At 26.8% G+C, this 63,909-nt stretch overlaps 1 protein-coding gene across 1 annotated transcript; it reads right to left on the bottom strand.

The window, feature by feature from the left end:
* Positions 1-16,974: 16,974 nt before the first annotated feature.
* On the bottom strand, positions 16,975-63,683 carry LOC135926301 (centrosomal protein of 135 kDa-like). Its single transcript, XM_065462125.1, has 21 exons — positions 63,523-63,683; positions 62,394-62,571; positions 62,235-62,355; positions 62,026-62,193; positions 60,218-60,423; positions 59,556-59,654; positions 55,767-56,067; positions 48,388-48,510; positions 48,236-48,313; positions 45,680-45,799; positions 45,423-45,580; positions 40,029-40,187; positions 39,729-39,854; positions 38,261-38,448; positions 37,819-38,002; positions 28,771-28,986; positions 27,779-27,889; positions 27,198-27,304; positions 21,887-22,163; positions 20,525-20,751; positions 16,975-17,472 (listed from the first exon to the last, which is right to left on the bottom strand). The coding sequence occupies exons 1-21, from the start codon at positions 63,681-63,683 to the stop codon at positions 17,145-17,147; spliced, it is 3,636 nt and encodes a 1,211-aa protein (XP_065318197.1). The 3' UTR covers positions 16,975-17,144.
* Positions 63,684-63,909: the final 226 nt, after the last annotated feature.

The following is a 63,909-nucleotide window of genomic DNA, read 5'->3' as shown; positions in this document are numbered from 1 at the left end:
GTGAATCACACCTCATAAGATTAATTTCTGATTCATCTATCATCGAATAAGGGAGAAAAGTATGATGACCCTACTTTCTTGAAGGGATAAATGAAAAATATATAACTAAGAGTACCAGAGCTCCCGTTAGTCAGCATTGCTGAGTCCTTCAAAAATGACGGGGAATGAGAATTTCCTTACTCTTATGATAGTTGTTACCTGTTATTTGAAAATATTATCCAATTTTTAGTCTTTATAACCCCCTCCCACTTTCAGGTCAGGTCCAATCCATTAAAACTAAGTTTAAATGCTATGTTTTGAGTCAAAATATATTTAAAGCTTTTACGTGATACCCATTTCAATATTATTTGTTAAAATATTACTGATCATCTATGCCTATTATTTAATATTGAAAAAATCCCAAGCAAAGCCCAAGGCCATAATAATTTTGAAAAAATTTCCCAACCCCAACCAAAGATTATAATAATTTTGGTAGTTGAGAACTGGAATAAAATATTTAAAAAATCATAATGAATTTAAAAATACAATCAAAATCAGATTTTATGGGTCTTGGTTTAGATCCATAGTTAATAATAAAAAAAATTCCCAAGCGTCCAAGCTGATAATAATTTGAATCCCCAAGCGTAGCCCAATATAATTTATAAAAATATTTTCCAAGACCAGCCCGACCCATTATAATTTTAAAAAAATTTTTTTAAAACTGGCCAACCGCTAATAATTTTGAAATTTTTTTCAGCTTTCAATAAAAAAAATATTATAAAATATTTTCCAAGCCCAGCCCGATCCATTATAATTTTAAAAAAATTTTCTCAAACCTGGCCAACAAATAATAATTTTGAAATTGTTTTCCCAAGTCTGGAGCCAATCCATTAAAACTAGTTTAAATGCTATGTTTTGAGTCAAAAATATTTAAAGCTTTTACTTGATACCCATATCAAATTATTTGTTAAAATATTACTGATCATCTATGCCTATTTCCAAGCCAAGGTCCGCCATCTGTAACTGTGACACAGCTTTTATATATATATATATATATATATATAATATAGATTCCCTAAACAATAAATCCACCAAAAATATTTAAAATGACATTAAAAATAAGTGAATAATATAAATAATATACATACAGATTTGGCAGGTCCTCCGGAAAAAGAATTTAGATGCAGATACAGATTCTTTATAAAAAAAATGAGTTTTAGATACAGATACTAGTATTATTTTTAAAATATCAAAAAGATAAAAGATACTTGTATCTTTTGCTAAATAGAGTATCTTAAATACAAGATATTTTAAAATTATCATTACCAATTAAATTAGAATAGTTTATAAAATAAAGTTTTTATTATTTATTTGTGAAGAACAACGCATATAATAAGAATGAATTACAATAATTAATAAAATATTTAATGATGAGTTAATTATAATTATCAGGGATTTTATTATTAGTAATAGTCCATTCTTGGCTTAGATAGGGAAGAAAGACTAGTATATTTAATGGGAGTTGAAATATTAATTTGCAAAAGAGTATTTAAAATAGATTAATAATTTTATATGATAATCATATTTTTCAAATAATTTATCATTAGATATTTGCCGTTTCGGTGTACTTTACATTATGCCAAAACTAATTAACCCTTGACTTAGAGTTGATGAAGGTATTGCAGTATTATATTTTAATAGAAGGATAATAATTAATCATTTATAATGTGTTTCGACTTTCTTTAATATAATTTAAAACCTCCAGTTTAATGTTATTTGTATTATTGAACTCTGTAACATTTGTTTCACCAAAAGAAAAATAATCATTTTCTTTATTAGATGTTAAATCTATTGGTAATATAGTTTGAGGATTATATACTCTGGTACAGAATTTAGAGCTTCTTTTAATAATATATTTTGAGAATTTTTTTTTATCATCCTACTCAATCCATAATTTCTTAAAATATGGATGTGATATTGATGCCAAAATAGTCATTATATTCATGTCATAGGAAAATATTTTATTTCTTTTGCCCATTATATCTTAGACAGCTTTTAATAAGGTAGACAATATTGTAAACTTGAATTTTTAAGATAACCTATGTCCCTTTTAACCACATATAAATAATATATTTTATACCTACTAAAATACGAATCGAATAATGGAATTCGTATTCGTTTAAATCGAATAATTTATTATTCGTATTCGTATGAATAATAAAATGATTATTCGATTTGATTCGTCGAATATTCGATTCGAAAATTTTATTTACCATGAATTAAAAAAGATCTATTATAAAATTTATTTTGTAAAATTTAACTAAGGATGAAGACAAACAAATTTTATTAGTGAGACAAAATAGAAGCATACATATATAATATATTTATATTCAATGTGGAAAAATCAATATAATATTCATATCTATAATGTAGAAGATAAATCTGACAACAGCCAATTTTTCAAACATAAAGTTTTTCGGATTGTTTCCTCCTTTAACGACATTCTGTATTTTGTAACCATATGAGCTCCAACAGAAAAGAGTCGCTCACATGGGGTTGAAGATCCCTGTATCGATAGTATGTCCCTCGCCATTTTAGATAACATGGGAAAACGGTCTCCATGTAGTTTCCACCATTCTAGTGGGTTTTTATTTGACGTTATTCTCACTTCTTTCAAATATGTGTCAATTTCAGAAATTGGCATAACATTCTGTTTAAAAATGACATCCATATTTGATTGTATTAAAGGTTTACTTTTTGATACATCTTCTCAAAATTATTAAATATAGTTGTAACGTTTATATTATAAAATATAGGTAGGCACTCAAAAAATTCCAGTTTAAGTCTTGGATCTAATATTGCAGATAAGATATAATTGTTCGGAAATCTGTTAAATTATAATATGTGATCTTTAATCCCAAACACTACTTTATTGTTATTAACATAAACTAAAATAATATATAAGTCAAAGTAATATTCTTTTTAATGTGGGGAAATAATAAATTGTCAAAAAGCTATGCAACTTAAATAAGTACGAAAAACTTACATTAGCAATATTTTACAAATAAAGTGGTAAAAACTTTAGGCAAAAAGTCAAATTTATGATTTCTCCATCATCAAATGAAAGAGAAATATCAGGTTTGCCCGTCATTCTTGATGTGATGGGATTAACAGTTTATTATAATTGTATATGTTATGTGTTATATAAATTACCTTCTTCGTCCATCTCTATCATAAAAGAAATTACTAAAGTAATGGTCTATTATGAGATAAATTAAAATGGAGTTACAAAATTTGGAACAATTTTCATTATTCCACTAGGAGATTTTATTAAATTGAAATAATTTCAAATAATTCCTAATAATAATATATGATTTATATATGATTATTTTCCAATATATATTAATACTATAAATTATTTTAGTCGAATAATCTCGAATAATTCGATCGAATAATAGATAAAAAATTATTCGACGAATAATATATTTTCCTTATTTGAATTCGATTCGAATTTTCGAATCTAATATTTGTGTTATTCGTATTCGTAAAATACGAATCGAATCGAATATCGAATAACAAATAATTCGTTTTAGGTATATCCCTGATATACTTTAATATGTTTAACAAAATTTGTTTTGAACACCTTATCATTTTTTTGTTTATACAAGTTTTACATTCAGTTTGTACATTGTCTTTTTTAACTTTTATTTTTAAAAAAAATCCATCTAAAATTTTAAGATTGGGATTTGATTCATAGGATAGGAACTTATTTACATCATTTAAATCTCACTACCTTCTTCTTCACTACCATGAGTGTTAATCATCTTATAAATTAATTAAATAAAATTGGTAATTATATGCTATGAGTAATGTTTATATATAAAATATAACTTTACTTACTTCGTTTTGGTGTTGTTATTTTTTTATCTATTTTACTATGAGTTGTAAATTTTCCAGCTAATTTTGGTTGTCAATATATTTAAAATATGGCCGAAAATATAAGGAAATTAAAAGAAGAATCCTGAAGAAAATATGTGATATGTAAAATTTTAAACATTAATATTAAAAAGAAACTTTATCTATATCTTTTGTTAAGAAATTGAAAAAGATATTCTTTTCAGAGTAAAAAATCTAAGATAAAGATAGTATCTTATTAAAAAGTAAAAGATACTGAATACAAGATACAAAAGGATCTTGTGTCTTAGATGTAAGTATTCGTGGTACTGCCCAACTTTGTATACATTATATTTTATAATAATGTATTTTCTAAGTTAAATATTGGCAAGCAGATTGCCTTTTCAAGGGTTAATATATCTTCTCCATAAACATAATTTTGCTTCTGCTAAAGACTTCATCGGTCCTATTCTTACCTGGTACCCAATTATATTTTTTTAAATTTTTTGCATATATTTTCTCATTGTCTTTAAAAAAAGGTAAGGTAAGGATAAATGGGTTTTACTAACTGTAGTGGTCTTATGGGTCAAAATTTAAGCATAATTGAACTTAGGGATTTTTGTGATTATTTGTGGATAAAAGTTTGTATTAAGCGCTCTGCCTCCTTTTGATCGTGGATGGTTAGGAGCATTATATACATTTTTAATGTAATTATTTGAAAAATATCCAGAATTCTCTAGTTTGTAATGAGGGCCCATTATCGGTAACAATAGTATTAAAGTAACCGAAGATAGTAATAACAATATCTTTCTTACTTACATAAAATTATTTGTCGAAAGTTTATGTTTAGGACATTTACTATAACTTCTATTATTATGAAATATATATATCTCTGTTAATTGGTTCGGCAAAATCTAAACGAATTTATCCCCATGGTTTTTTTGCAGATATTTGACATAATTCATAATACTTACCGTGTAATTCGATGTCTACGTTAATATTAGGCAGCTAAACGTTTTCTTGGACTAATAATTTTGTGCTGGTATAAACCTAGTGGCCCATAGATAGAAAGTATAAAATATTTGACGATTTTTTGGAATTGGGGTTTTAATCCTTGTAATATACACTCAGCCTCCATCGTGTGTTCATTTCGGCACTGGAAAAATGGTTTAAGATTATTAACTTTTATTTTCCCAACCAGTTGTAATATGACGTGAAACTTTTGATAGCATGGATTATTTCTTGTGTGTTTATTTCTAACACTGAGATGTGTGGAGCATCCTCTACTATTAAATTAATATCTAATTCTTCCCAAGCAAAAAGCATATCTGCATTGCTATTCATTTTCCTTCCTAGAAGTTGCAACTCATGCCAACTTAAGCCTTATTTGAAAATAAAAATTTGTTAAATAGTATACAGAAGAAGTACAAATAGAAATATAAAAATATTTTAGCATTTACTTTTACTAAATATTTAATTCATATTTTCAGAAATTCTGTGATTTAAATTTTATTTTAATAACATGGGGTTCGTAGAGTTTAAGCGTGTAGCTAATCCAGAACTTTTTCCTATCATCAAATTTCCCCCATATGTATTAAGCTTTCCCAATTTTGTTCTAAAAAATGGCTGTAAACCGGGGTAAGGATAAAGATTCTAGAACGACGGCCGTAAGCATTCTATTTCGCCATTTTAATTAATTTTTTAAAAAAATGTTGCTATATTGAATTGAAAATTGCTGACAAATACAACTACATAAAATTAATTTATTGATTCACCGATTAAAATTGTTCAGATTAACATATTTCTTGAGCTATAAAATATTTATAAAAGTAAACCTTAAATGCAAATGCCTTTTTTTTTTAATTCAATAAATTTTTATGATAAAAAGGAAGCTTAAATTTGCAATATAATTAGCACCGACCGCAAAACCTTCCATTTTAAAACATTTGGATTTGGCTGGGGTTCTCAGATCCTATCACCACTTTGCTAAAATCTAATAAGGGGCTAAAAAAATAGACGAAGGGACTTTGCCTCGTCTTCATATCCTTCACCATAAGACTCATATATCTACTATCTTTAAATAAATATTCATGATTACTTTATGTATTACATATTTTATGATAAACATACAGTTCTTTTATAATATAAATTTTTATGTGCTTCCTTATTTACTGATGCTCTTTATTTGCGGAATCCCATTGTTTTTCTTAGAGGTTGCTTTAGGACAATTTTTGAGTACAGGTGCAGTTGATGTATAGAATTTTTCTCCTCATTTAAAGGTTGTATTTAAAATATATGCATATACATTGTAAAAAATTATACAATTTATTGTTTATTATAATGATATATCATATACTGTCAAAAAATATTTATTATTAAGGGGTAGATATTGGAACCGTATTGCTAACCGCTATTGGGAGTATCTCCTACAATCTTCTGATTACATTCATTTTATTTTTCTTATTTTCCTTTTTTACTAATAAACAATTACCTTGGGGTAAATGCGACAATTCTTGGAACACCAAATCGTGTTTTATTCTAAAAAATCTTAATGATACTACATTATCTAATATAACAAACCTGGGCGAAGTTAAAACTTCTACTTTTGAATTTTGGAATAAATTTGCATAAATAATATGAATATATACGATTTAAATAATCAGAAAATTAGTTAAAATCACATATAATATAAATTTATATTATTATTCATATCAAATTTAAACTAAGCCATAGAATTTTACGAATATCGAAGGGAGTTGATAATATGGGAAATTGAATTTACATTTAGCAGGCTATTTTATATTAGCATGGATTATCACTTACCTTTGCCTAATTCGTGGAATAAAGTCTACTGGTAAGGTAAGTTAAGTTTTAAATTGTGACCTTATACTAAATGTTAAAGTGAATTGTTTACATAATTTAACTGAGATTTTTAAGAAATAATAATTCAAATTTAATAAAATTTAATAAAATTTAGAAATTTAAGAATGATAGTTCAAATGAATTCGTTGGAACTAGTGCTGGTTACCTTTTTTGAAGAAAAGGAACGCGATTCGCTACCTTATTCTAGAGGTAATGAGTAACGGTGACACGTTTCTTTTTTTTAAATTTTTTCTTAAAAAATTAAAAGAAAACATATTTTATTGAATACTATAAAATTACTTTTATTTATTTTTTAATATAAATAATCTAAGCTGAGTTTTTCATTCATATCAACCACCATTCCTTCATTTATATTTTAAATTCTCGTTGTTAAATTTTCAGTCAAATGTTAATCTAATTTAATATTCATTCAAAATTTAAAGTGAATATTAATAATAATATTATTATTCTATTTTATAATTTATTTTAGGAATATTATGGCATATGAAGATAAAAAGATGAATTAATATATTATTATTTTAAACATTACTTTAATAATAGAATATTAAATCATGGGTATTATAAATTAATCATTAATAGAAGTATTTCTTCATAATATTTTGAAAAGCTTGATAATGAAATTAAAATGTAAGCAATTTATAGTATAGGGCTGGCAACAAACATTAAAAACCTAAGATTAACAAAATATTGGTATTGGTTTAAAATATTATATTAGGTTTAAAAAATTTATTGTTTTAGTATTGCTATTGGTTTAACTTCAAATTGTTAATAAATTTAAAGAATAAAATATTGATTTTAAAAAACTTTGTTTAAAATTTGTTTTTTAAATAAATAAATATATGGAATAAAGTCTGAAGCAATATTGTTTTACAGAACTGAACCTAGATGTTTTTCCTTATTTCTTTTTAAATGATAATTCTGAATTCTGAAAGAGATAAGAAATTTAAAAATTATCTTTGGCAATCATAATTTCAATTTTTAATGTTTTCCTTGACAATAACCTTAGTGAGGGATTAAAAAATGCAATTAAATTTTTTAAAGATTTATCTTCAATTATTGAAAAAGCGTTATTTTTAATAAAAAATTATAGACTGTACATTCCTAAAAAATGAAAGAGATTAATAAACATTTGAATAATAATTAAAAAAATATTGAAGCCAATCAACTCACACTCATTAAAATGCAGGATCTACATCAAAGATGAAAATAGCTCAATCAGCTGTTGAATTAGTTTTTAATTTAGTAATTGAAGAATTAAAACCATTCAATTGTAGAAACTAGAAAGCACTGCATTCGTTAATACTATCAAAAATTTTCAGCAACTAAAAATGTGATATCTAGGCCTACATTCGTATTAAAAATAAACAAAGCATATGACACCATGGCAAAGATATTAGTAAATATAAAGTGTATCCCAAAAATTGTGTGTACAACTGTGGATTCTTGGTCAGCTTATCGTCGGCATATAAAATATATATTTTAGAGATTGATAATATTGTCTTTTAAAAAAATTTTTATTTAAGGATGAGGGCACTGGCTACATCTAGACACTCTTGAGAGGGTTTCAGCCTACTTAGCTTGCAAAAGGCTAAACCAAAAAATACATTTGAAATTTGATTATATAGCAAAAATAATTTATGACATTTTTCTACATATAAGATACAAATCAAAATAAAGTGACTAAATGCAACACCGACAATCCTAGAAATTATATAAAAGCTTTCAAATAAAAAAATTGTAATATATGTATTAAAAATTTATTCTATATGAACAAGGAGAGGAATAGGATGATAAAATAGTTCCTCTACCATTATTTGATCTATTTGAATATCAAATACTAATTATAGTATTTTATACTGACCTAAGCCTCATTCCTGTTGAGCACATTAAATCTCATTGCTACGATGTCCACTTTAAAACTATTTCAAAAGTTACATTTACTAAGTGTAAGCTATTGTAGGATAAACATGGGCAATCTTCGCAGCCATTTTTAAAACATGGTAAAATATTTGATAAAACCGGTTATAATAAGATGGAACTCTTTTATAACACTATGAAATTAATAGATAGTCGTATTAAGGAGGATTGCCAAAAATCTGATGAATCTTGTGATAAATCTGGTGGATTAATATTGTATGTGTTAATTAAGAAATATTATATATATATATGATTTTATAGGTTATGGAACCGATTGCTACGACTTTCAATTTTAGAGAAAGAAGAAAAAATGCATTTGGGATATCTCACTCCCACAAAAACTATTTTAATATTGCTTTAAATAATTTAAGTATTGTAAACCGATTATTAATTCAATGCTGGTAGGCAGATAAAAGGTATACAGTTAAAATATTGCTTACAATATATATTTTGATTATTTTTTATTTTCAATAGATTCAGACACTTCTATAAAGATGAATATATACTATCCGCAATAATTCACCCGCTATTTAAATTGGATTGGCCCTTGAAAAAATTAGAGGTCGACAAAGGAAGAATGCTAGAACTTATTTCCAATTTGAGAAAAGATCTTGATAATGAAAGAGCAGACTTAATTCCTTATCCAACACACATACCAGAATATTTTATGATAAAGATAATTTTTTTGTTATGAATGAAGATCCTTGTTAATATTATAAATTAAGCTTTTTTCAAAATAAAGATAATTCATTAAATATTTTTAATTAATTCCCATAATTAAAATTTTTATTTATTAAATATAATACAAATCTTCCTACTCTGCGCCAATTGAACATGTGTTTAGCATGGTGATTTTGAGAGCACTAAGCGCTCTTGTTTGTCTGATCAAAATTTTGAAAATTAATTGTTGCTAAAAATAAATAAAAAATTGTTACAAAAAGATATTATCATATATATAATATATTATTTCTGTATAATTTTGGTTAATGATAGATACTACCAAGTCAACATATAGGAATTTTCAAAATATCAACTTAATTTGCTAAATACCAACCAAAATTTTTTAAATGTAATAAGACCCTTTATTATTTAACATATATTATAATGGAATGAGGTGGTCTAGTCCGGCCTCTTATATATCATCCCACCAATGATGGAACCACCAAGTTGGATTAAGAAAAAAAACATGATCGTTACTGAGATTCGAACCCAAAGCATTAGGATTGGTAAGCGACGCTCTTGCTGACTAGGCCACAGACTTTATCCAAATATAATGATTTTAAAATATATATTATAAATAAATTTGGTAGTACCTATCTAAATGAAAAATAAACAAAATTAGGTACTACCTTAAGACAATACCTATTATTAACTTATAAGGTTATTTATATTATAATTATATATATGAAAAATTTTTTTGTAAAAAGATCTTTTCTTATATATTCTTTTTGTATAGTTTTATTTATATTATATATTGTAGGAAAAAATAAATATTTATTTTGTATATAATATTTAACTGTTTAAGTAATGAGTAATCGTTACTTTTTTGAATAGTCAGTAATGCGCATTCCTTATTTAAAAAGGTATCGACCAGATTGTTAAAAGATACTTTTTAAATAGATATAGATACATCGTCGAAAAAGTTATATAACAGGTACTATTTTAAAAATGTAATCTAGATATAGGTACAATTTTAAAAATGTATTTATATACAGATACAATTTTTATTATACCCTTATATAAGGTTTGCATAAACCTAAATTGTGAAAATTCAAGAAATGAGCTAAAAAATTTACTGACTCGATATCACATTTATCAAAATATAACTAAAGTAATGATTTTTATATTTTTATATAATAATGTAATATATGAAAATAATATATGATTATAAAAATATTCAAAATTTTGGTCATTAAGGCATCCTCGTTTATCTATAAGACATTTTTAAATACACTAAAAAGTCTTTCCTCAGGCGCTTGAAGGGAATGTGGTGTTATATTTTATGAATAACAATTTTGCATCAGGATATTCTTTTAAAATACTAAAATCTCGACATTCATTATCGAAAAAATTATTTAAAATTTGTTGAGTATCAAAATTTAAATCATTTTTAACAATCATATCAGCTGCTGTGGGGTACTTAAAAAATCGGATATTAAATTATTTGTTTTTTTTCACAGGTTATTTGTTTGAAATCAGTTGAAGACCTTGATAAATCATCAACTAATCTTTCTATTAATTGTTTTGTTAGATGTTTTATCTTAAAATTTAAAATTACATGTAAACATTTATTTAGAATCTATGCCAATGACACAAGAGGGGGGAGGGCAAATTTTTTTTTTATTACCAATAATTTTGTTTATAAAATAATATGTACGCAAACCGAAAAGAATATCGGTTCGGGTTTGGATAAAAAGAACGGTTTAAGGTTCAGGTTCGGTTCGTAAGAAATTAAAATATTGGTTCGGTTCGAACCTATAAAAACCGGACATTCGAATTATGTATAGGAAAATATTTTTTATTTTATCATTAATTTAAAAAACTCATGTATAAATCCTTCATTTTTATTAATTGCACATTATAAAATAATATTTAATTTATAAATATAAAAATATATATCAATGATTAATTTTAAAATGAACAATATTTTCCTTTTTTCACTTAAATTTTTTTAATAAGCCGCACAATTAATATATTTTCAAAATTCGTCTCACTCAAATTACATCTATAGGGAGATAGTATAAATTTAACTGTTGAAAAACATCTTTCCATACTAACTTGTGTAGCCGGCACTGCCAATATGATATCAGATTCAATGTGTCATTTATAATAGGATTTAATGTTTCTCTAAGCATTATAATTTATAAGCTTAAAATAATTTAAAAATGTTGTAAAATGACAATATACTAAAGTTTATAAAAATTATGACCGACACTCAATTAAATCTGATTGATGATTTAAAAATAATTCGAATATAATTGAAATCTATTAATAACTTACATATTATTTTATAAGCATAAAATCATGAGACTCGAACCGGTTTAAAGGCATTTTAGCGGTTCGGATCAGGTTCGGCTAAATTTTTTTTAGCGATTTATGTTCGGTTTAGGTTCGAAAATACCAGTCAGGTTCGGTTTGGATCCCTGTATGTACGATATCAAAATGAAATATATTTTAAAAAAAAATATTTTCAATTTTAAATGATAACATGATTTAAATTAAAAATTATATGAACTAAAATATTAAATAACAGGTAGGGGGGGGGGGTATAAAGATATATTGTAAATATTTTCTGGCATAGTAGAGCCGAGGATGGAGAAAAAATATGATCTGCATATCTTGAAAGATATTTTTTGAAAAACAATTATAAATTTAATAGTATTATTGTTAAACAAATTAGTTTTAAAGTTTTAATTTATTTTTTATAATTTAAAAGAAAAATCCTTTAATTTGGTAAAGATAAAGAGCAAGCTTTGATTTTCTTTTTCCGGTTGAGTTTGAATTGTTGATTATACTTGAAACACGAGAGGATATTAAGAAAATCTCAGTTAGTATGATAAGTTACTTTGTGATGTCGAATTTTGTTATAAAAATCTCGACAGAATAGAGCACTCTTTGAGACAAGTAAATGTTTAACAGGCCTTTTGTGTGTTCACTTTAGATTCCCTGCCTAATACAAAACATTGTTATCTTTATTTTGGCTACTTTACCGTTAGTACCTGCACTAATAAAAGATCTTTTTCAACTTTGAAAAGGTTAAAAACCTATTTAAGAAATAGCACCGGTAAAAACCGTTTAATGGACTAGCACTTTTAAATTTATAAGGAAAATATTCTAAATAAAAATTAGATTTTAGATAATTAGCCAAATCTCAGAGAAAAGTGATCTCTCTTAATTCATATCAAAAAATTGCAATATGATTTTAATATGTTCTTAGAGGTCCGTGAAGTTGGCCGCACAATTTTTGATTTTCAATGGTTTATCAGTTGGTATGATTTGTACCGATTTGTACTGTTTTCAGTTCGATTTGTACCATCACCGTTTTTGAGATATTTAAAGAACAAAATGGGGGGCCAACTTCACGACAGCCCCCCCCCCCCCCAACTTTTGAACTTAGAAATAAAAAGTGCATAGGTCGATAGAGAATGATTTGTACCGTTTTCAGTTCGATTTATACCATCACCGTTTTCCAGCTATTGACCGTTAAAAATATAGCGCCTAAAATAAAAAACACTCCAAATTTATTTTTATTTAAATTTTTTAACGTACAACGATAGAGAATTTTTTTCTCTTCCTAATGATGCCTCAAATTAAGCTTTATTTTCATTATTTATTTCGGAAATCAAATTTTAAACCTTATATTATAGCGTGAAGTAAGCCCCCCACCCCCGATATTCAAAATTTGGATTTTTAAAATTTTTAAAACGGGATTGATTTGTACCGTTTCAAACTCTATTTGTACTATTACCGTTTCCCAGCTATTGACCGTTAAAGATATGGCGCCAAAAATAAAAATACTCAAAATTTATTTTTTTAAAAAATTTTTTAACGTACAACGATAGAGAATCTTTTTTTCTTCCTAATGATGCCTCAAATTAATATCTTCATTATTTATTTCGGAAATCAAATTTTAAACCTTATATTACAGCGTGAAGTTAGCCCTCCCCCCCGATATTCAAAATTTGAAATTTTTCAAATTTTTAAAACGGGATTGATTTGTACCCGATTTGTACCATTTCAAACTCGATTTGTACTATTACCGTTTTCCAGCTATTGACCGTTAAAGATATGGCGCCAAAAATAAAAAACACTCAAAATTTATTTTTTAAAAATTTTTTTTAATGTACTACGGTAGAGAATTTTTTCCTCTTCCTAATGATGCCTCAAATTAAGCTTTATCTTCATTATTTATTTCGGAAATCAAATTTTAAACCTTATATTATAGCGTGAAGTTAGTCCCCCCCCCCCCGATATTCAAAATTTGAGATTTTTCAAATTTTTAAAACGGGATTGATTTGTACCGATTCAAACTCTATTTGTACTATTACCGTTTCCCAGCTATTGACCGTTAAAGATATGGCGCCAAAAATAAAAACACTCAAAATTTATTTTTTTTTAAATTTTTTTAACGTACAACGATAGAGAATCTTTTTTTCTTCCTAATGATGCCTCAAATTAATATCTTCATTATTTATTTCGGAAATCAAATTTTAAACCTTATATTATAGCGTGAAGTTAGCCCCCCCCCCAGCGTCCACATGAGCGGGAGGGGTAGGAACAGTTTGCATCCTATTCTTTTGAGGGGGTAGGCTGCTTTAATGGGGGTATGATAAATTTTTTTGGCGGTTATCTATTAAATTTTGAGATCAAATAGGACAAAATTTATTGCTGTAAAAATTAATACTTTTATTATAGAATTATTATAATACAATTTATCGACCAAATCTATATATTGCAAACAATCATACACATTGTTTTCCAAATAAAACTTTCTGCTATCCTTTGTAATGTAATAAGGTTTAGATATTTTAGCAAGCTCATAATGCCATAATAATTAATTCATTGTAAATAATGGAGGTTTTAATTGAATTTATTATCTAAAAAATAAATTCTTTATATTCACAAAATATCGATAGTTGGTAGTAGAGATAGATTAATTTAAGCTTGTCGTGATTATGTAGATAGTTAGACAATATTATTTTATTTATGCAAATATTTCTTGTTATGAGTTAGTTTAATTATATTATAGTACTTATCGATATATTCAAATTTTTCTTATTATAAGTACGTTTAATTATATTATAATATTTGTCGATATATTCAAATTTTATTTTGGGTAATTTTCATGTTTAACGGTAGATTATATTTATGATAAACAGAAAAAAGCAAATTGAAAATAGATTTGAATATTTAGTTTTTTTTAGTCGTTTAAATATATTTTTGAATAGCGATAACTGTAAATAATTTAATTTATGAGTATAAAAACTCTAATTTTTTACCATTCGAATAATTAAATTTTTTATTATAATTTTTTCTAAATTTTATATTTTATTCATTATCAAAATAAAATCGTCAAGTTCATTAATTCGTTTTCTTTTTATATTATATATATATTTATCCTAATTTATTTAAATATATTTTATTTTTTCTTTTATTTAGATACCACTATAATAAGAATTCTTAGTGAGAGATCTAATAACATCGATAATAAATTTCGACCTATGCACTTTTTATTTTTAAGTTCAAAAGTTGGGGAGCTGTCGTGAAGTTGGCCCCCCATTTTGTTCTTTAAATATCTCAAAAACGGTTTGTACAAATCGAACTGAAAACGGTACAAATCAGTCCAACTGATAAACCATTGAAAATCAAAAAGTGTCATAAAATTTTTATATGTAAAACTTAATTATAATAAATTCTTAGTCATAAAATTTATATTATAATTTTTAACAAATATTGCATTTGCAATAAGAGTTATTTGGGTAGGTCTATAAGTCGAAAGGCTGCATGATACGAAAATAAAAAATAATATTGAAAATAAAAAATAACAAAGAAAATGTTTAATGAGAATTTTGATTGATTTATTGCTTTCTTGAGAAAAATATTATAATAACATACATTATAATATATTAAAAAATTGGAAATTTCAAGATCTTTTCAATTTTTTTATTAATTCTTTGAAATAATTTGCGGTTTAAATTAAATTTAATAATATTAATTTTGAAATTAAATTTTTGATTAAATTATATTTCGTTATGATTACAATTTTTAAAAAATGGAATTTTTAATTTTTTTAAAAACTAAATTCATAATAAGTAAAAAGATATTATAAGTACTGGAAGGCATGGGGGGGGGGGGGGGTGAAGTAATTATCAAATATAAATTAAATGGTAAATTTATTTTGAAAAATATTTTTTTTGTCGCGAAAACATTCAAAGGGAAAATGCTAACATTTTAAACGTAATTTTAAGTATTTTTATATCACTGAACTCAAAATTAAATCCTCTATCCAAAAATGCTTAGATATATTTTTTTTTACGTTTCCGGTATGAAAAATATTTTTTTTGTCTGGAAAACATTCAGAAAAAAAGGCTAACATTTTAAACTAATTTTAAGTATTTTTATATCATTATCAATTTAGTTTTGAAAAAAAAACTTAAAAATTCATAAATTCCATTTTTTTAAAATTGTATTAATATAAAATCATAAGGAAATATTTATTTAATCAGAAATTTAATTTAAAATTAATATAACCGCAAATTATTACAAAGAATTAATAAAAAAATTGAAAAGATCTTAAAATTTCCAATTTTTTAATATATTATAATGTAATGTTAATTAGAGATCTGCAAAAGTAGGCCGGGCCTAATATTTTTTAAGAAAATTCGGGTCGGCCCTTAAAATTTTTTTAAAATATATCTTAAATTTATCAATTTTATTTTGAATTTTTTATGTAAAATAAAAACTGATTTTATTTATAGAAAATAGACGCCATATAACATATATCGTTTATTTTGAGTAATTATAAGTATTAATTTCTATATTTAAATAAATTCGAGCCGGGCCGGGCAAAACATTATAAAAATAATTTCGGGCCTGGCCGGGCTTGAAAAATTAGGCTCGATGCAGATCATTAATGTTAATATAATATTTTTCTCGTAAAGAAAGCAATAAATCAATCAAAATTCTCATTAATCATTTCCTTTGTTATTTTTTATTTTCAATATTATTTTTTAGCCTTTCGACTTATAGACCTTGCGAATATTTTTATATTATTTTTTAAAAAAATTTTAAGACTCCTAGAACCCTCCACTTTTAAAAAGGGTCCGGGTACAGACTAAATACGAGGGTTCAGGGTCCGGGTTCACATCCCTGCTTGGAAATGGTGACCCAAATGAAGGATATAATACAACAACCTAGAGGTTTGCCGCTCTTATTTTATTCGCATTAATTAATTATGCTAGGGTAAAATTAGTCATTTACACATATGTTTTCATCATTAATATATTTTTTACCTTTTTAAAAGTGGTATTTTTGAATTTATAATTTGTTTTAATTTTTTAATTAAATTATTGATAAAGATAACAATAACTTACCGAAATATTAAATAAAGAAAAAAATTGATGAAAAATTCCATTAACAGTTTATAAAAATATCTAGGTTTCATCAAAAGAATTATACTTTAAGTTTGAAAATGTTTATTTATTTAAGCTTATATGTAAATGGAATATTAAACTTTATAATTAATAGAGTATACAACAACTTAATAATAATATAAACGAATAATAACACCATTATAAATTTGTAAGTAACAACAGGCAAATTATATAATATTCACCCTTACATTAATATAATTTATGAAAAATTTAATTTTATCATGTAAATAATATAGATAACAATATAGTCAATCATCTCTTTAAAGCCTTTCAGCTTTTAATATTATTTAGTCAACTATTTTCTCTGCTATCACGTTCTCAAAATGACGGGGGAGATGAAAAGGGAGAAGATGAGCTGTAGCCAGTTTTCCCTACATCGCGCCCTTTAGCGTTAAATTTGCCATTTGCAAGCTGGCCTTGTTTGTGGCGTTTTTTGGGGTCGGAATCGTTACTTTCAAACACGTTGTCGGTATCGCGAGACGGATCTTCTAAATATCGCATTCTATAGTCAGTGTTTTCATCGTGGACTATAATAGGCGGAGCGGATGGTGTGACGGAAGATGCGTTCTGGGCTCTTCGAGAACTTTTATCGTGATTGTTATCGCGAGAATATTCTCGGTGGGTGCATGTTTCGGTCGAAAGGGGACTTAGTAAAGGGTAGAGTCCAGATTGATTTAAATATATGATCATATAAAATTGATTCTCGTGTATTTTATGATTTAATGAATTCAAATTAAAGTAGTGTAGGTAAAGCTACTTTACTTTTCTATAAAAATAGTTAAATCCATTTTTATGTACAAATAGCTAAAGCTACTTTTCTATAAAAATAGATAAATTTGTAACGCTACTATTCCTTTCAAGCCACGCTGCTACTCTTTTCGAGAGTTAAAATAATCAATTTAGCTTTCTTAAATTTTCTATATTAAGTATAAATATATATTATTATTAAAAATCAATAATGTATTGTTAAATCATTTGATATCGCTTGCATTGGAAATAAGCATTAGAATACTATTCTATTTTATCTAGCAAAATTATGAAGAGTGTGGTAATTATTCAAAATGAAGATTATCCTAATATTAAGGTGTTATTTATAAAGTATACTACCTTACCAAAGGCTTTTTATTGAACTAAAAAGGTGTTTAAATGGGGATACTCGGTGATATTACAATTTTAAAAAAAATAGTATATCAACTCGACGTGGGGGGGGGGGGTAACAATTTGTTAAAGAAACTGTCCTAAGAGTAGAGGTGTGTTGTATACAAGAGACCAAATTGAAAGGTAATGGTGGAAAAATGATTGGCAAGACAAATGAAATGTATATTTATTTTCTCTGGCAAGAAAGTTTCGAAAAATGTTTATTCTAACAAATAAAACGTTTCTATAAAGTTGAATGGAAACGTTTACGTAATTTTATAGCCTATGTTGGTGAAACATGGACAATGAAAGTGGCATACGAAGCTAAATTGAAAAGAACGAAGATAACAATGGTTTGTGCATGGGATATGTCCGAAAAAAACAAGCAAGATGTTGTGAGAAAGTTTTCGAATAGTGGAGTGGTTAGAGAAGAAATAGACTGAGTTGATTGGGGCATGATGAACGAAAGACGATTGGATAAAGAAGATACAGAGTGAAACAAACAAGGGGGAGGGGGTCAAGGACTAGTGGAAGACCCAAGACTACCTGAATAAAAGTGATAACGGATGAAATGATAAAAATGGATTTCACAATTAGATATGACAAGGCCCGTAAAAAATGGAGAAAAGGGATAAGAGGAAAAACTGGTTTACCCGCCTAGACCTGAAAAGCAGCCAAATGGAAAAAATGAATTTAATTAAAAATAGTGAGGAATTAAATGTAAAAACTATATCAATTTTATTTATTGGCTATTAAATCAGCGATGTTATTTAACCCTAAAAAGTATTCGTGGGTCCGTACAAACCTTATTTTATAAATAGGTTATTACATTAAATTCTGTAAATAAAACGGTCTGGATTTTTAAGCTGCTTAATAATTTTTGTAAAACATAATTGTTATATTTTCCTTATTTGCTTTTGATAGTTCTAAAACTTTTTTTAAAATATATTATTTCAAGTTTTTTTATGGTTAGTATTGATAATAGTTCTATTAAGTAAAGTATTCCCCCCCCCCCTGAGAGCTGTCATAAACAGCATTAAAATATTTTGTTAATATTTTTCCCATCCTTTGTATAAAATTGTGAGAAAATACCCACATGAGCAAATAATATTATTAATTTTTATTTCACATATTATGGCATCCCCATCTAGGTTACGTCCTGGATTATACATCATGAAATAAAAATATCCCATACAATAATGTTTATACATTCATCGCTTTGTTATATTTTATAAATGGGCAAAAAAATTGAACGTTATCATTAATTTTTATTTCGTTATCATTAATTCTTTTAATGTGCAACCTATATAATTTTAAATACGCAATACCGATTAGATAATTTTATACCGTAAACTCTTATAATTATTTTACGTGGTGTGTTGTAAACACTATTTTAAATTAACTTCGACCTAAATCCCCTCTTCTACAAAGGTGCAGTGAAAGCCGTCCAATTATTTAATATGTGGTTAATATGTTTAAGGTTAATGGTAGGATGTTGTAACTAAAATTTAGTTGTAATTTAAGTAAAATATGTCGGTTTCTTCCAAGGACCATCACCTTCCCTCCCCCACTGTTCGTGATGCCCGCAAGCTGGTCCAGAACTCAACAATAATGTAGGCAAAATTTAACTTACCTGATAAATATTTTGAGATAACAAGGATATTTAATCAATTTTGATCAATCTTAAATTTAAAATCCAATTATTTCAATATAAACAACATTTTGGGCTAGAAGTCGTTTTGTTTTATCATTAATGATAAAAATAATTATTATTTACTTTAGGTTAAAATAATTTTTAATATGGAAAATAATTTTTGTTATTAACCCTGGGATATTTAATTAGATTTGGAGTGAATTACTTTAATACTTATCTTCAAAGAAATGATGACTATGATGATAACTTTATAAGAAAACAAGATTTTTATCATAATAATCATATAATATCATATTTTATAAAAAAAATATAAATAAAAATTATTTTATTTATTGATTATAATGTAATAATTAGCAAGGTGTGGAGCACAAATTACCTTGTTGCACTCGTCTCTAATTTGTCAGTTTAGGACATATCTGAAAATCTTTCGATATGTTCAATTAAGTTTGTTCCTATATCTTTACTATCTATATTAAAAATTTTAATTTCTTTAACAAAGTGTTATGCTATATGCACAAATGGCAATTCAGGGAATTGATTCAATGAACTTCGTTGGATTTACGCATGTAAAATATTCCAGGGTCAATAATTCGTGTTTTAAAATAATTATTATATTAGATAGGTTATTTTTTAAAAAATAATTTCGTTAATATCATGAAAAAATGACTGAAATAACATAAAATTTCGGTCTGTATATACCCCATGAATATTTTTTTAAAACGAACGCTCTTAAGGGTCAAAGGTATCGTTAGCGCTATTAATAGTATTTATGATTTTTGAGAAGGTAGTTGTAGTGGCGCGCGCTACTTTTTTTATGCCCTATATTCAATACAAAATTAGCTCGTCTAATTCATACATCATTTTTTTGCTCAATTGAAATTGTGTTTTAATATATTATAGCCTTTACCCAGTGAGGTCGATAGTCTGAGTCGTTCGTCTAGTTAGGGATTCGTTGGCGTCCTTCAATTGCTTGGTCTTGAGTTCCAATTTACGTATTTGATTGAGTAAATTAGTCTCCCGCTTCCTTGAGCATGTGATGACTTCTTCCAACGTCTTGACAGATTGACGTCTACTCTCTACCTCTACACGAAGCAGACGAAAGTCGCGTTTAAAATCTTCCACCGTTTTGGTCAGCTAAGGCATCATTATTTATATTTATAGTATTGGTTAATTCCGAAAAGGTAAATAGTTAAAATTTGGGGAATACAAAGCGATTAGGAATATAGTAACAATCAATAAATGAAGGTTTTCGGAGTTAGAAAAAATAATTAGGTTCAAAAATAGATTATATGCAGTTGGGTTTCACACCTCGTGGTGATTTAGTGAAAGTATCAAGAGAGGAAAATAAGCTATAATTCGTATTGATAGGTATCCTGGAGAAGGTATCTGACATAGTACCATGCAAGATCACAAAGTAAGCTTTGAGATTAGCAGAAGCAGATAAATGGTTGCTGACTGCCATTTTAGAGATGTAGGATGAGGCACGAACGATAGTCAGACCTTTTGATAGGGATAGTAAAAATTTTGAAATTACATTGGATCTGCACTAATAACGCCTTGAACTCGTTTAGGTTTATCATAATAATGGAGATATGATTGAATGTATGCCGATATTCTTAATTGGAAAATTAAATAGAAATTTAAGATTAAGATAAATATAGATGTGAAGGGTTTACTGTAAATATAGGAAAGATAAAGTGATAAAAAAATATAGTGCAATATATGTGACAAAGATATCACTAGAAACTCAATCATTTCATCTGTTATCGGCAATGCTAATGGGTCAAAAAAAAGTGTAGTGGCGAAAATGGAAGTTTGAAGTAGCATGCAAAAATTAAGCGGTTAAAAGAAATTGATTGAGGTAGTTTGGACATGTGGAGGAAAACGAAGGATAATTGGGTGAAGAGAGGCAATGTATTGAATGGGAATTAGGCCACGAAGTATTCCCTGTTAAAATTCAACATTTCCCAATATTTAATAAATTAATTTATTATAATTACAACAAACAAGGCAATCATATATATCTCACATGATTTATGACGATTTTTTTGGAGCCTTTCTTTCTTTTGATAGTGACTCTTCTAAACGGGAAATTTTTACCTCTAGGAATGCAATTGTATAAATTATTATTTAAAATAGATATACCGCGAAATTCTGATTAGAGCCTCAATTAAAAAAAAATCACTTACAAAATTTATTTGTCCTAATAATAAAGTTAAAAATCAACTAATTAATTAGCTTAAAATGAAGAATTAATTATGTATAAAACTTGTAGGGCATCGGAGATTTTCTTATCGAGCTCGGCTTGAAGTGAGAATTGAGCAACCCGCGACTCATGACAAATAGTCTCAAGGCGGCGACAGTCCAGCTTGAGGCGTTGTACCTCTTGGCTCCGCTCATTCGCCGCTTTTTCAAGAGCGCATGCGTGCGATGTCATGGACTCAGCCGTCGCGTGTGACGTCATAGCTTCGGCGGATTCAGATTTTCCCGCCTCAGAAATTAACAAGTGTTGTTCCAATTCGCGGTCCTTGTATACCAATTCAAGCCTGAAAAGGATAAAAATGATGAGTAAAACCAAAATTGATAAGCAGAATGTTGTTCTATAAGATTAACTGATAACTATCAATGAAATGTAGAAGCAGTTCAATGATCAAGTGCTTTCACAGTTAGCTTAACAAAAAAAATGACTTAAACCCCCCCCCCCCAAAAAAAAAAATCGATTATTTAAATATAAATAGCAATTTTATTCAAACTACTAATATTTTTAGAAATTATTAATTTAGATTAAAAAATATCATAATTTTAGATATAATAAATAACAGCAAAACTTTTATCGCCAATATATAATAACGGAAATTTTATAGAGAAGGCGAAACCAAATCACGAATAAAATACACCGAAAACTATTTTGCAAATCATAACAAATTAATTATTGCGATGTTAATATAGGGAAAATGGGCGAAAGCAATAGCGCGATGATTGCTAATTACTATTTTCTTAAAATCAATAGAAAATTATTTTATTCTTTCATATATATATATATATATATCTGAGCATTAAAGAAATAATTAAGGACATTCGATTTTTTTCTGAGCTTTGAGTATTCTCAACGTTGAAGGAGTTTTTCAGTTCTAATTCTGAGCGATTAAATAAGTTAATTTTAAAATACTCATAAATATGGTGGTAGCTTTGATACTTTATAATTTAGCAGCGACAGTATAAAAAGTATTCAAATAAATTTTTGATATTTTAAAAGAAAAACTAACATCAAATTAAGATTAGCTACGATGAAAATGAAACATTACAATAGATTATTCTTACAATGCTCAAATAAAAAATTATAGTGATAACTATTTTATAAAAGGGAATCGAAAATATGAGGAGTAAATTTATGTTGAATGAATCCTTATAACTTTTCAGGTAATTGAAAAAAAAAATATTTTTGAAGGCAATTGAGAAAATCCCCATTTAAATCTCCCAATTGGATATTTAAAAAAATTTCTTGGAAATGATAATTAATTTCATAATTTAAAAAAAACTAGGTTCTAAAAATTGTAAAATTGAATTGAGGTATTTTTTATAAAATTTCTTCAAGTCATGCATGATAAACCTTTAAAATTCTTTCCCATAAGTAGTTATCTGTATCAGGCCTAATTTTTCAAGCCGGGTTCGAATTTATTTTTTAAATGGTTTTGCCGGCCCAGCCCGAACCCAAAATTTTTTTAAAAAAATTAACCGGCCGAGCCCGAATTTATTTAAATATAGAAATTAATTTTTATTACTCAAAAATAAAAGACATATGTTATATGGCGTTTAGTTTCAATAAATAAAATCAAAAATTTTTATTTTACATAAAAAATTCAATATAAAATTGATAAATTTAGATGTATTTAAAAAAATTTCCAAGATCCGAAACGTCCCGGCCCGATTTTTTAAAAAAAATATTAGGCCCAGCCCAGCCCGAACCCGATTATTTTAAATATAATTAGGCCCGACCCCGGCGGCCGGACCTACCTTGCAGATCTCTATTATATGGCGTCTATTTTCTATAAATAAAGTTACATATTTTTATTTTACATAAAAAATTCAACATAAAATTGATAAGTTTATATATTTTAAAATAATTTTAAGGCCCGACGCGGCCCGAATTTTCTTTAAAAATATTAAGGCCCGTCCCAACCCGAAGCCCGTTCGGGCCGGGCCTACTTTTGCAGATCTATACCCATAAGATCTAAAAGTTGGAAGAAATGTTTAATGACGAAAAAAATATATTTCTTCTTTTAATTACTTGAAACCTCGAAACTTCGAGGGGTAAATTTAAAAAATAAATTTCAGATTTATAAAGCAGAGACCTGCCGGTCAGGGCTAAAAAATGCTATGATTTTAAAAATCCGGCTGATCTTAAAAATTTTTAAAAATGAAAAATCTGGGCAGGATCATTACAATTAAATGTTATATCGCGTAAACTGTAACTAGCAGTATTAGATTAAGAGTATATAGATAAGCATTCGTTTATTTTATAATAATTTTTTGGCTTAAATTTCCCAAAAGTGGGTTCGAGATAAGGAGATAACTTTACACGTATTATAATTTTCTGAGACCTGCAGAAGTACCATTTGAACGGCCCGGCCCGGGTTTTAAAATTTTAGGCCCGGCCAGAACAGGCCCGGATATTTTTCAAAAAAATTTTTTGGGCCCAGCGCTGCCTGGATTATTTTTTAAAAAATTTTTTAGGCCCGGCTCGGAATTTTTTAAAATTATATTCGATCTGGTATATACAAAATTTTACCTATTCGGTATTTTATCATATTTTTCGGAGAGTATTATCATTTAATAAGCAAGCATATTAGCTAATGTTGCAGATTTTTAAAAACGGCTAACTCAATATTTTCGCCAGAAAAATATTGACTAAACCTCGAAATTTCGATACTATATGTCTAGACCTTTGCTCCTTCTATGAACAAAATTTTCAGGCTTGCGTAATATTTTTCTGGATAAAATACTGATTTAGCCGTTTTTAAAAATCGGCTCAAAACCCGTTTAACAACACTAATATTTTATTTTATTTTATTCTAAACAGATATTTAGTATATTACAAATTGATACTATAAAACATTTGTGTTACAAACTGATACTATAAAACATTTGTGTAAATAATATTTTGAGAATATATTATATTAATTGTATTTATAAAAAAATAAAACTGATATTTTAATTAATAAAAAATATAACATATATTATACAATAATGTATTTATTACCTATTATCCTGGCAGGAAAACTATAATTATATTATGTAATAGATACTATGAGTATTAGCTAGGGTTAACTTTCACCCAACATTATATTAATCCTAACTATATATAATCATTATAACCATATCTAATTGACGAATATAATAATTCATGTTCGGCCCAGATTTTTTAGAAAAGAATTTTTCAGGCCCGGCCCTTTAAAAATTTTAAATATGGCCCCGGGCAGGTCTCTGATTATTTTGGCTAAAATCTTTATTTAAAAATGGTTTCGATTACTAGATATTTTAACTACTTTTTATTTGGGAAATCTTTTTGAGGAATATATTTTCCAGAAATTTTTTTTATTTTGTTGATTTTTCCAAAATTTTTAAATATTTTATTTAGAAAATTTTATTGCGTGGATATATTTATATGGAATTTTTTCTCCTATTTTATTAGTTTTTTTTAAAAAAATAATATTTTTAAGGATCTACAAAAAACAGGAAATTTTTTTCTGGGGAATCATTTTCTGAGACAGAGGAATTATTTTTCTAGATTCGCATAGTAGTCCCAACATAAAAAATTTACCTGGAAATCCTGCTCAATTTAATTATATTTTACATGAAGGTCGTAAATTATTTATTTGATATAATAAATTCCAATCGAAATCATTTAGATATAAAAAATTTTTTTAAATGAATTTCCAGTGTATTTAAGAATTTTAACAAATATAATAATAATTTATTATTTCTATGTACTTACTTAATGTGAATTAGTGAGCTGCATCGGGCCTAATTTTTCAAGCCCTGAACGAGATTTTTTAAAATATGTTTTATCGGCCTTGCCCAAACCCAAATTTATTTAAAAAAGTTTTGACGACCTGGCCCGAATTTATTTTATATATAGAAATTTTTTTTTTAAATTATAATTTAAATTTTTTAAAAATTATTATACCCAAAATAAAAGATACATGTCATATTTGGGTCTAATTAAAAATTCAACATAAATTAATAAATTTAGATAAATTTTAAAAAAATTCCAAGGCCTGACCATATTCAAATTCTTTTTAAAATATTAGGCCTGACCCAAAACCCGTTCGAACTGGATTTTGCTGATTTCCAATGTTAATTACAATTATAACATTAAAAACTATAAATTTTAACAATTTAAGCAGTCTCAAGAATCAAAGAACTAAAAGCAAGGTTATTACGCTTATAAATAAATATATTCGGTTTACTAACATTCGATCGATATATATATAATGCTAAAATTGAAATATTCAAGCATACCGTAAAAGTAATGTTATATTTTTAAGATATTTTTTAGGGGAATGATGTTTTGAGGATTTAGTGATTTTTAGGAAAAGGCGACCTCATAGAAATGGTGATTAATTAAAAATTAAATCATTTAAAAATATCTTTAGTAACAAATTATTTATTAAGCGATATACAGGGTTTCCAATTCAAAAAAGGTAAAGTGTCAATCAAAAAAGGAAAATTCCCATTCAATTTATTGTATTTTTAATTTTTTTATTATTCCTTCAGTATTAAAAATAATACAAAAAATTATTTACTTGCTCAAAAGTATCGAATGCTTCTTGCATAAATATTAAAATTTTAAAACTAAGAATTTAAATATGATAATATTTATTAATTTACATATTAGGTGTTATAGTTAAAACTTATTTAATTTTTATAAGGTATATTATACTAAGCAATTCATTTAATTCAGCAATTTTAATTAAATAATTTGATATGCAAAAAATTCTAATAAAAAAAATTATTTTGCCAATGAGAAATAAAAATTAAGTGAAAATTATAAATAATTACAAAAATGAATGGTCAAAAATGAGAAAATAAAAAAAATTGGTAGGGATAAGAAATATAGAGATTAAAAATAACCTCAGGAGATTGAAAAAGTTAGAAATATATAAAAGATTAAGGAGAAAAATTAAAAAAAGTCAAAATTTGTTATGGATGAAGAAAAATAAGGAAAATTTATAAATTTTTTTTAAAAGACAAAAATGAATTATCAAAAATGAGAAAAATAAAGTTCAAAAATGACTTAAGGAAATAGCATAAAATTAGAAATAAAAAATATAATTTTTTTTAAAAAAATATTTAAAAAATAACGATTTTCCTTTTTTGATTGACACATTTCCTTTCCTTTTGGGAATTTTTCTTTTTTGATTGGACCTTTTCCTTTTTTGTTTGACACTTTTCCTTTTTTGATTGAACCTTTTCCTTTTTTGATCGGACTTTCTCCTAAGCTTTTGGGATGTATAAAATTAATGAACACTTGGATTAGATTACAATTTAGATATTAATATTTTTTAAAAAAGTTTTACCTCAAATTAGTGAGTTCGTTTTCCGAATTTTTCCTTTGAGTAATCAAAATGCCTATTTGTTTTTCTAATCCTTTGCATTGTTCGATAAACCCACATTTTTCTTGTTCCTTGATAAATTGATATATGAAATATAACAAATATATTTGATTAATGTTTTCAAACATTTTCTTTTTTTATCATAAAATTAACTTAAAAATCACTTAAACTCTTGGTATTTACGTGCCATGAAATCTTTTTTTTAATCTAAATTCTACTGTCATTTCTAGCCCTAAATTTATCTACATTGTTTATAAATGAAGATAAGAGGTGTTTTTAAAGCTTTTCGTGGATCATTTTTTAAAACAAATATTAAAAAAATTAAAAATCAGATGACTATTTTTTTTAATTACTATAAATAGATAGAATTCATTAATATTTTATGATCCTAGAATCTTCAAATATTTTGATACATAATCACGATTTCACTAGTCTTAAATATAGCTAATTTCAATTTCTAAAGTTACGATTATACAGTATAAATTTTTCAATAAACAAGCAATAGTAAAATTTTATGATAAAAATCGTTCACAATATAAAGAAACTTTAGCCATCAAAATTTCCTCGAGCGATTTAATTTGTGTTTCCATAAAATCACATCTCTCTTTGAGTTCCCTATTTTCTTTGCTGGTGGTATCGAGCTCTTCACTTAATTTCTAGAGTTAAAATAAACATAAATATTATTTTTAATGTATTTGGACAGTAGAAAAATTTTATTTCAACGAAATCGGAAAAATTATAAGCCTCGAAAGAAAATTTAACTAATTTTTGGATATTTCTAAAAATAATATGCATTAAAAGATAAGAAAAACAAAATAATTTAAAATTTAGCTCGAGAAAATATTTGCCCGTATCCAGCCGACCCGAGACATCGGACTTGGATAGGTCCATGGCACTCATATATGATTATGTGTCATTTATGCAATTGACTTTAACCACTAGTCATTGCCCTAAAAAGACAGACCACATCATGGCTTTATAGCTCATAACTAGTGCCCCTACTAATATTCGAATATTTTTAATTTGATATCTTCTGAATCAAGTAATTTATTTTAAAATACGAATATTATTTGACGAGAACATAAAAGAGAGTATTATAAACTCCATCATGGATGACGAGATATTTCAATGAAGACTTACGAAAGAAAATAATATCTTTTCATTATTAGAGGAGTATAACCATAATTTTGTTGCACCAATTTAAATTTAAACGATCAATCAATAAATGTTATATTAGTCTTATCTTCAATAGTATTTTATCAAGGCCGATGGATGAGGTAAATATTATTTTAAAATTAATAATTTAATTGCCTGCATTAAAAACATAATATTAAATCATTAATTTTAGTTTATATAAAAGCAATTCTTGTTTTGCTTTTGCTTCCCTATCTATCTTTTTAAACTTAAATTATATATATAAAACATATGTAATTTTTATAATTACTAAGCATTTAAAAAAATTGTTTTCTTTAAGTAATATAAATAATTATTGTCATGGTTCTAAAAAATTAGTTATGAGCAAAAGCTAGGATAAAACCTTGTGCTCGATTGTGAGGCTATGAATGTCTGCCCTAAGAATTTTATTCTCCTCGAGGAAGGCTCTACGATCTCTCTCGCCATTGACCGAGGTGACACGTTGGAGTTCCGTCATTTTGCGTAATTCTTCGGTCCGCGTTTCGTTGAGTCGAATGGCCGAATCAATTCGACTTTCCAATTTTTTCATCGTGGAATGTAACGAAACAAGAGTTCTTTCCTTTTTTCAATAGATAGGAGAAAAAAAATGTTTTATAGAAAATTTTAGATATATCAAATAAATTAGTAGGGGTTCGCTAAGCAAACTCAACTAGAAGGAAAAACGAAAATTGTTTGTCTAGACCGAATTTTCTGAAAATAGGTGATTAAATATATTTTAATTTCTAAAAAAAAAATTAATTTTTATATTAAAAAAATGGTTTAAATAAACCTGTATGCCGGTTAGCCGCCAGCTTTTTTGATCACAATGAAATACTTAGATAAATAATGTCACTCGAATAAATCAGTGCAAAAATATTTTTTAAAAATGTAATACTAAAATAATTTGTATTTCTTATACAGCTTTTTATTTCATCTAAAAATAAATTTGAAATCATACAATTTACAAATGATAACGTAAATTTGATATTTTCTATAATTCATAAAATAAGACGTTATGAAAATACACTATTATATTTAAGATTTTTTTTTCTCAAATGATACTTTTTATTTATTTTAAAAAATGATAAAACACTAAAATATTAAGACAAGAATATAAAAATATATAAAATTACTAAATAAAAATAAATATATATATTATAAGTAACGAAGGCTCTAAAAAGAACTTTATTTAATAATGAATAACATGTCACTTAAAAAACAAGTATAATTGTGTTTAAAAATTTCTAGTTGAAGTTTATGTTTAAATAAGGATTCGGATTTTCATGTTATGTTTAAATTTTTCGTGATAAAATTTTTTTTAAAAAAATGTAGACTGAGAAAATTGTCGTTAATTGATATGACTATTGGCTGAAATATAATGTTATATAATTTTAAATATTTATTAAATTTTTTATTTTCCCCATAAGTAAGAGCGTTTGAATTTATTGATGAAGGTAAGGAGGAGAAGCAGGTTGCGCCCCAAATAAGGGATTTCCCATTGGACCAGGGGGTGCAGGTTAAACCATGGGGTCTGAGACCGTCCTGTAATGAGAGGTTGGTTAGTTCAAGGATGTTGGGTATTTTAGCCTTATTAAAAGCGTTATGAATGATTTTATTAATTGCTTTATGCCGGAGATGGCGACCCCGGCTGCGGATGCAGTTTAGGCCATGTCTGGCGTTAGGTTGAACGGGTAAGTTGCATTGGTGGTAAGTGTGTGACTCTGTAAGCGAGCATCCAAGTCTAAATCCTATAGTAACTCTCAGTTGGTCATTGGTTAAGAGATTATCAAAGGTTTGGCTTGGAAGGTTATCGTTGAATTGTAATAGTTGTATATCGCTAATATCGGTAGAGTTAAGACTATTTTGTAATTTCTTTATTAGGGGTTCGATGATAGATTTGTTAGAAATTTCGATTAAAAATGTAAAACCGTCTGGCGTAAGTAGATTCCATTTTACAATTGATGCTGTTAGAAGATCATCATTGGCTTATGATGATGAGATCGCTGAATTGAGCGATAGGCAATTTGAGATAAATAGAGATAGGGAAAGTAGTTCTAAGGGGATCAAGTCGATACTTGCTAGTTTAGCGATTGGGCTAGGTGCCTATTAAAGTCTGATAATGAAAGGTTGAGAATCCTTTCTATAAAGGTCTTTAAGCAAATATTGTGTTGCATGAAAAATTTTGAGGAGGTGAATGAGGAGGATGAGTGGAAGAGATGCGAGATTTTAGGTATATATAAACACTTTTTTAATAAGTAAAAAAGCTGGTGCGATGGAATGTGGTTGATAAACTTTTCCAAGTTTTGCATCTCAGAAAAAGTTTAATCGATAATTTTTTCAGATATATTATTATTAAGTAAGGGGAACCCAAGAGTTGGATATCTTCTTTTTCGATAATAATGTAATCTTTAAATAAATCTAAGGGAATCTCCGGGTTGAGGAAGCATATTTCTGTTTTAGATTTGTTTAATTCTAAACCTATTTTAGAGTATTCTCTTTCGATGTGGTTAAGGGCTTTGTTAATTTGATGTGGATTACAGCAAAGGGTGCCATCATCAAGGTATCATAGGTTAAGGTCTAGGTCAAAATCAAATTTAAGATCTTTCATCATATTGTGCATAGCTAAGCAGAAAAGAATAAGGCCGAGTATACCTACAAAAATACGAATCGAATAATGGAATTATTCGTATTCGTTTAAATCGAATAATTTATTATTCGTATTCGTTTAAATCGAATAATTTATTATTCGTATTCGTTTAAATCGAATAATTTATTATTCGTATTCGTATGAATAATAAAATGATTATTCGATTCGATTCGAAAATTTTATATACCATGAATTAAAAAAGATCTATTATAAAATTTATTTTGTAAAATTTAACTAAGGATAAAGACAAACAAATTTTATTAGTGAGACAAATTAGAAGCATACATATATAATATATTTATATACAATGTGGAAAAATCAATATAATATTCATATCTATAATGTAGAAGATAAATCTGACAACAGCCAATTTTTCAAACATAAAGTTTTTCGGATTGTTTCCTCCTTTAACGACATTCTGTATTTTGTAAACATATGAGCTCCAACAGAAAAGAGTCGCTCACATGGGGTTGAAGATCCCTGTATCGACAATATGTCCCTCGCCATTTTAGATAACACGGGAAAACGGTCTCCATGTAGTCCACCATTCTAGTGGGGTTTTATTTGACGTTATTCTCACTTCTTTCAAATATGTGTCAATTTCAGAAATTGGTATAACATTCTGTTTAAAAATGACATCCATATTTGATTGTATTAAAGGTTTACTTTTTGATACATCATATTTAATTTTATATTCATCAAACATTTTCTCAAAATTATTAAATATAGTTGTAACGTTTATATTATAAGATATAGGTAGGCACTCAAAACATTCCAGTTTAAGTCTTGGATCTAATATTGCAGATATAATTGTTTGGAAATCTGTTAAATTATAATATACTATTTTTTGTTGCGCATTAATTGCGCTTATAAGCGTATTATCAAAGAGACTTAGGTGCTCAATTAACGATATATAAAAGGGGATGACCAGATTAAGTGTAGGATATGTTTCTCCTGATATGGCAACAGTAAAATCATAAAATGTTTTTAAGTTTAAATGTATTCTTTCTAAGGCGGTCCGATCCTATATTAAAAAATAAAAATTAGATTTAAATATAAATAAATACTTCACTAAGTTGTTTCTCTTGAATAATAGATATATCATAACTATTAATAACGACATGATCTATAGCTTTTCTCATTTGTATTGCTCGTTCTATCATAGAATATGAGCTGTCCCATCTGATAGGTGTATCTAATTTTAACTTCAAATATGTAGTGCTGTAAACATTTTTAAAAAAATCGAACGCGTTCGCGTTCAACGTTCATTGACAAAAATCGAACGCGTTCACGTTCAAATTCAAAAAAAGGAACGCGTTCAAGTTCATGAACGCGTTCATACGTTCAAAATTTTATGATAAATTTTTTTTTAAATTTAATTTAATATAAATAAATGCCTTATATTTTTCAACACAAATTAGCCATGATAAAAAATAATAGTTTTATTTTGATAATATAATTATAAATACAATATAATAGAGCGATAAAAAAATAAATTTATAAAAAATTTTTATTATTAATTTTTAATAATAATTGCTTTTAATTTTCATCTGATAGGCATGAACGCTTGTCAGTTATTACAGCGTTAGCTATACTAAAAACTCGCTCAACAAGGGCAGATGAAGGGATTGCTGTGTTATACTTGATAAACAATTCTTTTAAAAGGGGGAATTTATTAAAAACATTTAATGTTTTATCCATTGTTTCAAAAAATTGAGCTATGTTATCATCCTCCAATCTGCCCTCTTCTTCCTCGTCAAAAAAAAGGATATCTCGGAATTGATTTTAAAACAGTGAAATATTTTTGATATTTGGGCCATGGTAATTCTAATTCATCTAATATTGAATTTTGATTTTCAGAATCTGATGATGAAATATTTATATCCATGCAAATGCTAATCTATTAAATTAAAATATAAAATATTCAAATTAATAAACTTTAATCTTATCTTCTCTAGCAGTAGCACTATGGTACGTTAATTGCAATATGAAAAAGGAAAAAGTAAAAACAGCTGATTAAAAAATATAAGACTTTTTTGTTAAAAAATTGGATTAAATATTAATTTTTCAAATAAATAAAAATATAAGGCTTTTTTGTTAAAAAATGCGGATTAATATTAATTTTTCAAATAAATAAAAATAAAAAGTGTTTTTAAAATTGAACGAACGTAAAATTGAACGAACGTAAAATTGAACGCGTTCATCAAAGAAAAGGAACGCGTTCACGTTCAAAGTTCGTCAAAAAAAAGGAACGCCGTTCATCACCTTTTTTCAAAAAAACGAACTTCGTTCACGAACGCGTTCATTTTGAACGTGTTCGTTTACAACACTACAAATATGTAATAGATGGAATTCGTGAATTACAAAATTCTTTCATCATAGTAGTTTTCTTATAAGAATTTCGAATGCTTTATATAGTGCCTCTTAATTTTATTAATTGCTCATCAATTTGTATTATTATTTCTTGAACAACAAGATTTAAAACATGTGCAAAACAGCGAATATGTGCAATTTTTGATCTTGGATTTTTAATTTTAAGGGTATTTATAAAGGTAGTGTTTGATGCGGCATTGTCGCATGTAACAGCCGTTGACTTTATATCTATGCTATAATTGTTAATGATTCTATAAAATGTCTTATATATGTTTTCCCCAGAATGGGAATTTGTAAAAGGAACAATGTCTAATAATATAGATTTTAGTACCCATTCATCATCAATGTAATGGCAGGTTAATCCCAAGAATGGGACATTTGTTGGACTTGACCAAATATCTATTGTAAAATTTATTTGTGTATTAGATTTGTTTATTATCAATTTAATTTTTTGGAATTCATTATCAAAAGATTCATTAATGTATTGTTTTAATGTAGGAATTGAACATATTTTAATGCTAGGATTTAATGCTTTAACAAAACCTTTAAATTCATTTGTTGCAAGAATTTTAAATGGGATATTAGATTTGATCAAAAATTTTAATAAATGGTGTTTGATATCATTATTGTTGTGCATATGATTTTTATTTATATCATTATAAAAATATGATTCAATAAATTTATTATTAAAAGCTTTTTGATGGAATCGTTTGTAATGATTAATCAAAGCTGAAGTAGTTTTTTTTACACTTAATTTCAACCCGACAAATCTTACATCTTGCAGTTTTTTTTGATGCTTGGTAAATATAATGTTTCCAAATATCTGCATTTTTCCGTCCTCCCGAGCCTGACAGTATAGAATTTGAGGTGAATGATGAATATTGGCTTTGTTCTCCAATGCTTTCTGATTCAGAAATATTTATTATACCAATACGTTGAATATCTATTTAATAAATTAAATATTATTATAATATTTATAGCATAGCCAGCCAACCCAATATGGCAATCAATAAGTTAGTCAGTAATATATATATGTCAAAATCATCATATCAGAATTTTCTTATAATTTTTTACAAACTGCTCATACAATTGATAAATTATCCAAAAATGTAGATGAGATGATAGCTTATAAAGAATTTATCACAAAATTATAATATATATTTTAGTGAATTTGGATATAAATGAAAAATAAAGTTTTAAGTTTAAAAATACTATTACATGTACTTATATTAAATTTTATATAGATTTACTTATAAAATATTTTTTACAAAAATGATTTGGATTTATAGGTTTTAATTCCAAACACTGTTCATAAAATTTAATTATATTGGGAAAAGAATCAAGAATATAATTTTATAAAGATAATATAAATTTTTGTGAATTTTGATTCATAGTAGAATAATGAAAGTTTGATTATTTGATTTGGGCAATAAGAAATTCCTACTGAGATTCAATGATGATCTTTAATCACAAACACTACTTTGTTGTTATTAACATAAACTAAAATAATATATAAGTCAAAGTAATATTCTTTTTAATGTGGGGAAATAATAAATTGTCAAAAGGCTATGCAACTTAAATAAGTACGAAAAACTCACATTAGCAATATTTTACAAATAAAGTGGTAAAAACTTTAGGCAAAAAGTCAAATTTATGATTTCTCCATCATCAAATGAAAGAGAAATATCAGGCTTGCCCGTCATTCTTGGTGTGATGGGATTAACAGTTTATAATTGTGTTATTCGTATTCGTAAAATACGAATCGAATATCGAATAACAAATAATTCGTTTTAGGTATAGGGCCGAGGGGGTCGCCCTGTTGTACTCCCTCTTCGGAATATATAACGCTACCATTAAAAATGAAGGAAGTGCTATTGTTATAGCAGTTGTCTACGAAGCGCGAGTATTGGGGGAAATTATCGTAAAAAGATTTGAGTCCCGAGAAACGTGAAATTATATTGAAGGCATTCTTAAAATTGATTTTGAATAAAACGGAGTTTATCGGTGGATGTTGAAGGTATATTCGGCAGTGAGAGGCTATATCTACGCCTCCTTTAATTCCGCATCTTAATTGGTATTTGCCAAGCAGGGAATGAGTATAGGATTTTATTTTTTTGCGATAATCTTAGCTATCAGGCGTCTGAAAAATGAACCGATTGCGATTGGGCGGATGCCTCCATTAGGTTTTTCAAAAGCAATCAAGTTAGCTCCAAATATAATTTGATGAGCTAATGTGGGAATATCTTTAGTAGTTATATTAATAATGGTAAGTGAGTTAAAAAAAATTATCGGAATTATGAGATTTTAGAAATGTTTGGAAGTAAGTCGGTCTATAGCATAGCCATCCGGGCTTGCTACTGAAAATTTATTAAATTCATTTATAGTTTCGCGAATATCTTGGTTTGTAATTATGTAAGGGGGGATATTGAGTGTTGGTTTAGTAAGCTAGTATAAGAGGCACGTGGATGAAGGGATTCTAGGTTGTCAAGGATCTCTTGTTTGTGAAGAGATTAATTTTTGTTTATTTATTTTTTTGATATTTTGTTGCAGGTATTACTGAAACTTTCGTTAGAATTATTGGGATTTTTAATGTATTCTAAAAGTGTTAAATTTCCCAAATTTTTGAGTCTGTCTTTTATTAGGTTAGGTAGTGAGATGGATTTGTTATCTGTTGGGATTGAGAGGCATGAAAGGGAATATGAAGATATTACCAATGATTTAATTTGACAAATCTTTATTAATATCAAATAATTTAGTAAGATGGTCAATAATCTGGTAATTAACACTAGATGGGATGTGTTTTATGTATTTTTTTAACAAAGATAAATTCTTCTAGATACTTGTTTTTAAGTACATATTCATTATTAAATTAAGCTCTTTTTAGAGTCTTCGTTACTTATATATTTAGTAATATTTAAGATGACATAATAAAATATGGTAATTGCTTAAGGTATATTTATGATTTTAAAATATAGTTTAAAAAATTTGTATATTCTATTTAAATATCTTTCAAAACATATCAAGCTTTTAGAAAACAAGGGAGATAAAGAACAAAATCTAACAAATTTTGCTTGTAAACATTCAGCAAGTTTATGATTCGTGGAATAAATTTGAACTAGAATGTTGTGTTCTTCTAAGTAAGTAAATGTTATCCGAATAATATAGATGTTTTATATTTTTGAAAAGGAAAGAGGATTGAAAAGAATCCTTCCAAACTGGCAAGAAAATATTTGTGAAAAACTAGGACACTTAATGGAAGAATTTTCTCTAGAACTAGTTAACGCCAAATTCAGGAGATCATCATTATATCCATTAAATGTGAATATGATTATAATTATATATGATAACTATAAAATTACAAATATTCAAAAAATCGTATTATAACCTTTATAACATAAAATATAACAAGTATGGTAGTGGTAGACGATGCACAGCACTATGAAAAATATTGATTATGCTGAAACACTCGTATTGAGTCAATAAAACCGACCTGTCACCCACAGAACAATTAGTCAAGTATCCCGAGAAACTGGTATTTTGCAAACTTCAGTACATTGGATCATCCACACAGAGCTGCAGCTGAAATGTTTAAAAGAAACAAGCCCAAAACCTAACCGATGTGAATAAGATTGTCCGTCTGGTATGTATCAAACAACTTCTACGAGAATACCCTCAGAGGTTAGTTCATTTTATGTGATTCATGGATGAAAAGCTGTTTACAATAACTCTACTGGTGAATATGCAAAATAATAGGGTGTATGATGCAGTTCCAATGAGAAAAAAACAAGTTACAGCCAGTTGATAGCTTTCATACCCATTCAAATTTTTTTAAATCAGTCATGGTTTCAGGGTATCAAGTTTTGGTTGCATAAAGCACATCTTTATCGATCCAGGTGTCAAATAACTTAGCATGCGAGGGTTAAGATATACTTATATTAATTTAACTAAAAGTAATGAAAAGTGCTTGGTCACAATAATTTATAGGTATATAAGTATCGAAAAGTAAAAAATATATTGAATGTATTTTACAGCTATAAAAATAAATATTATAATCGAATATAAGAAAGCACTAAAGTAATGTCATGTTGGAAAGTTCGAATTTTGTTGTCCAACTTTGAATGTGCCTAACTTTACACCTTGTTGATAGAATTTGATGAAATTTGTAGAAAACTCAATTTAAGAAATTTTATTGAATTATTTTTAGAATTGATGTATTTATTGCAAAAACAAAAAAGGGTATCAGTTCATTTAGAAGAGAGTGAATATTTATTGTTTTACTCAATTCCAAATAATTCGAGGAGTTTAAATATTTCGAAAACCGTTAAAAAACCTGAATCGAGATAACATAAAAAAGTATAAAAAATAAATAATTTTGATATTAGAAATTAAAACTTTTTCCACTAAATCTTCTGTGAGTGAAGATTTTTCAGCTTGAAGTTCTTGGAATCGAAGTTGGCTTAATTCAAATTTTTGGTCCAATTCTTTAATGATTTTGTGAGCTTTGTGCAATTCGACTACTGAAACGCTCTTAGTTCTAATCTCGTGAGATTGAGAATCAGTTTGCGCCATCAAATTCCTTTTAAATTTAGATAGTTAATTAATTTATGCGAAATAATATTGGAGAAATTCTCTTTGATAAACAATAAATTATATTAGAGTTTAGTATTTAGAAATTATTTATTAATAAAAAATATGGAAAAATATAAATATATACTTAATGAATTAAATAATATGGAAAATTCTACTAACCAATTTTTTGCAGGTATTTAAAGCTAAACCTAATAATGCATTTTGATACCATATATGGAAGAAATTTATAAAATAAAATTAAAACTGTAAATTGTGTAAATTTTCGTGTTCACTCTCCAATTGTGACTTAAGTTCCTGAGATTCTTCTTGTGCATTCTTCAACTTTCCATTCAAAGCATTCCGATCTTCGCTTAAGAGTTCGGCCACTTTTATTAAATTCGACACCTGCAGTTCCATCTCGAGTTTTTGCTTGGAGTTAGAGCCATCTTTAACCTTTGTAGATGTGATGAGAGATAAGCATTAATAGCATTTAAATTTATATTTTAATAATCCCATTAAATAAACATGCCAACCTTGTGGAAAATTCAGGCTAAGACATAAGCGAATGTTGTTTAAGAGGAAGAACATTCGTCAATAAGATAAACCCGATACCTATGAATCTCAAAGAATAATTGCAAGACGTGCTAGCATTACATAAAATAGCGTGCAAAAGAATTAAGAGGAAGAATGGTCTAAAATCTGACAAATGTTTAAAACATCAGCACATATGGAAGATTTAATAAGGAAAAGCCTGCAGCAATTTCAAAGTTTGTATTCACAATACCATCAACATGATGTGAGAAGAGTGAATTTCAGAAAGAAGCAGACAGAAGTTTTTCATTACGGAACCTAAAAACAGACAAAACAAACGTGTAAAATCATCTAGTCCTAAAATATACATACATCCAACCCGATTCTACCATAAAAAACTTCTGTTTTTCAACTATAATGGAAAGAATTATTATTTTTCATTTGTATGAACTAACATCTCAATGCCAGGATTATGCTTTGGTGCTAATAAGATGAGCAAGGCAATGCTCAATCACATAGTGCCAATATTATTCAAAAATACGAAATCTCCTGATTTAAAAAGCCCGTTAGATTCATATTAAAATGTTTAGAAAACAAAAAATGGTGTACAAATAATAGAGGGACTATTTCAGTATCTAGAGTTATTGCAACAAATAAATCAAGATATGGGGACGGTCTCTCGTATCAGAAGGGAACATCAGATCAGTGATCAACCATCGGAAAATACGGGCCCTGGTATTAATCCAAGAAAAAGAGTTTTATTCAAAATGGAAGGCATTTTTTGCCTAGAATTAACCGAATTGAATTTTATAAAAATTATTAATTTATTTTTATTGATTTCCATATTTTAATTTCTGATATTAAAGAAGAGTTAAAAAAATTTGGCGGCCAATTTTTCTGGGAGCTATTTTCCGTAGCCAATTTTCTTAAACCAAATTTCCAATTATCAGCCGAAGGACTTTTTTAATTATAAGATTTTTCCCCTACCTCAATTTGACCATAAATTATATATGACATTCGATTTATTGTTGATTTCATTCTTTAAAATTCCTAAATTACAGCGATTGCCCATTTAGATCCAAAAAATAATGGGGAAGACCCTCAAAATTATAATTTCAAGTCAAATAAATCTCAAGAATAATTTTGCCACAGTTTCCTAATATCAATCCAATCCATGGGTATCTAACTCAAATTTAATTAACCTCATTATATAACGTTTGTAGTTCTTTCCTTTCCTTCTCGCTGCGTTCTAGCAGGAATTGTAAATCGTCTTTTTCTTTGATCAATTTTTCAAAAGCGGAAAACTCGTCCGCACTATTGACTTCAAGCTAGAAATAATAAATAAACAATTGATTGGATTTATAGTATTTAAATATTTCATATGAAAAATTTTATATTTTCTAAATTGTGATTTAAAAAGTGAGTTTAGATAATATACTAACGCTCTTTGGGTAATCATAATGAATTTATTTTTGACTTAATCATTGCAAACGATTTTTCACCTTATAGGAACTGTGCTTGATTTTGTAAGATCTCGGAGGTTTATCCTTTATCCCTTCATCCAAATCGCTCAAATCCATTTCAATCTCTACCGCAGTCGGGTGAGTCTTGGTAGGTTCCAATTTTTTGGATAAGTTGTTATCGACGTATTTTAATAAAAACTGTGCAAATGAGCCCAAAAACAAAAATTATGAAATAAAAAATTGTTCTCAAAAATTTAGATAAAGTCTAAAATATCTTTAAAAAAATATATCCAGGTTAATAGGTTAAGTTAAATCTTATGCAGAGAGTTAATATACAGAGTTGTGTTAGAAAGCACAGAGGTTTCGATATGGGACATATTTTGCATTCCAACTTTTCTGCTTTGTTCATAATTTATTGCCAAGGAAATGCAAATAAAAATTGTAATAAATAACAATCGAAAATTACTATCCTGGTAGATCTTCTACGTTGTCAAAAAACCCACCTTGGTTATTTATGTAAAATCGGCATTGGTGTCCTTATGATGATAATATTTTCAAATTTGTTGACCAAAGTCAACTAGAATCGAAGGATACAGAGATGATGGTTCATACCTTATTGGATCTTCTTAAATCCGCTGGGTTTTCTGAAAATTTTTTACAATAAAATGTAGCGATGACATATGGAAGTATTACAAGCGCTAACTACCTTAAAGCCTTTATTGACACAATATAGTTTTTATAGTTAGTCTAACAAAAATCAAAAGAGATTAGATCAAATTACATTTGAATTGGGCATTAAATTGGTGAAGATTGGAATGGTATTTGATGTACGATGGGTAGCTAGCAGTTCGTACTATTAAGGCATTTTGCAAAAACTATGAGGCCCTGTATAAACATTTCAAAAATTCAGCAAATTCTAGCAACCGTGCAAAATTTAAAAGGCTGTTAACCGGGATAGGAATGGTGAATGCCTTGATGTATGATGTTTTATTTTAATTATCCAATCTGCCTTTAAGGCTTCAGGGAAGTACAATCAGTTTACCTAATACTGAAAAATCAATAAAGCGAACGATTCATGTTTTAAAATCGTTTAAGGATATATCTGGTAATAGAGACTTGCAAATCATGGCCCGGCCAAAAATAATTACGGGTTGGGCTGGGTCAGGTCTAATATTTTTTAAAAAAATTTGGATCGGGTGGCTAAAATTCTTAAATATGATATCGTTACATTTTGTCAAATAAAATGATATATTTTAAAATTCTTGGAAGATACAAGGCGCCTTTTTATTTGTATATAAAAAATATTAATTTTTCTATATTTAAATAATTTGGGTCGGGTTCGAGCGGACAAATAATTTTTATTTCGAGTCAGACTTTTCGGGACAAATAAAAAAATTCGTTCGGGATAAGGCCGGGTCGGACAATTTTTTAAAAAAAAATTCGTGGCCTGGCCGAGCTTGAAAATAGGCCCAATACAGATCACTAGTTTCTAAATCTCTTTTATAATTTCTAAATGAAGGTTTATTTAATTATATTGCCTGAGAATTAGGTTTTCACTTTTTGTCAAAAATGATTTTTTTTATATAAATACGTTTTTTATAATTATAGTAATCTATTTACATAAAAACCAAATATTTATAAAATAAATTAAATTATAGCTAATATAAGGTTAACCATCATAATGAAAATAAATGAAACTTAATTTTTTAAAATTTTTCCTGTAAAATTATAAAAAGATAGAATAATCTAATATCGAACGACGATTTCTAAAGGAAAACATATGAAAATATCTCAAGAAGCTAAAAGAAAACAGAAGGCACTCTGGTATCAACAAAATCAATTCATCACTCTTAATAGACAATATGGAAAATAGGTTAATGGATGCTAATTCCGATAATTCTCTATATTATATTATGAAGTTTTATATTTTCAGCTAATTTATCTGATATGAAATATTAAGATAACTGGGCAGCAAACCCTTACATTCGTTGGGAAGAGAAAATTAAATGACTTTGTTTCCGACTGAAGCTCGATGTGGATCGCCCAATAAATGGGATGAGAGTATATTGATGATGATTTGAAACAGGTGCAAAATTTAATACAATTCTTTGTAATACTGCTGAATGTGAGTGTGGCTTTCATCTTAGGAATATAATTATGACGGATTTGCTTGCAAGTCCATATTTCAAGTTAAAGATGATAAACATTAATAGGCCTTCTCTCAGTCAATGGAATTCTTCGACATATATTAAAATGTGTTAAAGTTACAGGCCTGCAAACGATAATCAATCAAGGAAGCGTGCAGCTAATATTAAATATTGAAAAAAATTTGTTATGGAGAATATTGTAGTTTATTTTCACCTTTTTTGATCTATTCCCATTTATATAATATATATTTCAATTTTATATAACTTTCTAAATGGCATTTGATATGATATAAATATATGTGTTTTATAAGATGGACAGCCGGGTGCTAGGATACTTGTCCAATAAAACCAAAAAAGAAGGCCAGCTGAACTCGTGGGTCAGATGATAACGATTTCTTGGCCAGCGCTAGGATGATGGGATGATGGTACCTCGGGGGCCGTTCAAGCTCAAGTCTGTCTACCAAGTTACAATGGACTTGATAACGATACTCCGGAGGGATATCCATCGATATTGATACCAGTGGGAGAGATCAGGATTGGGTTATCTGTCGATTTGATAATTCAGTGTGAGGAATACTCAGGTGGGATATCTGGTCGATATTGATTTGATGCCCCGGTGGGGGAGATCAAGATACTTTGGCCTCGTGATACACCGGTGATCGATACAAATGAAATCGATCAGAAATACAAAGATAAAAATAGATAGTAAGATTAATATTATAATAGATAAGTGAAGGAGCTTACCACCAGAAAAGGTGAAAGCTTAAAAGAAAAAAAAAATATGAAATGCTTCAAGATAAGCTATTTTTTAAAAAAAATTTGCCTTCCTGGAAAAACAAGAATTCGCCTCTATTTATTGCCCATTTTAGCGTAGCCCTTACTATTTTTTTAGAGCAATAGCGTACCCCCACAATAAATTGGAATACAACATATATCGTCGGTCTAGAATTCGAGTGCTGAAAATCAACGTTAAAGTTTAAAATAAAATATAGATAAAAGTTATTGATCCATTTTGACAATAACTTTGGAAAAAATTAATATTTTTTTAATCTAGTTTTTATTTTTATATATAACGGAAATAAATAAGTTATTATCCGCCTCTAACTCAAAAATTTTGAATGTTAAATGAGAAAATCAACATTAAGGTTTAAAATAAAATATAGGGAAAAGTTATTGATCAATTTTTACAATAACTTTGGCAAAAATTAATATTTTTTAATCTAGTTTTTATTTTTATATATATTGGGAATAAATAAGTTATTATCCACTTCTAACTCAAAAATTTTGAAAATTTCGAGTGGAGCACTTCAATTCTAGACCAAAGATATATCTTGAAAAAAATTATCTATATCCTATTATTTTTAATCCATGTATTATACCTGTATCTAGATACCTTTTTAGGCTATGTAGATATATTTAAAAGGTATCTTTTAAAGACTCGTCGTACATTTTCTTTTATCTATTATTATTTTTGAATTTCATTGAGTTACCATTCCAGCGATGAGATTAGACTATAGTTGCTAAACCTTACTTTTAAAAGTAGCCTATTACTATTTGTAAAAAAAAGTAGCATACCGCATCTTTACCCATCAAAAAAAATAGCGCCATATTAGCTACTATTTATTAAAAGTAGCTTGACTACTTTTTAGTCTAATTTTTATAAAAAAAATTAGAAATAAATTTGTTTTATTTTTTGATTATATTGTAAAATTGCATAGTATATAATACATAAAAATCAACATTTATAAATATTTAAAAATGTTAGTTATTATAAAAAAATTTATTTAAAAAGACTATAATTTATGTAATAAAAATAAATATTTAAGGTAATATTCATTATTTATATTTTTGCATTTTAATAATAAAATCATTTTTATACTATCATCCCCAAGTCTAGAGCAACATCAGAAAGTATAAGTTTTGCCTTACTAAATAATCTCTGAACATTAGCAATGAGGACAAGGCAGTATATAATTTTATATACATATTTTTGATATAAAAATTATCAAAAATTCTCATTTGAGTATTCTTAGATTAAAAAAACGCGTCTAGAGGTTTTTCTATTATATTAGTATCTTTATTTCAAAAAAATTATCAATTGAAGTCGTTTTTGTGGTTCTAACTAAGGCATCTTTGTCTGCTATTATAATCATTAGTGTATGTGACAAAAATTTTTGCACCAGAGGATAGTTTTAATTAACATGATAAATGATGGATCATCAATTAATGACATTAGCTGTAATGTATCAATTATAAAATCGAAAATGACTTTATCAGCCAATTTATGAGAAATATTGACATGTGCAATATTATTAATCAATTTAATTAGAAATCAATTGGTCTTTTTGGATGTAGTCTCCCCTATGCCAACATTAATAAGATATTTTTCTATCTCTTACACTGTTGACATGAACATTCTTATAAAATAAAATTACTATTTAGATTTAAAAATGACAATTACATTTAGATGTTTTTCGAGGTTATAGCTATATATTTATTTAAGGATATATTTTCTATTGTTATCAAGAGCATTTTCTTCTATGGTACCTACCACTTCATTAATATTATCATTATCTGACTCACTCATCGATTTCGAATTCATTTACGATGAAATTTTAGATAATTTACACCTTATGATTTAGGTTTATAATACAAATTGAAAATATAAATTTTAAAATTAAATAAATCATAAAGATTATAAATTATATTTAAATTTAAATGTTTTTCGAGGTTATAGCTATATATTTATTTAAGGATATATTTTCTATTGTTATCAAGAGCATTTTCTTCTATGGTACCTACCACTTCATTAATATTATCATTATCTGACTCACTCATCGATTTCGAATTCATTTACGATGAAATTTTAGATAATTTACACCTTATGATTTAGGTTTATAATACAAATTGAAAATATAAATTTTAAAATTAAATAAATCATAAAGATTATAAATTATATTTAAATTTAAATTTTCACGTTTAGTTACCTTCATTATATTTTTGCTACTTTGCTACTATCAAAAAAAGTAGCACACTAAAAAAAATAATTGGAAAAAAAGTAAAGTTCACACGCTACTTTAACAACTTTGGATTAGATATAGAAAAATGTTTTTAAGTAAATATATTACATGATTAAAAGTTAAATAACATTTCCGATTATTTAGAAATTTCAATTTGAATAAATATTTATTTGATTTAAAGATATGGCAGAAATATGAAGATAAGAGAGTGACGAGAAATATATTATAAATTAATTAGTTATATCTCCTGAAATTGATAATTATACCAAGTATTCGTCTTTGTAAAAATTTCTGTCCTTCTCTAGATCGGAAATTAAAGTATCTACTTTATTTTTTAAAGTTTGCCTCTTGGTACTGCAATACCCCGGTGTCCTGAGGAATGTTTTGTGGTGCAATTTTTCGATTTCCTGTAACAAATCTTTTTCTGCCAAGAATAAATTTTGGAATTACAGTAAATTAGAAAATCTAAATAGAAATAATTTACTAAAACTAAGTTAATATTATTTTTTAAAAAACATTAAACCGTGTTTTAAAAGTTGATTGATTCGAAAGGATAGATTTGTTTTGCTCTCCAAGTTCCTCTTGTAAAGCTTGGTGACATTTTCTATTTCTTTCTCCTTTTCCTTCAATATCAAATCCGTATCTAAATTTGAATAAATTTTATACAATTATAGCATAGTATTCATGTATGATTATATTATATTCTAATATAGGGATTTCCTTAAACTTTACTCTCGATTTGAAATACCTACAAATATTAATTTCAAAAAATTAATAAAAAATCCTTAATAAGCCAATATTTCACCGCAATTTTTAATCATCAATCATCTTATCGCGTAAGTTGTAAAAAAATTTTTATAAAATGTTTTACAATATGAGAACATATTTTTAAAGACAAATGTATAAGAATTAGGGATTCGAACCGAGCCCGAATTAAAGAAAAAACATGGGTTTTGGGGAAAAAATTCTGAACCCGAACCAAACCCCTTTTATAAAATTTCTAAAAACCCAAACCAAACCCATAAATTTTTTGAACCCGAGTTCAATTAGGTTCAATGAATATTATTTTAAATCATATGCTAAGATATTTGCATATTGTAAATAAAAATATTCGCAATTTAAATGAGATTATATAATATTTTTGAATTTCCGATTATGAGTGTTAATAAATTTTAATTTCAATACATTTAAGCCATTTATTTTATATTTTAAATTATACTGAGATTCGATTAAGTGAAGTATTAATAAATTTTAAACAATTCCATTTATGTCATTAATTTTTAATTATATTAATTATTGGAAAATGTAGTAAATTATTATACCTAATTCTTATAAATTAGAATATTATATAAACAATGCTTTGATAAGTAATTAATTTTTATTTGATATATCAAAATCAAATAATAAATTGATCCATGACTATGCTTTGTATTTTTAAAATATATTTTGCCTATAAATAAAATAAAAATTTTATATTTTTACCAAATTAATGTGTAGTTTTTTAATATGATTTAAATATCGATTTTTTTTAATACAATTAAAATATTCCTAAACCCGAGCTGAACCCGGAACAAACCCGGGGTCAATATTCCCCTAAACTGAACCCTAACCAACCTAATTTTTTTTATCTTACATCAAACCCGAACCAAACCTGGTTAATATTTTTACCGAGTTCACATCCCTGATAAGAATACCTTTTAACTTAACCTTCCAGTAAAACCGTCATATCTAACTCTCAAAAGGACAAAAAATTTAATTAACCATAGCGAAAGTTAATTATATTTACACCAGTATAGCGGAAAACATTATTTTTATTAATCATTTAAATTAATACATATTTTTTACTAAACTCTATCACAAATAATAAGCAAAATTAATGATCAGTTAAATTTAAATACGTGTCGCAAAATCAGTTGTTAATGCTTGCATTAAAATGACATGAACTCTATAAATTTTGCAAGGATATAATATAAAACATAACTTACCATTCTAAAACAAATGAAATTTCTATCCAATTACTAATGAAAGAGCCGGGAATGTATATCAAAATTCCCGGGAATATACAAAAATTTGTAATATCATTTGGAAAAGATTCAAAGTACAATGAAAACTTGAGTATCCATATCATAATATTTTAACTTTCCATTAGGTTATTATATCAGCCAATTTTCTTCCTTGATGAAGGATTGTAATCGAATATTTACTTAATATAGGCAAATAATATCGGCAGAATTTGGAATTCATCAAATAATAAAGATGATATGAGGTCTGGAGGAATATATCAACAGGACAAAGCCAACAATCAGGCTTGCCATAAATGTTGAAAACCAGTGACATAAACTCAATAAAGAATCAATTCAATAATTCGCAAAAATTCAAATCGATATAAACAACTGCGACGACAATTAAGTAGAAAGGAACGCGAATGGGAACATCTTTTTAGAAGAGGAAATGTTGAGAGAGCCTTATATCATAAATACACATTCATTTAATAACGAAATTATTTTTTTATATTTTTTACTTATTTATATTTCGGCAACTCTTTATAGAATACGTTTTAATATGGTCTTAAAGAATAACCTTTGCAAATTTTTGCGCAACAAAATCATATCCACGATAGGTAATTATTATTTTTTATAATCTAAGATTGATTTAAACTCTCAACGAAAGATCATTTTAAACTTGAACGATAGATTAAAATTCCGGCTATAAGTATGAAAAATTTAATGAAACTTCAACTTTTATGCACAATATATTTGTGGTAACTGAAGAGAAATAATAGATATATGTATACTTTTAATTATCTATTTTTGGTTTTATAAATACAGAAACAGAAAATAATCTATCGTTTGTATTTCACTGGTAATATGCAAATTAACGATATGCCATAATTTCTATTTTATTATTTTAGCTCAAGATCATTTTGTATATGGCTTGTTATCTCAAATATAATATTTAAACTAGATAGCTAGAGTCGAGAAATCGGTAATGAACTACAAACAATATTTAATTTTGTCTTTCATATTTATATTTATAATTCAAAAATTAAAAAAAATATTAACATTATAAAGATGAAAACCATTTTTGTTATCTTTCCCACTCTTGGACGAATCATCACTATCCTTAGGTGCAACTTCGTCCTCTCGACTTTCTTGCGCTTAAAATATTATTAAAAATCAATATAGTCTCAATCTATTTTTATTAATTATGAAAATATGTAATAAGAAAAACCTCCCATGTTTGTTTCATCATCGTCAGGCAATTCCGTGCCCTTAGGTGCCAACCCTAAACGCATATTCCTAGTTTTTTCCCCTATGCTCTCAAGTTCTTGGATCAAAGCCATGGTTTCATTCTCTGTATTTCATGATAAAAAAAATGTTATGGTATGGGATATATATTTTGATGTTTGATACAAAAACCATGACAGTGGAATGGCTCAGATGGGATGTTTTGCTGAACTATTTTGAGAATGATTTAAATGTGATTCAGATAAATCCACTCTTGATGATATTTGGTTTAGAGCCTCGTATTTGACTTGTAGTCATCCGGACTTGTCCGGAAAATTTATGATTATTAAGCCTGCCGAGTCCTGATTTATAAAAAATTGGATCCGAGTATTCTGTAAGTGCATAAGTTTAATTTGGTTCATATAAAAATATTATTTTTATCAAAAATTTACATTTTGGTCAACTAAAATATAATTCATTAAATTTTATCCTTAGTTCTAAGAAATTGGCATAAACACTTTCTAGATGTAAAGAGAGACGATAAGTTCGTGGAAAATAAGTAATATATTAATTAACTTCCTATAATGTATATCGGAGAAATTATCTCTCCAAATACTCCAATTTTTTGAGTATCTACTTCTCATTAAAATAAAAGCTAGTTTTAACATTATAAATTTATTTTTATTCTTTAATTATAAATATATTAAATATAAAATTTTTAATAAAGTTCATAATCATCAAAAAATAATAATATCAGGAATATTTTTAATCGTCCTTGTTCAATAACTAAATAAAATAATCAAAATCGTTTAAAAAAAATCGAAAATCTGTAAATTCGATATCCCTGGGAGTTTCCGTCTTTGAGTAACTGGATGCGTAACCAGAACTATTGTTATAATTTTAAATGGTGTTGAATAGCTTTCCAATTGAAAAGGGAAGCAAATTTCAATAAAGATTCATCTATTTTATAATTTACAAATTGCTTATCTCTATTTTTTGTGTAATTTTTGGGTAGGGCGCCAGATCTGTAGTTAATAGGAAACCGGGGATAGTGTGTTCCCGGGGTAGGTATTTCCTTCTCAAATAATTTAAAAATTAATAAGCTTTGAGATTTAAAATTTAAGCCAAATATGTATTTTAATAAGGTGCTTAAATAGGTCTAAAAATGAAATTGCTCATGAAAAGTTTTAAGTGCAAATTTAATTTCAACATACCTAAAGTAACTTTTTGAAATTTTACATTTTCACTAATAACTTTTTTTATGAAAGTTGTCAGACTTAATATTAATTCTAAATATAAAAAAATCTCCATTTTATTATATATTAAAATATTGACAATCATGTTAATTTAATTTTTAAATGGAGGCCTTGGGGAAGGTATTAGGGGTGCATCTTATCTTATTCACATTCATTAAATTACCGGTTGTGATTTGCAAAATGGTTCGAACATATATAAGAAAAACAAAGAAAATAATGATAATCAAAAGGAAATCATCCTTCAAATGAAAGATAAGATTACTTTGACAACTATAGCCTTTAATACGAATTTAAGTTATGGGAGATATATCAATATATTTAAATTAATATATTTAAGAAACTAAGCATTAAGAGTAACATAAATTTTTCAAAAGGAATGAAGATTTTCAAGAGATATATTTAGGGCTGTGCCGATATTAAATATCGGATCGGTACCGATATTTAATGTTTTCCAAAAATATCGAATCGGGCCGATACCTGTAAAAACCAATCCGATCTTTTTACTTTTCTTTTTTTTGTTATTTTATGTTATGTATATTTATTTTACATTATTATAATATTTTCTAAATAATTTTTTTAAATTTTATTTCTTTTTTAAAATAGATTTATAGTATTTTAAAAGTTTTTTTTTATAAAAATAGAAAGGAACACCCAAAGTTTTATATTTTAAATCTTTTTAAATAACGCCAATTTTTTTATTTATACTTTAAATAAAAGAATTTTATTTATACTTTAAATAAAAGAATTTTATTTAAATATGGTATCTGAATTATGGAAATATTTTACAAAAGACAAAGATAATTTTGCAAAATGCTTTATCTGCGGAATCATCTGAGCCTGCCTACGGCAAGAGATATAGATAGTCCATATCGTAGAAGCTTATTCCCAGAAAATCTGGAGGCCCTCATATTTATTTTAAAAAATCTAAATATTATAATTTTATATATTAAATATTACAATTTTATAATTCATGCCAACATAAAATGGATATATTATTAAATATATATTTTTTTATTATAGTCTTAATTGTAAAAATAAAAAAATTAAATTAAATTCATAATTCGATTTTTTGCATAAAAAATATTGATTTCATAATCACATTTGAACGGGGGTGATTAAAAATAAGTATAAATATCGGATCGGTTTTGAAGCAATATCGAAAAATATCGGCTCGGATCGGTGAAAAATATGTGGATCAGCACAGCCCTAGATATATTCAAAGATCAGTATTTACTCCTATTCAAGAAGCTAAATTAACATATCTAATTAAGGGAAAGACTATTCTCAGGAATATGCCCTAAACAAGTATTTTAATTCTTTGTAAAATTTTGTTATTATCTTTAAAATTGTGCCATGGTATTTCTTTAGTTAAATAATAAACTTGAGAACAAATTAATAAAAAAAAATTTTAATTATTAAATACATTATAATGTTAAGGAAACATTTTTATTAATATTAAAGCACTTTAAAGTAAGAACTTAACTTAAGCATTAGAATGATATGTAATTATGTGGTATAATATATATTTTAATAAAATGATGTGGCCATGTATGTATAGTAATTTTAAAATGATGCTGTCATGTATATATATTAACTAGTAAATAGCCCGTCAAAAATAACGGAGAATGAGAATTTTCTTCTTACTTTTATGCTAGTTAGTGTTGTTAAACTACCTAACTTTAGTCAACTATAAAACAGCGTAGCCATAAAAATATTCCAATAAAATCTTCAAGTTGAGACCCAACTTAGAGGCTTAATTCAATTATTTAGACTAAAAGCTTGACTAAGCCACAATAGAGATTATCAAAGTTAGGTATTTGACAACACAAATGCTAGTTGTTACCTGTTATTTGAAAAAAATATCCAATTTTTATTCTTTTTACCCCCTCCCTCCTTCAGGCCAGGTTCAATACATTAAAACTTAGTGTAAATATTATGGTTTGAGTAAAAATAAATTTAAAGCTTTTATTTGATATTACCAATATTATTTGTTAAATAATACTGATCACTTATACCTAATATTTAATTAAAAAAAATTCCCATGCAAAGTACAAGGCCATAATAATTTTGAAAAATTCTTCCAAGCCCAATGAAAGATCATAATAATTTTGGTAGTTGAGAACTGAAATAAAATATTTAAATAATCATAATGAATATAAAAATACAATAAAAATGAGATTTTAATGGGCCTTGGTTTTTTGATCAGGCCGAGCACAGGCCTGCAAAATAACTTGTTTTAGGGTAATGTCTGACCCATAGTTAATAATAAAAAAAATATCAAGCGTCCAAGCTCATAATAATTTTGAAAATTTTTCCCTAAACTCAGCCCAATATAATTTATAAAAATATTTTTCAAGCCCAGCCCAACTCAAATAATTTTATTAAAGTTTTTCTCAAGCCTGGCCAACCTATAGTAATTTTCAAAATTTTTTCCCAAACCTGGAGATAGGTAAATCTCTAAAAACCATATCTATATTTTATTCTATTTTAACCCAGCTCACCCCTACTTCAGACCAAGGCCAACCCATTTAGACTAAGAGTGAATACTATTTTTTTGAATAAAAATATATTTAAATTAGCTTTTACCTGAGGGCCATATAAATATTCTGTGTTAAATATTACACCTATGCCTAATATTAAAAAAATTCCCAAGCCAGGTCCACGCACTTGGGAAAATTTTCTCAAACCCGCCCAAAGACCATAATAATTTTGGTGGTTGAGAACTGAAATAAAATATATAAAAAGTCACAATGCATTTAAAAATACAATCAGAATATGAAAGTTGCATGGGCCTTGGTTTTAGATCAGGCCTGGCCATGTCTTCAAAAGAAATTAAAATTAAAAAATTTTCAGGAATCTAAGACTATATTAATTTTGAAAAATGTTTCCCAAGCTACATCCAAGTCCATATTAATTGTGAAAAATATTTCCCAAGCCTAGGAAAACCTAGAATAATTTATTTTTTCTTCCATGGATCCAGAAAAATAGTAAGGGGTTTATAAGAATTAAATCTGTCTAATATGTATATATTTTTTTGCTATTTTATATCATTGGGAAAATTTTTCAAAATTATCATCAAATGAAGAGGAAATATCTTATTTACCTATCATTCTTCTGGTTAGCTATATGAAATTCATGAATACATATTAAAGTACCATGCCGAGTTCATCCTAATTTTAATTTTAAAAAACCACCACCTTTCCAAATAATTTATTACTTAGTTACAAATTATAAAATTAAATTTAAGACATTAATATTAAATTACAATAGAAAAAATAAAAAGATATTCTAATTAATCAAAAATGTTATAAGTTATGAATAACCTACATTCTACAATTATGAAGTTATGAGAAAATATACACTATGGAATGCATGTAGAAAGGCCAAATTTTCAGATAAGATAAGAGAGATGCAAATATTTCCTTATGCATAAAAATTACCTAATTAAAAGATATATAGTTGTATAAAATTGCTATCAGCTAAACCAAGTGCAATTGATTTAAAAGATCTAATTTTACAGGACTATTAATTTTTATGTGCTTACCATCAAATGAGCCAAGGCAGTTTGGAAATCCATGTTTCTCAAAATATTATTGTTCAATCTAAAATGTTTGATTTTCTAACTCTAAAATAATTTAAAATTATTTATTAATATTAAAAATTTACTTTGATATAAACTATTATTTCTGAAAGTGCCATCATCACATCTATATTTTTAAATTATGGGTTGCATTTGAAGAAATTCGCCATATTACAAATCACGTGGGAATTACTATTGGCTTAAAATTGCTATGATGATTATCATTGGACAAATATTTTTTAAAAGAACACTATGGTTAAATTTGATTGACGTTTTTTGAGGATTATTATAATAGATTTTAAAATAATTTATACATTGATTTAAGATTGTATATATTAATTCTATAATTCTAAAATAAATTCAGAATAAAATTTAAGAATTAGGATTTTAATGAGATTTAATATATAAATAATTTAATATCTTATGTTTAAATATAGGTTAGAATTTTAGCATATCATATGGCTAAGATGCATAGTTTTGAAGTACCAAAATCTTGGGAAATAACTCAATCAGCTAATGAAGACTGGTTTGATTAAAAGAAATCCAACCATATCTTTGAGAACACCAAGAAATTGTTGAGTTCTTTTTTAATAATTATTTGTCTGTTTTAATGGAAAATAACTTTCTACCAGGTGATATATATAATATGGATGAAACTGAATCTTTAATATTTTCATAGAATTAACAACAGTTCGACGGCCTAATAAAGTTATAGAAAGGAAAGGCGAGAAACAGGGGAAATTATTACATCAGAACGTGATACAATCATGACCTTGACAATTGCTGTTAATGCCTTAGGAAATTCTATTCCATTTATGTTTATATATCCCAGAAAAAATTCTATGATCATTATTTAAGAGATGGCCCAATAGGATGCATTGGCGCGTCCAGTGGGTAGATGTTGGCTGAAGATTTTAAACATTTTTTAAAATATGCTAATTCCAGTCTTGAAAAAAAAAGTTTTACTTTTTCTAGATCATACATCTCATCAATGTATTGAAGTCATTGAGCTATCCTCTGACAGTGGCATTGTTTTCTCCCTCCCCATTGCACCCATTAACTCCAACCATTTGATAGAACCGTTTTTGGACTTCTTAAAAAATATTACAATAGTGCTTTGGATGCATGGATGGGAATGCACCCAGAGAAAAGTTTTACAACTTATAATATCCCTGAAGTGGTAAAGAAGATAAAGCCACCTCGGCTTCAAATATTCAGAAGGGTTTTGAATCCTCGAGTATTTGGTAAATCCTTTGATTTTTAATGACAAAAATTCGAATCCATTATATTTTATTAACAATAAAGATCCTAATGAGATTCAACTAAATTTATCTGAAATTACTTCGCAACCATCTTTCAAAGAATCTTCTCAGATGGGAATCGATTTTACTTAAGAGAATATTATTCCCCACATAATATTTTAAAAAAACCACTAGTAATCAAATGACAACATCCATTTTAACATCATCTCCATATAAAAAAAATGGCCAGAGCTAAGGCCACTAATCAGGAAAAACACCATACAAGCCAAAAATAGAAGAGCAAAAAAAATGCTTAAATATGAATATCGCTAGAAAAAAAAGAATGTTGCTTAGTATGCGGCAAAAGTTATCAGTACACCATCAGAATGAAGATTGGTTCCAATGTCGAGGTCATTTATGGGTATATGGATCTTGTAGCGATTTTAATTTCTCTTTTATTTGTAATAAATGTGATTAAATATGTAATGAATCATAATTGTATATTAATATTATAATTTTTGTGTTTTTTGTATGAATAAAATGCATAGAAAATGATAGGCTAAAACATGCCCCACAAATGGATAATACGTCTCCCATGTCTTTTTCATAACTCAAAAATTTTTATAATATTTTTTTCTTATTAATTTCTACCATAGATAAATATATAAAGAATAAAACAACGTTTAAATTAATTTGATAAGTTACTTCACTTTTTCACAGCCTCTCAATCTTTTATAGACAATATAACCCCCGTCTTCCCTACTGATTTTAATGTAAAATAAAAAAGATTTTGCTTAATCGGAGTTTAATTTTGAAGAATAGAAGGATACTTTGTCACCCTATTTTTTTTTATCTCATATTTCTATCAAATATACTGACCAAAGCAATCAATCCTAATCTATGAAAATTATAAAAATTTAATAGATAAGTTTGTATAAAAAATTTGAGGAAGATTATAAGAGAATCTGAAAATATTGCTTAGAGGTGCTATAAGGGTTATGCATGTTGATGAACAATCACTATTGAATTATCGTTCCATAAAACTTTTTTAAAATAGATGATCATATTGTCCTATTTCCTTTTCCGCCATAACTTATTTCAGATTATATAAAAACTTACAGAAGCAATTATATAAGTGAGATAATTATTACATCCCATTTAATCCCTATACTAAGCCCTTCCCAAAAAATATGTATATTAATTTATATCGGAATGGGTGGGGGATTCTTTTTTTCATTTGATATGGTAAAACTAAAACGATAAATAATATATTATTTTTTTAAGAAATTTAATTTTGATGACCAACCTTTTTCGAGATATCGAATGCTGTCGACAGTTTTTCCAGTCTCGAGTGTTTCGAGATATCGCTTTAAGTCGTCATACTTGAGCCTGAGGTGACCGACATTTTTTACGAGGTTGCGAAGAAAGGCATCCGTAAAGGCGGCGTCACGATTGGCCTTCGGTATCCGTATATCGTCTATCAGGCTCGATGTGTCCATACTAGTATTCAGATCAACTTCATTAGCATTCTGATTCGCTACAGTGACGGGCGCCAAATTGGAGCATGGACCTATCATTCTCTCAATCAACTCATCCTTTGCGCGCAACTGTCATAAAACAAAATCGTCGATTAAACACGATTGGTAATATTAATCAATATATTAAACAATATAAGTGTAACCTAGTTATAGATATAGGGGAAGAATCGGTTAAGTTTAAACAATTATTTTAACCGACAAAAATAGTAGATATATATGCCTGTAATCATAAAAAAAGTATGCCTAAAAGCCATAGCCAGATTTAATAACTAAGACTAATAGCCATAATCAATTTTAAAGAGCTCTGGCAAATAGTTTTTTAGTTATATTTCCAAAATCAGAAGGCCATTTACGTGATACGTGATTTAATCGTAAATGCTCTTTATTTTTATGGGTACTATTGTTATTAAACAGCTCGATTTAAACCGATTTTTAAAAACGTTTAACTCAATATTTTTGCCATCTATTCACGAAATCTCGAGTTATAAAATCGGCTAAAATCGAGCCGTTTAACAACATTAGTGGATGCAACAGTGGCGTAGACATGGGGGGGGGGTATAAGGATCTAAACACCCCCCCCATGAAAAAATGAAATATCTATCATATTTGATTATTATATATTTTTTTAATAAATTTTAAATTATCTTGCAGAAAAACTTGTCTAGTTTGTCATATTCCCTTTAAAAAAAATCTACTTTGTCAATTTCATTATGAAGAAATAATGAGCAGCACAAAAAGGTAGTCAAATAGACTTGTGGCATATCTGTGCTTAACATTTGTCGAAATATGGATAAATCAAATATAAAAGTATCTAAACTACAATCACATCAAATATTTTAAAAGTTGATAGGAGTTTTTATAACGATAATAATAGTAAAACTAATTTTAGATATTTGGTTATTATTTTAATTGTCTAGAATCTTCGTCTATCTTGATCAATGAGATTTAAATTACTTCTATATTTATTAAACAAACTGAAAATCATAAAATTCAAAAATATTTTGAATCGGGGAAAGATAAACCTTAATGTATTTAAACCAAATTTATTTTTGATAATTTAAAATTCGATATTTAAGATTTCGCCTAAGATTTGCCGAAATTTTATTTCGCTTATAACTAGTTTTTATTTATTGGCTGAAAAAAACTGATCGGTGAACTAATAAGTACTAATCATGCATTACATATTATTCATTGCTTCTATAATTTTCGCGATTTTTTATTATTTTGCCAAAAATGTTTTTCTTTAAACTATCTGCCAAACGGGTTGAAGCATTAAAGATGTAAGAAAAAGGCACTAATTATTGACATAAATTTCCGAGATAATGCTTCCAGATGTTTAGCTAACATTATGCTTAAAAGTGATATAATATTTAGTTTTTGGTTCATAATTCGGTCACTTTTTTAATGGCAGTAAAGAACTAATAAATCACTAAATATTAACGCAAACCAGATAGTTAAAATTTATATATTCCCCGTTCTGACATGATGCAAATATTGACAATTTTTTATTTTTCACCAAAAATTCTTTTCCTCTTTAAACCAATTGCCAAAGAGAATAAAGCAATAAAATATCCTAAGAAAGCTAAACTCAATAATTTAGTATAAGTTTCAAAATTAGTGTTTCCAAAAGCTTGGCTCACTTCACACTTAGAGCGTTATGTAATAGTTTTCACTTTGTCAATAACAGTTTTTTGGGGGGTTCTCATATTTGGTGAGGAATTGAAAGTAAGTCAGGCATTAAATATTAAGGCATGCCAGATAGTTTTTTATATTATTCATTTTGCGGGATATCTATTTTAGCAATTTTCTAATTCTTTATACTGTCTACCAAACGGATTAAATTAATATACACTTCATTGATAAAATTTACAGTCACTTTTTAATCTTAAGATCGGCCAAAATCTTATTACTAATAATTTTTTTCCTTTATACTGGCTACTATGCTGGTTAAAATCAGACAATAATACAGCACAAAACATTGTTATATTTTAAAATTAGGTTTTGTTCAGCTAACTTCAACGGAGATAAAATAAAGACTACCGAAAAATTATTAATATTTAATAACTTTTTATAAAAGGGACCGCCGAAGGCAATCAAAAAAAAGGTATGGGGGCTTTACCACCAAAAAATTTTTAATACCCTCCATTAAAAATCCTGGCTACGCCACACAAAAGAGCTAAGCTAGGTATTCCTCATTTCCATAGAAGTGAATATTAAAGAAAATTTGGGGAATGAAAATATGAGGAACCCTCTACACGTTTGTGATCAAGATGTACATACTTGTAAGACTATTATATGTATATTGTAAAATAAAAATAAATTTCTAGGATTTTTTCTTTTGTTTTGTTTATTTATATTCATTACTTAGGGATATCTCACAATTAAAAAATTATTAGCCAGAGCTATTTAAAATTGACTATGGCTATTAGTCATAGTCATTTAGATAGTTTATGGCTATATTCATCATAATCGTTTATTAAAAATAATAGTAGTTATCTTTAATACACTATGAGTAGATAGTGATTATAACAACCATTCCCCATCTTCAGTTATAGCTAATCCTAAGGCCCGACTATAGTTGTAATTATAATTTATCTGAATAAACGATAATAATGAAGAGAATTTATCGATATAATAGCCAGAAATATCAATTTTTAAAATATATAATTTCAATTTTTTTAGTTTATAATTCAGAGACCTGCAGAGGTACCATTTGCAAGACTGGCCCGGATTTTTTTAAAGTATATTATATTTATTTTTAATTTTTATAGCTAATACGATTTAAAATATTTGGTTTTTATTTTTTTTTAGGCCAGGCCTGGCCCTGGTATATTTTAAAAAATTAAATACGGCCCGGGGGCTGGACCTGCAGATCTCTGATATTTATTAATTTTTAAATATTATGCAAGAGTGGGATACCACGTCAAATTGATGAAAAAAAATGATTTTTGGACTATCCCTTTCGATTTTTATTAAAATTTAGTCTACAAATTAAGGTTAGTGTTACTTATAACTGATCAAAATTTTACCCTCCTAGCTCTTAGTTTATAAAATATGTTTAAAGGGGTCGACCGAATCGTGATTGATTTGACATGAAATAACCCAGTTATCCATAAGCTATTTTTAAAATTTATATATTACCTTAAATTTTATCACAAATTTCGTGTGATAATCAATATTTCAAAACATTAATAAAATAAAGGTATTTAATAAAAAAAATTATAATTTTATTATATCTTAATTGGTAATAAATTATTACCTAAAAATATAACATAATTATGAAATGGATCGAAAAATTAATTGAGAAGTATCAAAAGGTTTTCCCAAAAAGTGGACCCATTAAATTAAAAATAACCAAAAATTAATGAAGGATATTAAATTTCAGGATCATTAAAATGACATCATAGAAATAATATTTTTTTAAAAAACGATTCCTTTTTTCAGTATCCTTTTTCCTTTTTAATCGGACCTTTTTCTTTTTTTAATGACCCTTTTCCATTTTTGATTGGCTTTTATTTTTTGAATGGAAAACCCTGTATTAAAATTTATATCATTACCTTTTCCTTGGTATCCATTAACTCTTGTTGGCATGTATTTCTTTTGAGTTCCGATTCATTCAGCCTCTTGTTCAGCGTATTAATCTGATTTTCAACTATCTAATCCCATTTTTATATATTAAAATGAGATATGAGTATGTCAATTATATATCCTTGAATATCTTGTTCCGTTTCAATATTATGTGTTGGAAGCAATAATAAAAAATTTGTTAATTTTTTGGGCCTGATTCGCATATTTTTGATTATAAGTTTAGCTCAGATTTTTTAATTTTGATCATCATGCAGTCCATCCAAGCCCATAATTTTAAAATCTCGTTATTATTAATAGTTTTGACTCTCTTGTAAATTGTTTCAAAGGTAAAATTAAAATATAACCAGTAAATGAATGTTATCTAACCGATTATTAATTTTTAAAAATTTAAATCAACCCAGCTCAGTCCAGGTTTTGTGAATTTGGCCTGGCTTGGATTTTTAAAATTTAGCCATTTAAGACAGAATCTAAGCTGGGTTACAAGCTTGCAGTCTGTGATTTTAATACATTAATGGTTTCTTTGATTTAATTTAAGTACCCTCCTTTAAACCATAAGAGTGGGTAATCAACTTTTGAAAGTTTTGTATTAGGTAGGTTTAATGAACAATATTCAAGTTTAAAAATTCAAAACCTTAAAAACATCTATTGAATGTTTTCGCTTGTCCTCACCTGCATTAGTGAATGAAGATGTTTCTGTTATGCTATCTTTACTACCCTCCTCGGATGAGTTGGTGATATTATTTTGGGGCAAGGATGATTTTACATTGGCACTAGGTGGTAAGAATGAATCAATTATCATTTTTTCATGCTTGAAAGGGATGGGAGCTTTATTACCACCTTTTAAACATAAAAATTTTATGTGATTAAATTTATTTAATTATTGGTCATAAAGAATTTGAAAAGAAAATTAATTGGTGTAGAGGATGAGAGGATAGTTTTATATATAATAAATAAACATTTTAATTGAGGGATTTTATAAAAAAAATTTAAAGAATTATCTTTATCTTCAAAAAACTTATATCATCTTCACACGAATCTTTATTCAGATCCTTATCATTTTTCTAAAATCTTTATTAGAATTTAATCTGAATTTATACATTTAATTTTATGTCATTGGACATTGAGGTTGAAATATTGTAGGGCACATTCTACACTTAATGTAGAGAGGCAGAATATGATTCTATTTCCTTCCCCAAAATATAAAATATCTATCCTGTGGGTGATTGTTTTTTGATAAATATATGATTATTACAATATATTTATAGTGAATCATAATTTGTTTATCATTGAATAATTACTTGATAACTTTGATAGATAACTTGTATTTAATTTGCCTAGCTTTCATTATCCATATTTACTAATGTGTCATCATTCTTAGTAATTTAGATTTAAGATGGTTTATAATAAATACAGTCAATGTATAATTTTTTGTCATATATTTTCATAAGATTGTTAAAAATAATTTATTTTCTAAATTCGATTAAAATACTTCCTGTATAAACAGAAAATATTAAAGCTAGATTTTTTAAACATATTATCTTTAAGTAAAAAAAAATTGTAACCATGGATGAGGATGTGTTAGAATAAAAATATATATAATTATTAGCTTTTTAATATTATATATTTTAAATTTTATTATTATTTATAAATTTAATATTCAAATGGTTGAAAAAATTCAAAAAATTTTTATACAGAGCATGTATGCCTGCATTTGGTATTGTTAAATAGCTCGAATTTAGCTATTTTTAAAATGATCGGCTTAAATCCAGCCAATTAATTCTACCTGCATGATTTAAATAATTGGTGATAAATTCTAAGGGGCACAAAAATGTTAGTGGTGCAAAGTTCTGCCCGTAGTTTTAATGAGATTAAATATCAATTAAACCCAGCTTAATGCACAATTTTGTAATTTATTTTACTTACTTTTTTAATATTAATTCCAAGTGATATTTTATGACTTATAAAAAAAATATGAGATAATTTTACCAGGAAAATTGCTAAAAATCCCATCTATGCCTAGTGATGATAATGATAGAAATTTTTGATAGATTTGGGGATGAACTTATTAGATATCAACACCTTCCAAAAAATATCAGTAAAGCCTAAAAATTATTAGTTTTATGATTTACTCACATAAAACTAGAGAAAAATAATTATGTTAAAATTAAAAAATTGAACTAAATTAAGTTATATTTTGCATGAATTGCAAAAGTTGCTAAATATTATAAATCTACTTTTTTTAAAAAAATTAAGTGTTTAATGAATTCTGCTGATAAAAGTTGTCAAAATTGATTTCTGGTATAAGATTTGAAATTATTTATTGTAGCAAAATGTAAATTTATGATTGTTAAAATTTAGTTATTGGGATTTAAAACAAAGCTATATTAATTTCTGCATTTTTATTTATTTGTAAAACATATTTTATGAAAAAATAAAAACCTGGTGTTTGAATCACAGCTTTTAAATTATTTTCTTCCAATTTTAATAACAACTTTGATTTTTCTTTATTATCTAATTCAATATGCTTTATATTTTTAATGAATTCTGCTTCTCTGAATCTAAAATTAGCATTTTCTTGTTCTAAATGGGAAGTTTTTATCTTATATTCTAACATTAGGCTTATATTATTTTAGGTTTATATAAGATACCAGTGATTTCCTTTTCATGTCCTTGTTTTAATATCAAGTTTGTTTCATGCAACTCACATATCTTTTTAAGTAAAGATGCCATGTGTGTTTTAAGACTGATAAATTTTGATGATGGTTTAAACTAAAAAAAAAACTAAATAAATTTTTATATAAATATACTTCATTAGAATCCTCTTTATAAGTAATCTTTTCTTGGCAATAAAATAATTCATTTACTAATGAATTAATCAAAGTAATTGATTCCAATCCAAATGGCTGAATGAAACCCATTTTATCCAATTTGCCTCGTAAATTTCTATATAAATGGTCATTATCATATCCCACATGCATAGCCAACCTTATAAAATAATTTTTAAATTATGCGCTTTCGCAAATTTTTAATATTTGTATGGTTATTTACTAAATAAAATGTGATTGGATATATTCAAATCAAAAAAATTGAAATATCATATCAAGCACGTTAGTCATGGACCTGCCCAAAGTGAGCTAACTTGAATTACATGGAGGCCCCTCCATATATTTATTCTGATGATTTTTTTCTCAAGGATACTAACAAACCTTGTAACTCAGTAGTTTTATCATTAAAGAGTGGAACTACGCCCTATCCGATTATAGTATTAGTATAGTTATGAGTATATAAGAGAGAAGATAAGAAGAAAAGAGAGAAGAAAAGAGAGAAGAAAAGAGAGAAGAAAAGAAGATTTCTTCCAAATACGAAATAGTTATATTAAATTAGTTAGGGTTTCCGTTTAGCTATTGAAATTTTTTTTTTATAAATTGTTGCATGTGCGCATGTGCTCTATTATAATATTAAATACTTAAATAAAGTTCAGTTGTATATCTCAAGGCAAAAAAATATATATAAATTAATCCATTTTAAATCACTTGTTTTTCTCATATAATAATAACTTGTTTTTCTCATATAATAATAACTTGTTTTTTTCTGATTTTTAAAATAAATTATAAAATTATATAGGAATTCCTCAATCACACACTTTATTCTATTCTATTCGTATTCTTATAAATACTTTATGATGGAGGATAGAAATGATGTAAAGATCAAGGTATTGTTGAAGACGTTGGATCTGAAATTTCTTGCGGAGAATATTATAGATGAAGCTACAAAAAAATATAAATTATTCGAAACATTGGATAAAGAGATGGCTGAGTATCATGGATAACATTGATAATTTATCATATCAACAAATGAAAGATTTAGTACAAAATAAAGTCGAAAAGAACAAGATCACGCGTATTTTGGAGTTATTCAATACAAAACCGGACAGACTTGAGTCTTCCAGAGAGTATTTCGATAGATGATAGATACTGATTTCCGGTGTCATCCTTGCCCATGAAAGAGTTTGAAAAGCTTGCGAAGGATGAAGATGTGGAGTTGAAAAGTTGTTCGAAGAAATTATTCTCGTATGAAGGGTCGCCTATCACAGTCATTGGTAAAGTTATTAATTGTAAGGTCAAATTTCTAAATACGATTAAATATTTAGATTTTATGTTTTGGAAGGGGAGGGACCACCTTTATGTGGTCTAGATTGGATCAAAGAATTTGATTAGATTCAATTTTAATTTTAATACTAAAGAGTTAGAGATAGGGTAAATTTTGTAACTTTTAACAATCCTTGTAAAAATAATGACAGATTTGATAGAGGGAATTTGGTTA

This window comes from Gordionus sp. m RMFG-2023, chromosome 1, assembly GCF_954871325.1.
Source record: "Gordionus sp. m RMFG-2023 chromosome 1, tfGorSpeb1-WG-v2, whole genome shotgun sequence".
Taxonomy (NCBI): Eukaryota; Metazoa; Nematomorpha; class Gordioida; order Chordodea; family Parachordodidae; genus Gordionus; species Gordionus sp. m RMFG-2023.
Note: the sequence above shows the minus strand (reverse complement) of the source record. Positions and strands in the feature narration are given on the sequence as shown.

Excerpts from the sequence above, each read along its gene's own strand:
- LOC135926301 (XM_065462125.1), bottom strand. The coding sequence starts at position 63,683 with ATGACTGTGATAGGCGACCCTTCATACGAGAATAATTTCTTCGAACAA. Across the intron at positions 62,356-62,393 it reads ATAAAGAGGATTCTAATGAA|TTTAAACCATCATCAAAATT; the intron begins GTATATTTATAT and ends TTTTTTTTTTAG. Across the intron at positions 28,987-37,818 it reads CAGAAGATTTAGTGGAAAAA|GAAAGAACTCTTGTTTCGTT; the intron begins GTTTTAATTTCT and ends TATTGAAAAAAG.